Source organism: Anopheles marshallii, chromosome 2 (assembly GCF_943734725.1).
Source record: "Anopheles marshallii chromosome 2, idAnoMarsDA_429_01, whole genome shotgun sequence".
NCBI lineage: Eukaryota > Metazoa > Arthropoda > Insecta > Diptera > Culicidae > Anopheles > Anopheles marshallii.
Genome location: NC_071326.1, coordinates 32,089,837 through 32,161,925, shown reverse-complemented (window position 1 = coordinate 32,161,925; position 72,089 = coordinate 32,089,837). Strand labels below are relative to the sequence as shown.

At 45.5% G+C, this 72,089-nt stretch overlaps 4 protein-coding genes across 4 annotated transcripts in view; 2 read left to right on the top strand and 2 right to left on the bottom strand.

Moving 5' to 3' along the window:
• LOC128708874 (cubilin) overlaps positions 1-5,942 on the top strand; it is an 8,228-nt gene extending 2,286 nt beyond the window's left edge. Inside the window, exons 5-10 of the mRNA XM_053803853.1 lie at positions 81-182; positions 256-1,088; positions 1,172-1,341; positions 1,425-1,608; positions 5,412-5,591; positions 5,689-5,942. Coding sequence (XP_053659828.1) covers positions 81-182; positions 256-1,088; positions 1,172-1,341; positions 1,425-1,608; positions 5,412-5,591; positions 5,689-5,912 — 1,693 coding nt within the window. The 3' untranslated portion in view covers positions 5,913-5,942. The remainder of the gene's footprint in view (positions 1-80; positions 183-255; positions 1,089-1,171; positions 1,342-1,424; positions 1,609-5,411; positions 5,592-5,688) is intronic.
• Positions 5,943-14,071: 8,129 nt separating this feature from the next.
• Positions 14,072-15,665, top strand: LOC128719925 (WD40 repeat-containing protein SMU1). The gene is made up of 2 exons (XM_053813568.1): positions 14,072-14,097; positions 14,162-15,665. Exons 1-2 carry the CDS (start codon positions 14,072-14,074, stop codon positions 15,663-15,665), a joined length of 1,530 nt encoding a protein of 509 aa, XP_053669543.1.
• Positions 15,666-21,695: 6,030 nt separating this feature from the next.
• On the bottom strand, positions 21,696-21,929 carry LOC128709440 (uncharacterized). Its single transcript, XM_053804437.1, has one exon. It carries the CDS (start codon positions 21,927-21,929, stop codon positions 21,696-21,698), a length of 234 nt encoding a protein of 77 aa, XP_053660412.1.
• Positions 21,930-38,865: 16,936 nt separating this feature from the next.
• Positions 38,866-59,069, bottom strand: LOC128710316 (protein hedgehog). The gene is made up of 3 exons (XM_053805367.1): positions 58,425-59,069; positions 44,224-44,485; positions 38,866-39,518 (listed from the first exon to the last, which is right to left on the bottom strand). Exons 1-3 carry the CDS (start codon positions 59,067-59,069, stop codon positions 38,866-38,868), a joined length of 1,560 nt encoding a protein of 519 aa, XP_053661342.1.
• Positions 59,070-72,089: the final 13,020 nt, after the last annotated feature.

Below are 72,089 nucleotides of genomic sequence, written 5' to 3'. Positions count from 1 at the left end.
ACGCGCAGATCCCGCAATTGTCCCGTTGTGTGATTTGTTGGGACAGCGTCGGCTAATGGTGACCCTCGATTCGTTTGCAGATATTTCGTTTACGGTATGCAGGACGCGCAGAATCTGGAGCGGGTAAAGCTGGAGTTTTCCATTTTCGAGATTCCCAAGGGCGAACACAAGGATAAGAGCGAGTGAGTAGTTTTGACGGGATTGCAGCGTCGACCCGCCGGCAACTAATAATCTGTCGCGCCGTTTCTCACGCAGATCCAACTGTACGGATGGGTATCTGAAGGTTTATCTGAAGGGCCAGGAGGTGGCCGACGCGTACGACAAGTTTGATCACGAGCTGTGCGGCGGCGAACTGCCGCACGCGGTCATCAGCGACGGTCCGCGGCTGGTGATGGTGTTCAGTTCCGGCGAGCTGCAGGGCCGCGGGTTTAAGGCGAAGTACACGTTCGAGACGGAGTACAAGATCCCGGGCACGGCCGCACCGGACGGTACGTGCAGCTTCACGTACCGCAGCACCTCGCGCAAGAAGGGCGAGTTCAACAGCCCGCGCTACCCGTCGAACTATCCGTCGGAGACGAACTGCTCCTACGTCTTTCTGGCCACCCCGAACGAGCAGGTCACGATCGTGTTCGACCACTTCAAGGTGAAGGCGGACGGGGCGAACACGACCGGGGGCGCGTACGGTGCGTCCGTCTGCTTCGAGGACTGGCTTGAGATGTACGTGCTGTATCGCGACGGGACGGATCGGTTTCTCGGGCGGTACTGCAGCCTGACCGCGCCCGGCCCCGTCGAAAGTCCGCGCGGTGCCGTCGGCATACGGGTCGTGCTGCACACCGACCTCGAGAACGTGGCCAGCGGTTTCAAGGCGCGCTACATCTTCGAGACAGCCAAATCGGTGTTCGGGGACTGTGGCGGTAACTTCTCCGGCGAAGATTCGGGCATCGTAACGTCGCCCAACTTTCCGGCCAATTATGACGGTCCCGGCAAGGGGCTTGCCTCGCGTGCCTGCAACTGGTACATCACTGCCCGTATCGGCTACAAGATACTGCTCAACTTTGACTACTTCGCCATCGAGGGTGAACCGGCCAGTGAGTAGCAGGGCTGAATGCCATAGAATGGTGGAACATCACGACTGACCCTATCCTTCCGTTTGTTTTGTTCGGTATTACAGCGCGTGGATGTGCTGCTGCTGTAATGCGGTTGTGGCTATCGCCCGACTCAGACATGCCGCCCATCGAAATGTGTGGCGAGAAGCCCGCGATGGAGCACTGGCAATACGTGACCCAGGGCCAAACCGCCCGTATCAGCTTTACCAGTGCTGATAAAGCAATCGGTGCTCAGGTGAGTCATTGCCCAGCAATTCTCCCGATGTACACCATCTGTTTTACCGACTGGTCACTAACGGCTATTCCTTACCTTCGCAGGGTTTCCGTATAATCTGGACCGAGGTACAGGACACACCGGTCGGATCCTCGTCCACGATATCGCTGCTGTGCGAATCGACCTACCACTTCCAGTGTCTAACGTCCGGGTACTGCATCTCGGAACGGTTGCGGTGCGACGGTGTCAAAAACTGCGGCCCGCTGGACAATAGCGATGAAATGCACTGTGAGTCGTGAGTGAGTCGAACGGATTTCAGTTCATTTTATTTTATTTCTGCTCGGTTACTTGTTTTTATGTTTTTTTTTGTTTGTTTGTTTTTGTTTTTGGTTCGGGTTTGGTTTCGTTCGATTGCGGTACGCCATCTACCGGCCCGTTCAAGCTATCGGCTATCTCCTACTCAGTTTCTCCCATGCCCGCAATAACTCGCCCCCAAAACGACGTTACGAAACGAATGATCGTGCGACCGTCTCCAACACACTTCAATTGGCATCCCGCACAACCGAGGAGCATTTCAAATTTCTTTCTCCCAAACTTCATTCCAACTATCTTTGCTATGTTTTTTGTGTGCGTGTGTGTTTTGTTTTTCGTTGTTGTTTTGTTCCTCTACCAGTGGAATCGTCCTTCGCATGTTTGCTACCACCACCAACCCGCGAGCATGTACAAACTCGAGTACGCGACGTGCGCCATCGTTTGTCACGCCATTGGACGCCATTGTGATCTTGCTCGCCAGCATCTTTTGGTGCTGATTATGCTCTTCGAAAGGTGTAAAATGCCTTGGAAGATCATGTCCAACGTTCGTTTCGTTTTGATGTCTGTCTGTTGCGTGTTTTGATTTCATAACTTTATTCGTTCGTTTAAAAGTACTTTGGTATTTTAGATCATACGTTTGTCTCCCGATCGACATTGTTGCAAAGTTAATCAAAAACAAACAAACAAACAGCTGATTCGATTTCACAATTGGTACTTACACTGCTGGCAACCATGGCCGGCCACTCACCTTGGCAAAGGCGAAGAAACATTCCACTTGCCAAACTGTTCAATGCAATTGTCGATGCGTACGATCGCGTCACCATACCGAAGATCTTTCTCTTAGTGTCTTCTTCCATGCTCGAGTCTGCACGATTCTATCTCTTCTTTGGTCTTGTGTTTGAATATTGTGTTTGTTTTTGGGGTTTTTGTTTTTCTTGTATGGAAGCATTTCGTGGATATGATTTTGTAACATTACTCTAATAACTACGTTTTGCACTGTATTTCCGTTCTCTGAGAGAGAGAGAGGGGGAGGGAACATTCAATGACACAGTTAGTTTTGTATTGAAAACACTTTGCGTTCCATTTTGTTTCGTGTATCAATTCGTTCGTCACCTTAATGTAATCTCATTTGTGAACGATCCGTCGAACCGTTAAGGATCCTCGGCTCACACATCCGTCTATTGGCACATTTTCTTCCTTCATCATGTACCTCACTGAGATAGGCTCATCGTGAGATACAATCTTTCTGTGCAAGAACCCGTTTGTTGATGAAATGATGCACAGTGGGATACAAAGGCATATTTACAGGCAGTCGATCTGCGGCGATAATCTTATCCTTGTGCAATGTGCTTCATTTCGTCAAGAATCGGCGTACCGCACGATCTCACACAAATTATGCATCCTGTTGTAAGTGGCAAATTCTCATCTCTATCTTACCCGTTTTTTTTCTTTCTTTTTTCAAATAATCTCTCAATCTTTTGCTCAAAACTTTCTTCCTACTATTTTCTCTACTATTTCTACTACCACCACCACTACTACTACTACTACTATTACCACTACCCGCAAACAATGGCAAATAATACAACATATTTCCTTCCGTACGACTTCTCCACCGACACTGGGACACTGTTTTTGGTGTGGAATGGTGTGATTTTCTTCCAACGACTGTTTCTACAACGATTGATATTGACATGCAGGTGAAGCGTCAACTCGATCGCTTCCTGCTTTCGCAACACTCTTAGTTGTGGTTTGGCTTTTTAGTGTGTTTTAGAATCATACCGAGCCTGGTACATTGTGATAATGCATTGGCCGAACATGCTGCAACACAGTAGAAGACAGTGCTCACAATATGGCACATTCTTGCAATTAAATTACCAACTTGGTGCAGTGCATCAGTTCCTTCCTTCCAATTGGATACCCATTGTCTACCGTTCCGTTTGCGTGCGTGTGTGTGTGTGTCCAGTTTTATACTACCACAGATATTCAGAAGCATTTAGAAGAGCAGAAGAATTATTCTGCCCAAAGCTAAACCACTGCTCGTCGCAGTAGTTTGCAACCAGTACCTTCTAACCCTCGGTTCTAGTCCGTTACAGTTCGAGAGCACACATCACAAAAACCTAAAAACCTTCATCAGACAATTTAGAAAACATAAAAAAAAACAAAAACAAACAAACCACGGACAAAAAAAAAGAAACAGTTACTCCAACGATGCATTCCAATACAAAATAACACGCTCCTAAAACGCTTACACGATAATGTCTACGGTCAAGCCGACTATTTCTAATCTGATCCAAGTGAGTCCCATTTTAACTTTAATCCTAGCCATCTGTCTATTTTTACTCTTGCCTCTGATGTCTAATCTATATATTTACACAATTTGCGTTGCAAAGTTCTAACAACTCTCCAACCTCACCAACACGCGCCACCCACGTACACCTCACATGCACGTCCGTTTGTCCTTTCGGTGTTGTGTTTTCTTCTGCTGCCCTTGTAGGTCTGTATGGAATGGCTTGGTGTTCGAATGTTTGTTTAAGTTTAGTTAGTTTTTCGTTCGTTAGTAACAAGCATCAATGGCTCGTAAATGGTCCATTTTAGTGCACGTGTTTCTGTTCCTTTGTTACAATTTGTGTCATTTTTTCTTTCTTACGGCAAGTAGATAATGTTGTCGATGCAACTCATTAGCGTCAAGTCAAGCCGAGGCGACGGTTTCGAGCTGCAGCCAACGTGACGGGCTGGCAATCGTTTTTTTTTTCCTCACTCACGCTCATCATACGTACGATCGTTTCCACAACTGCATTCGTTATGTGAATTTGTTCCGTTTTTTTTTCTGTTCCACACAAATTGGTTTGTTCGTCCACGATGCTCCTTCGGCCAGAATTTAACCATCTCCCTTTCTACCCGTGAATGTGTGTGTGTGTGTGTGCGCGCGTGTATGTGTGTGTGTGTGAGTGTGTAAGTTTAAAAATAAAAGCAGAAGCATAACAGCAGGTGGTACAATGTTTGGTTGTGATTAGTATGAATCTTTTATGTTTGAAGTTAACGCTTCCGTTTCATCCCGTTTTCGATGGTTTTCCCGAACCGTTGCAGGGTGTCTTTCATTTTCGTTTTCGTTCGTTCCATTTTAGTGTACGGATCATGATTTTCTGCATTATTGGTTTGTTACATTCGGGCCTGTGCTCATCCGTTAATGAACTGAAGTTTGACTCATCTCAAAACTGCATACTATAATTGTTCTTTGTCGTTTGGAAATTGGTTAACTTTTTGAACGCTTGTACACATTAATAATCTCCCAAACATCCCTCACAACACTGACACGAACTCACCACTGTTCATGCTGAAGCGGGTGGGAGAGGTAAATCTTTTCCGCTCAAGCGCCAACATACAACATTACTCACATCACGGCAATACGCTTGCAAACACGATTAACGGCACACTTTCGGTGCACACTGCACTTACACTTACGATGGTTCCATCAGCAAACATCCCATCTTGTTAGCGGAGGTCAGCTATCAGAGCAGCTAACATAACACCCCATACACCGCTCACATATTTAGATATAAAAGCTACCGAATGAGTGTCCTTACCATCACTAATGGAATGTTTCGATTTCACCATCCTTTTCCACCTCCCACCGCCGGTACATCACTCCCCTATTCCACCAACACTGCGCGTCCATACCTGCGCGTCCGTTCGTGTGTATGTATCGATCTTTGCTTTGTTCTTGCCGGTTGTTGCTTTGCTGGGCGCCGTCACTGAACCCGGGCACATCCGGCGAACAGGCATCATCATAGTGCCCGAGGAGGATCACGGCGCCTTAATAATATCCTGCATAGCCGCCGCCTCGTTCCTAACCTGTCTCCTCTGCACTCTCTGTCATCGAAAAAGAAAACGCAGACATCACAGACAGCTGGGGCTGCATAGGAACGCCGCCCATTACGACTCGACCACCAGTGCAACCGGTATAAGTAAATAGCTCCCAATTCCCTCCGCTCCGTCACGTTGGTGCGTTGCAGCAAACTAACGATATTCCCTCTGTCCGTTTGTCTGTTTGTACAGGCCTTGGCTCGAGTCGCCGCCATCTGCAGGGTGGCGGCAGTCTGTCCGGTAGCCTGCACGGCATTAACAACGGTGAGCCGATGCACATACCGCCCGCACCGCTCCCGCCGGTCAGTGTGCCGCCGCACGTCTGCATCAACGATACGCTGATCGACACGGACGACCTGAACGACGATCTGTTCATGAGCAACTGCGAGCGGTTCTCGAGCGGCGACAGCGTATAGCAATGAGTGCCAACAGCGGGCAGCCTGCTGCGGCCGGTTTCGCGCGCGATGCTGCCGGCCGTCACCGAAGCCGCCCGGAAGCCGGTGCGTCACTGCCGGTGCGCTTGCAGCTTCTGTCAGCATTTCCTGGAGGCGCAAAATTGCTGCTCGCTCTACTACCACTACCCGTGCGACTCCTGCTATCTGCTGCTGACGCTGCTGTGCGTGCCGGGCACCGAACTAGGGCACAGCCCGGTTTATGAGCCTGCGGTACGGTGAAACAACAGGAGTCGTTTGATGGAAGGGAGCCACCGTGGAAGAAGTGGGGGAAACAGCAGAGGGCCAGCAGCGATGGAGACAAAACAGTAGATAAATAAAATATTTTAATTGTGAATATGGATACCCAACTCCCCCCTCCCTTGCGGTTCCTCCTACCTTCCCACCTTCCTCACCCTTCCCCCTTCCGTTCCTCGCCCCACAAACTCCAAACGCGACACGAGAGGGCGTAAACAACCTGACACGCTACTAACGATGAGTGTGTACAAGAAGATTTCATAATACTTAACATAAAACGCGGAAGGAAGCCACGATACGATTCAATCGATACGCAGTAACATAGGCGGTATGGAAATCGGGTGCAGTTTGCCAATACAGGTTGATTTTTGCGAACGCGAACGGCAGAACGCACGATACAGAGACGAGGTGACGCACCCCTCGGAACTCGAGCTAAGGTTTTTTTGATAGAGAAAGAGAGAGAGAGAGAGAGACGGCGCCGCCTAGCCGTAGTGCAAATGTACCGGCAAAATGATACGCAACGGCGCCCCAATCGTAGCATATGTGTAAGCAGATGATAACATAGAAGACAACAAAAAAAGAACAACCCCGCAACTAAATGCCAACAACTAGCCAACAAATCTTGAGCGGTGCCGAGGCCACCGAATGGGCGCCGACCTACTCAGCAGCTTCTGCAAAGACACACCCGGAATGGTGGTGTGCGCATGGGTCACGCGGGTTGCAGTTTACTAACGCTACTGGCAGGGGAGTTTTATTTGTAGGTTCATTTTATACGAAAGCAAAACATACCGGTAACTAAACGAAAGAAAGAAAAAAAAAACCCAGTAAGTAACCACAGTAAAGAAACCCTTTTTAACAATATTTCAATCTAGCAAAACAAAAAAACAAACAAATGAAACAAACAAAAGAAGAAGCAAAAAAAAACAATGAAAGTAGCTAACGAAGTAGACGAAGCGGTGGGAGAACATGCAAACGAAAAAAAAAAGAAATAAAACAGTATAACAATGTGTATGTGAAGATAAAACTAATAAACGTACTAATAAACTGCACCTCGGGTAAGGAAACGAGGAGAATAAAGAGTAAAAGACAAACAAAATAGGAAATATCTAATACAATTTACCGTGCAGGCGAAAAACGAACGGGTGGAATGGGTGTGACCGATAAAAGCAAAACCAAAAACACAACACACAACACACACACACACAACATTAACTAACTAAATGCAAAGTAAATCATCTCATCTACTTACGGCGTACAACCTACATTCAAGCTCATGATATTGTAATCACACAACAACAACAGCAAAACTGACAAAACCCTTTTCGTGCTTCGAACTTGAAGTAAGGCTACGAACGCTTAAGAAACACACCCATAACTCTAACAAAACAAACTATGAAACGAGCGTCACTCAATTGTGCAGTATCATTCACACGCGGAAACAACACAAAATACATTCACATACATACATATACCAAACAACAACAAAAACGACAACTCCAACATGAAGCATAAAAATGGAAAACAGTAAAACAGTAAACAACGCGTACCATATTAACAAATACAGCTACTGCTAGGAAAAAGGGGCGAGTAACAACACAAAAAAGAAATGAAAAAGTAAATAAATTAACCCCCAAAAACGTACTCGACGGTGTGGGGAGGGTGCCGGGTATGAGGCGAAGTAAACGTAACATAAAGAATTTGTAACATAAAATAATGATTAAAACCAAAAAAAAAAAACAAACAAACACACACACAAGCAGTGAGGAAATGTTGTTTTTTATATATTTGTACGAACTAGTTACTAGAAATTAATAAAATTAATATGGAAAAGGTAAGAAAATTTAACAAAAAACACGCAAATTAAACCGCGGGGAGTAGCAACGCGCAAAAGGGTGTGGGTTTTTGTGCAAGGCTATCGATAAACCTCGATCTTGCGCCACCCACAAAACCATCTGGCAGCCAGGGTTGTAAGGAAACGTGGGAAGGAGTAAGAAGTGACGAGAAGAAAACAACACACACGACAGAGAAAACAGGAAGGGTTCCGGAAGAACACACGCGCTCCCTCTGTCTCGCTGAAAGTAATGATGCCAAACAAACGCTAACAAAAGCAAGGAGTTGCTAAAGGGAAGGGAAACGAAGAAAAAAGTGGAAAAAAATACACTCACGTAAAGTAAAGTAATAACTAACATGAAACAGATTTTACTACCGTACACTATCGAACAGGCAAATAATATAATTAGCAAATTTAACAAAAAAAAAAAACCCAACAATAACCACTCGGCATGTCGCGGCAATCGGGCTGTGTGTGTTTACTGGGACGGGGTGGTGTCTGAACACCGCCCAAAACGCACGAGGCGCACAAGTTCATGTTCTGTTGCGATGTTGCAAAGTGTGTCTTATGCCGGTGCGCTATGTGTGCATTCTCGGGCAACCGGTGCACAGCGGGATTTTTGGAATATGTGTTACGATACGGTTCATTGTTGCTATTTGTATAAGTTTTGTTTCAACACAGAAGGACGCGTCCCCCCCCCCCCCCCCCCACGTACGTAGAATCGCATCCCCTTTTCGTGATATACACACGCGCGTGTGTGTGTGTGTTTGAATAGTTTCAGCAGGAATACATTTTCGACAAGAAGAAAAGAGATACAATGAAAACCAATCCGAATGGTGCACGGTAATTTAATTTGTTCACCTGTTCGCCCCACTGTTAAAATGTGTATCTGTGTGTCTGTGTTAAATTACCAATCAAAGTAAAAAAAAATAATATACAAAGCAATGCACGGTGAGCAACATGTAGTAGAACTTCACAAAACCCTGATTTTACGCTTACTATATATTGAATGTCACAACTCACACCTCGAAAATGCCGTTGACGAAATTTAAACGAATTAAAACAAACAAGCACAAACGGTAAACGTGCGTGGTATTAACCTTTAACATTAATCTAAATTAAAGTAACGTACACGAAAATACAAAATCAATGCAATACCGAAGAGGAAACAACAAAAAAACAAACCAAAACCAAGAGAACATTGCAAAACTAAAGAGAAAGAGAAAGGAAATGCAACAACAAAGAACCCCATACAATCACAACCTGTTGACAATTACCAGTATGAAACGGAACACTAAATCGAACGTTGCGCATTACTAAACGAAAGTAGCAAAACGCGAGCTGAAAGGGATTACAAGCACATACCAACACGGAGCCAGAACGAAACAACAGCTGTAATCATAAACGATTAACCATGTATTCAATGTGTATGTGTGTGTGTGTGTGTGTAAAGTAACGTTAAAATAAACATGGAGAAGCATAACGAACAGTGGAAGAAAAAAAGGAAACATTTTAACAGAAAAAAACGCAAACAGTAGCAAAAAAAAAGAGAAGAAGGGAAAGCAACAATGCCAGTAACAGTATGGTTAACGAAACATAATTAAACAAACTAGGCGAAACAAAACGAAAAAAAACACAGACTAAACCATAAAAAAGCATCCCCTTTTTGCGCAGAATGACCCTAAACCGTACTGACAAACACGTAAACTTAATCGTCAACAGAAGAATGTGTGCGTGTCCACTCATTAAACGAAACGAAATGAACAAAGCCGACGAACAAACGGGAAGAATGTGAGAGAGCGTAAGAAGAACCCTGCCAAAAACAAAATAAAACAAAAACATAGCAACAGACTAAGCAAATGAAGGAAGCGAACGAAACAAAGAGGAAAACTTTAACAACAACAAAATGGCACAGGAAAAATGCACACTCACACACAGACACACACACACTGAATGGAAAACAGCGCATGCAAATATGGTCAATGTAAAGCGAAACAAGCACACAAATAAGAAAGAGCGTAACAAAATGGTAGACGGCAGACAACCGGTGATACAGCAGGCAAATGGAGCAGAAAATATTGTATACATAGAGAAAGGTAATGAATAGCATCGAGAGTGAAGATTCCATTCCACATTTTATTTTCTTTTGCCTAAAAACCGTTTCTTCTTTTCGACAAAAAGGGCCAACAAAACAAAGCAAACCTATGTTTGGCATTCCCGACGTGGTTGTGTGTTGCTAGGCGACACAAAACATTACATAAACAATATTTTTCATCCCCGTTCAATAGGTTTCGGATTGTTTGCAGGAGAGCGAGACACACACACAAACTCTCTCTCTCTCTCTCTCTCTCTCTCTTTCTCTTTCTGTCTGAGATTTGTTGCCGAAGACTGCAATGCCGCGGCAAGATGGAAGCGCATAGTGTATGTGTGTAAGTGTGTGTGTGTGTGCTAAACGAAGAAAGCAAAAATCACACGTACACACGTAAGAGAGAAAGGGATTAAGGAAAATTGGTTTCATGGTACTAGCAAGGATGAGTCACACTGCATTATGCTCCAATATCAACCAACACGATTAAATGGCCCGTGTGATGGCTTAGTAACGCGATTAGTATATTTCTGTCTTGGGAAGGAAAATCTAACACTATTCCAGCACAAACACACACAAACACACATACAACCTAACTTACACACAGGACAATGGAAGAAGGTGGCATGGACGTGTCTGTGAAGATGGTTTCGGGGATAAGTTTTTGCCCAATCTGTTGTGCTTCCCGCCAGAGCTCAATCCGTCAGTTTGATGCAGGTGAAAGAGCGGAGTGTGCTTGGTTTTGAATGCCTTTTTTTTTTGGTAATGTTAACCCTCAATTCCAGTTGTTTGTTCCCGCGTATGGTACATTTTACGGCTGTTTGAGTTGTTTGAGTCAGAGGTCAGATTGTTGGACATTCGTGCGATCGAACGATACCGCATCGGGAATGGGAGAAAATCACTGCCTAAACACACACACACACACATAAAATAAACACATATTCAAATCAATTTTATCCAACCAACCAAACCCGCAGCAAGGAACGGGCCATGAACATATAACAAGGAAGATCGATCGTCCAAACAATGCTCCTATCCTGGCCAGATCGGTGCAGGGTGCGTTCGCTCGACCATTTGTAGACACAATGGGGACGATCGGGTTGCTCTATTTGCGCCAAAGGAGCACAGAATTAACAACGATTATCGGTTGACAGCATGCTATTTTCGGGAGGGTTAAACGTTGCCTTTAACTAACGTCATCCCCAATTGTTAAACAGAAAACGTTTGCCACACATCTAGTAAATTCCATTGTGTTTTGTAACCCATTATGCCAAGCAATGCTTTCCGATTTTGTTTTACGTTGAACTGCTCCGCTGGTGGACTTGCAGTAGCAGCGGTTACTGCAAAACTAAAAACTATGACAATCGATTGTTTCCAAAACTTTACGTTTGTCGTTACGGCTCCCTAATGCAAGACACTAGTTAAAAGTACAGAACCCGCAAAACATTGCAGACGGCCATGAGGAAGTTCAACTCCTTTCCTAGTGTCACTGTCTAACCGCAGAGATGATCCCCACAAACAACGCTCAATCAGCTAATCTAACCGGCAATGGAACGGTTACATAAACACACACTTTATACATACCGTGACGAACGATGCGCAAATGAACACTAAGGAAAGAAAACAAACGACAACAGTAAAATAGCTTCGTGCACATTTATAATGCCACTAACTTACCGAAACCACACACACACCACCCTTTCCCCGGAAGGTTGATGGGCGGGCAGGGCAACGTAAATCGGGGTTACACTTATCTAAATTAAACGCATACTAATTAACAACAAGGAGACAAAACATTTAAAAAAAAATGGCGAGGAAAAACCACGCAAAGAAATCACGTGGCGTTGAAAACGATCGTGCCCCCCCACAAAGGGGGCGGGTCACGTGGTCAAAACAAAAGCAATCCAAAGTACGGTTTGCGCGGGAAAAGCGATTAGCGAAGGTGATCGATCGTGAGCGAGAGTGTGTGTGTGCGTGTGTGTGTGCGTGCGTGTGCGTGAATGTGTGCGTGTGTGTGGGATGTGCGCGAGTGGAGGAATGCAAGCAGGAAGGGATATTGAAAACAATTAAGAAAAAAAAGTAATTCCTAATGTTGTTTGTTATAATCAAAAAATAAACTGTTACATAAATTATAAAAAAAATAATAACAAAAAACGTAAGAACGTATCTGGACAAAAAGGAAAAAAAAACATGTTAAGAGTATAGAACTCATTTTGATATTAATAAACGAAGCAGCAGCAACAAAAAAAAAACAACCACACAGATACATACTGCGGGGTGAGCAATAGCGTAAAGGGCTCGCCAAACCGGGAGACAGATAGAAAGAGAGAGAAGAAGTCGTGCGAGGGGGAAACAGAAGCGGGCGTAACGATTTTCGGGGGGGTGTGTGGTGTACGCAGTATAAAAAAAAATCCACTGTCTGGCGGAAGTACGCGATAGTTGTAGCAATGGTGTAAGGCCAACAGTGACGGTGAAATATGATAAACAGCCAAAACTGGAATAAACATTAAAGTAACAAGACGAAGACGGAAACGTGGAGAAGAACAATTAAAACAACAACAACAAATACACTCACACAAGCCACAACACATGCATGAAATAAACACAATCTACACATACCATACACACGGAGACACACAAGCAGATGGAACAACACAAACAGATAAGTACAGTGCAAACACAACCAAAACACCCACACACATGAGTGTAACACACAGCAAAGCAAATGAAAAAAAAAATGAAAAACAGGAGTAACAGGAGAAGAAAAACAAGCAGTGCTAGGAAGCAGGAAGGAAGCTGTAATTTTAAGAATCAATAACGTGAGTTAACGAAAAATATAAGATAATGATTTAAAGAAGATAGTGTTTTTTCGACAAACAGGTTGTTTTATTTGATGGATTGGAAGGGATGGGGTGACCGTCAATGGCGACGAAGAAACATCCGAAAAGTATTATTCTTGTAACGTATGCATTAAATTTTCCGATTTTTCATTTGAATACCCTGCCACCTAGTGATCAGTTCACCAGTTTGTTACTCAATGTACTACAGTTGTACTCAATGAAAATTTGATTTGATTAATAAAAAGTTAACTTTGTATTGTTCAGGTAGGTGGGAACAATATTTTTCTGTTCAACCGCGAACCATTTTAAGCAACTGAAGGGTCCGGACCGAAGAACCGTAGAAGCTCAAACAGTATACGGAAGGCAATGTGGTAACTTCATCTTGTGAGATGGACCGTAAAGTCAGTGCAGCAGTCCAAAACATATTTGATCACAACGGATATGCACGTAAGGAAGAATCAACCTTAGTCAACTTTGTCGGAGAACCAAGCGACAACCGAGAAACAACAGTGGAACAATCGGAACAACGATTTTTTCCCACGATGGTTCCTGTAGTTCCTGGCAAACGTGGTGGTCGATATGGACATTCGATGCAGAAGTTCATAAAGCCGACATAAAGCACAGAATAAGGGTAATATGGAATTAATTTCAATTTTCTTTCTAATATACATTTTCTACACAGACATTCACCAAGATAAGCACCGTCGAACGATTTTCCAACCTTCAACCACGTGTGAACATTTCAAATGAAATAATTCATTCCTAATTTTGAAATATTTCATAGACATTTTCGTATGACTGCCACAAAGAAAAATTTCATGGTACATTCATGTTTATAACACATACTTTACAAGTTCTACTTTTATTAGTAATGGGAGTTAGAAAAACATCCCTGTTTTTGATAGTTTTGTTTGGATTTTGGTATGTAATATTAACTCTTTGTTCAATGGTTAAACGATTCAATGATTCCTTATGCGGAATAATATCTTTTTACATAGAACACAGAATTGCACTTCTTGCTATACACAGGTTTCAAATCTGTCAATCAGAATTCGTGAACCAAAACAACGCTCAGCAGCAATAATAACATTTTCCCAATAGCCGCAAGTTTTACTAATTTTCTTTAAAAATGTCTATTGAAATCGAATCCGCCGAGTGAGTTTCGTGCCTAATGTGAGCAACACCGATGGGCCTGTGCTAATTTTCACTTCCATTTCAGTGTGATCCGTCTTATACAGCAATATTTGAAAGAGTCAAACCTTCACAAAGCGTTGCAAACATTGCAGGAAGAGACGGGCGTTTCGCTAAATACCGTCGATAGTGTGGAGGGCTTCGTTTCGGACATTCACAACGGCCATTGGGACACGGTACTGAAAGCGATCCAGTCGCTCAAACTGCCGGACAAAAAGCTGATCGATCTGTACGAGCAAATCGTTCTGGAGTTGATCGAACTGCGAGAGCTGGGTGCTGCCCGGTCTTTGCTACGCCAAACCGATCCAATGATAATGCTAAAACAGCAGGAAGCGGAACGTTACATACATCTGGAAAACATGCTACAGCGTGCCTATTTCGATCCGCGAGAGGCATACCCAGAAGGGTCCAGCAAAGAGAAGCGTCGTGCCGCCATTGCCACCGCCCTTGCCGGTGAGGTGTCCGTAGTGCCATCGTCACGATTACTGGCACTGCTGGGACAAGCGCTCAAGTGGCAACAACATCAAGGACTTTTGCCACCCGGTACGACCATCGATTTGTTCCGCGGTAAGGCCGCCATCAGAGACCAGGAGGATGAATCGTACCCGACACAGCTGGCCCGGCAGATCAAGTTCGGACAGAAATCTCACGTCGAGTGTGCAATGTTTTCACCCGATGGTCAATATCTGGTAACCGGCAGTGTGGATGGTTTCATCGAGGTATGGAACTTCACGACCGGCAAGATACGTAAAGATTTAAAGTACCAGGCGCAGGATAACTTTATGATGATGGAACAAGCCATCCTATCGATGGCCTTTTCGCGCGACTCGGAAATGTTGGCAACCGGTTCGCAGGATGGTCAGGTGAAGGTGTGGAAGTTAATCACCGGTCAGTGTTTGCGGCGTTTCGAGAAGGCCCACTCTAAAGGGGTGACTTGTTTGCATTTTTCCCGCGACAATAGTCAAATATTGACCGCTTCGTTCGACCATTTGATACGGTTGTACGGGCTAAAGTCGGGCAAAATGTTGAAAGAGTTCCGCAGCCACACGTCGTTCGTGAACGAAGCGGTCTTTTCGCCTGACGGCCATCATGTGCTGAGCGCCTCGTCCGACGGTACGGTCAAGGTGTGGTCACTGAAGACAACCGAATGCATTTCAACGTTTAAAGCTTTGGGTACACATTTGGCCGTAAATTCGGTACTCATACTGCCCAAGAATCCGGAACACTTTGTGGTGTGCAACCGGTCGAACACGGTCGTCATCATGAACATGCAGGGCCAGATCGTGCGTTCGTTTTCGTCCGGTAAGCGTGAGGGTGGTGCATTCATCTGTGCCACAATATCACCGCGCGGCGAATTCATCTACTGCTGTGGTGAGGATTTGGTGCTGTACTGTTTCTCCGTTACGTCGGGCAAACTGGAACGTACGCTGAACGTGCACGAAAAGGATGTGATCGGGCTAACGCATCATCCTCACCAGAATCTGCTAGCATCGTACGGGTGCGACGGTTTGCTGAAAATGTGGAAACCATAAGGAGATAAGTTGGGAGACATTTTTCCAACACATTGGCTAAACGAGTAAGTTCATACAATAAGTATAATAAATGACGAGTGTGACATAAAGATGCACCAGTGATTCAAGCGAAAGAAAGCATTTCGTTTTTTCGAGTAAATGTTTACCCAACGACGGTGTACGCTTTTGCTTCGTGTCACAATGGTTCCGTTTTATCAGAGGGCATGCATATTAAATCATTGTTACGGGGCGCACTACTATACGTCGGTAGACCATCAACCTGAACCATTCTTGCCGTTTCTGTAGGGCGAACAAAAGCCTGCTAATGATGTTTACTTTCTGCTTCACCGTTTCATTGCTGGCTGTATGTACAATAATTTAGTTAGCGGCAAACCTTGCCGGCGCATTACCGGAGTTCTTTCCGTCTGGTCAAATAGGTTCTGGTTGTTGTGGTCGGTAAAAATATATTTCTTCTTAACATTGGACATAACGAACTAGCAAAACTGGTGGACCCTATTTTAGTAGTTTGCTGAATATCATTTTCATCCAATTACCCAGGCTGTAGCCGAAGTGAGATGGTGAGCAATGAACTTATTTCCATCATGGAATTTGTAAGACCAAAAAAGTAACTCCATACATCTAACCACAAAAAAAAAGAATCTTTCTTTATTGCATCAGTTCGGCACGAAAGGAACGTTGTCAAAGAGTTCTTGATGCTGGAGCAGTCCAGCCGAGGAGTTGATTGAATCATGGCGCAAGCTGTTGCAGCCAGGGAATGGTTAAATTAATTTGTGGTTACTGGGCCATCTCTGATGTAAGCCCGTACTGGGAATGTTTTGAAGAATATGTATATATGTCGAAGTGTATTTTGATGCCATGTTTTTTTGAATTGTAAATTTAAGATAAGTGAACCAAAACAAAATTGGGTTCATTTTATTAATTTATTTATTAATATTTACGATAATATTATTACATGCTTTTTGGAGGACAGGAACTTAAAGAGGAAATATTTGCTACTGAAACTATTAGCTTACCATAACATATGTCCAGCAGCAGTGTTCCAGGAAATTTTGATGTCAGACAGTTATGCGGCAACTCATGACTGTAAGCGAAAAATAAGGTTCATACGCAAAGTAATCGACACAGAACGGTACCCTTGGCGAAACTTTTTAATATTTCCCATCCGCTTTCAATTCTTTAGACGAAATACTACAGAAACACTCAAAACTGAAGCACGCCTACTTCTATTTCACAATACTCAACGATTCTTTTATGCCCTTTACAATTTATTTCACCAACACTATTTTTATTGTATTCCGTACGAACTTTAAACACGTTTAAAAGCATACAAGGAATGTCGCCTGTATCAAATAAAATCTCTTGATCTTGTTTCAGTGACTTAAGGCTGTTTTAAGAAATTGATCTCTTTATCTTTCTGGCGAGTACTAAAACAGCTACATCTCTACGACAAATATTGACATCTGATATGGTTTTTTTTCTCTAGCCTCCTGTCTATCGATCGTCCCCCTGCCCAATGCCGGTAAAGTAACAACCCTTCCCACGTGGTGGTCGGCTTCTTCGCAAAGGCTACCCCTTGGACCGGTCTCGCTGCTGTAAACAATCCCGAAGCGTAGACGATTGTTTACATGGGTGGCTAAAATAAACCACGTCACCGCTGTATGCGCACCGCAGCCATCAGTGAGTCCGAGAATCACAACGCGTAACAACGGCGAAATAGGTTTGTTGGCATGGGTTTTTGATGTTCGGAATTTGAAATGTGGTGCCATTCAATCATCCACGCATCGGAATGCATCCGCGCTGGATTGAATGCTGCACAAGCTATGGCTTTTTTATTTCTACTTGGCTTTCCCACCCTCGGAAAATGCGACCTGTCCCTGTAGCGGAGAGCGAACGGCGGCTTAAAACCTCCATATAGGGATGCTATTAAAGATGCAAAACCTAGATGAAATATTAACCATCGCTAATGTCGGTATGATTGAATTGTCGATATAGTTTACGTCTCGTTTACGTGTACAGTCCGAATTCCCACAGCACCCTTTTCCAGCAGGCGCGGAGTCAATTAAGCACGGGGTGTTTATTTATGTTCGGTACATTGAATTAGCTCGCAAAACCTGACGCGATTGAGCGTAGCATTAGGTGCACCGGTGCGTGAAATCGATCCGCTTGGATCCCACGAACCGGTTTGCTCACTAATCCATCGCCACGTATCAGAAAACGCGCTGGAAGGGGCCACCCAACCAGCAGCAGGATACCCCCGTCCGTAGTAAAACAGCCGACAGTACGGAAGCGAAGTAGTACCACTGGAGAAGCAACAAAACAAAATTGCATGACTGTAAAAATAGGTTACAATCTGTCAGCATGCCTCGGCACCGTGCGGTGGTAGCTTTTCCCAGCCCGACTTTTACACACGTTGAATTTGTTGCGCCAATGAATTGAAAACAAATTTCCCAATAATTTGATTCCAGCTGATGGGATTCTTCACACGGTCTGTACCACGCCCAGCTGTACCGAAAGTTCCACCATGACCGATTATGTGCCCGATTTGTTGGGAAAGCTGCTAAAACCCTCCGCTTGGAACACTGGAGAAGGTTTACTAAATTGAATCAATTTCGCTTCGCTTTTCCGGTTGGCAAGTGTTTGCAAGGGATGATACACGTGGGGAATGGGGAGGGTTGATATTTCTGGCATAAAATTGATCTCTTTTGTCACACGTACACACACATACATCTCCACGCAGTTAGTCGTCTAAGCGCGTGAAGTTTCTGTATGTTCCGTGTGAGATAATTTCCTTCCTGGTTGTAGTTTGTCTTCACCTTCGCGTTCAAATCGGCAGTAACATATGAGACGGTCGCTGCCCGTGTGATCGGTCGCAGTGACAGAGTGTTTATTGCCATGCAAACATTCTATTCGACCACCCAAACTGCTTGCGGCGGATAGGGACGATGGGAACCGTCCGATCGATGGAAACTCCAACAAAGGGAAGGGAGCTACGGCAAGACGAGGAGGTTTAAAGACTAAACATCAATGTCTGTGCATCGTTCTGTCGGTACGGCAAAAGCGTGGTTTGGTAAGGAAATTGAATTGTTTTTAAATCCAATACCGAACCCAATTGGGTTTCTGGGATCCCGATCCGTCGGTCCTCCGGTTACAGCAACACCAACGCGGAATACGGCCACCCGATACGACCTTGCCCCGCTGAAACAATATTACATTGCGAATGAAAAACCGCTCGATGGTGGCCGCTCACTGTTTCCTTCCCGCCGGGGTGGAGTTCATTTTACCGTACCCGCACACCGTCCAGTCCGTTACTGCCATCCTTCCTTCCGGGTAAATGCCATCCCCTGCTAAGAGATCACAGTAACAAATGCGCTTAAAGCATTTGCGTTTCCTTTGTCTGGGGGGGATTTGATACTTTTTTTTCCGGGCGAAATTCGTTTCGTTCTTCTTAAGGGGTTTTTCAAGGATATCTTGGTAAAATTTCGGGAAATCCTTGATAATGTGGCCATTATTGATAAGGAAGGAAGAAAAAAAAAACACACACACACATAGAGATATCATGTTGCCAAGAGTAACGCTTCAACCGTCGAAATCGGCATCCGTTGTTTGGGGTGTTACAACAAACGTCTAACAGTTTTGCTTCCGTGTAATGCTTTCTTGGCGATGGTTCGGTTTTCATTTGTATCGTTGCGCTGTTGATGCTGTCCAAGGCAATGACTAACAATGAAGGAGAGTTTAGGCGTCCCGGTAAGAGGATTGTCGAGGTAACCACATGAAGCTGTCAAACGCCAGGATATGCTTTTATCTGTGCAACAATCCTAATGCCCCCACCCCCCTTTCGGCACCTGTATGGGTGTGTGTTTGCTGTATTTGTTTTGCAGACAGAGTAATGTTGGGAGTCCCATGTCAGGAGCAGTTCGGTAGCCCAACCGAACCATCATAGGTGTGCCCCCCGGAACGACCGGTTTGGACAGCTCATTATGGACCTGGGGAGGAACATGTGTGTGTCTGTGTGCCTCCCGGTTCCATTTGTGCACACGGCAACGTATCGATTACGGTGAAACACAATGAAACGGAGCGGTTAAAGCGGTGAAGCTGTAAATGGGGGAACCATTTTCCCGGTGGTGGATGGCACGCAAACAACGGCTGTTTCTCCTACTGGGGGGAGCGAGGTTAATCAACTTTTGGGCGGTGAAATCCGGATTTGAATGTAGTCGCTCAGGTGTAAACAAGCACATCGTTCTTTCTTTTTCCTGTTTCGGTTATCAATTTTCGGTCGGTAGATCTTTGGGGCAGTGGCGTCATAAAGGGCGGTGTGTGATTAGGGGGCGCTTTATGTGTTTTAATCAAGTCAAATTTTATCGCACCGAATGGGAGGCGGTATGGCGTACGTTGAATGGTGCATTGTTTTATCTGCTCCGAAGCACACTTTGTGCGTGCCACCAAACCATCTCGAGCAAATATTAGACGAACTAATGGACGGAAGCTTTTGGGCAGGCGGTTACGACAGCGAAGGCAAAGTTGTGGTTTGCCTATGTAGTTAATGCTTACCGCAAATAAACCACCTTCGTGCAGTAAGATACTGATCATGAAATAGTATGCATTGTACGTACATTACTCTTTTTAATCTTCTCACTGAATATTTGCATGAGCGTGATGCTTTGGTGGATTCTGGTGTCGCTAACAGATCAACGAGAAGAAACACTTTCAAAACATTAATTTAAACTAAAGGTGCTTTAATTTAATTGTAACTTTAAAAATGTTCAGAATAGTTGTGTTTTAAACCTTTCTTTCTTATCCGACGCTACAATCTGTACAACCACTGTCACATGTGGCTAGTTTTGTTAGTAGAACCGTCAGCTTACGGCCTACCGGTGACTTTACGGGATGGATTGTCCGGTGTCATTCACAAGACATGGCCAACAACGAATCTGCATCGTGGTACGATAGTAAGTTTATCGTACATCGCCGTTAAATCGTTGTTTTTTGTTACCCTTTTATAAATTAATTTTTAAAGATTTCACATAGAAAAAACTAATAAAACTCATGTACAGTTCGTAACATAACAATTTGACAGTTTTTTTAAAGGGCACTTTATGTCCTTCTAAAGATATTTTACCAGCTTTATCACATAACATTAAACGATATTAAGAAAGCAAAGCTAGTAATTCCAACATTTTTACTTAAGAACAATATTTGATAGTTGTATAGAATGGTTCACCACACACATAAAAAAAACATTTCAATTTTAATCAATTTAACAAATTCTTATACATTTTAACAGTATTACAAAAACGTTCACAATTGTCTTTAATTTCAAACAATGTAAAATAACAACAACGGTTATAGAAAAATCAATTGCTATGTACGAAATATGTTACACACTGTATGATTAGGGATTATTCCAAATATTGAAAATAAAAGTCTCTCATGGTTTTAATGTTTGCAGTTCTTGTATAGCTTTCACTTCATCTTACATTCATGCTTTCACATGAAAAAAAGACATTCTTTCGGAAAAAAAAACGATTTGCAAAGCATTTTGATGTTTTGTTTTGTGAAAACAGATAGCCTTTAACATGTTTTATTTGATCGAACGCGAATTACTATTCGTTTCCAAACTTTAATGCGCTGTACTAATACGCTATACAAAAATACACTTGCACAATAATACATCCATACAAACATCGATCGTGATCGTGAAGGTTTCTTTTTACAATTTCCCATGCCGTTGACATTGATCCAAAGGGCGTTTTGAGGAAGTTTTAACAAGTGTGACTAGAGCTTACGTACGACTGTGATGTGTCGTTCACAATCATCGTTCGGGTAGGGTATTGATATGGTGACACACATGAGACTGTTTCCGAACAACGACAAATCGGACGGGATATCAGTGGAAGGCCAACGTGAAATGAAGCAATATTTACAGCTGATGGACACGTGATCCTAATCGGCATCGAGCGGTTGCGGCCGCTTTGGCACTGGTATTTTGTCTGTCCCCTAGAGCGAAGTGATGGCCTCTTCGCCCGCCCTTAGCTAAACCTTCTCGATTTCCGTCTGTTGGCTGGTGATGTTGGTGATCTCCGCCAGGTTGGTGCTGTCGCGCAACGTTCGCTTGGAGCCACGCGTGCTGTAGCTTCGGTCGAGGTCCATGTCCCGGGAGCAGCACAGCTGCCGGAACACGCAGATGTAGCAGGCCAGCAGCGAGGTCATCAGGATCGTACCGATGATCACGGTAATGACCAACAGCACGCTGACCTCGCCCTCCATTTCGCGCGGTGTTGCTAGATGCGTTTTTGGCGCCACTTTTAGCTCGTGTTTTGGTTGTACCGTTTACCGCGTTATCGGTCAAGCTGACCAAACTGTACACCTTCAGGGGGTGAACACGGTTGAGATTAACCAGACACCGACAAAGCACAGCCGGCTAACGCGTTGGCCAGTGAGAATGGACGTTACGGAGTCTAGTAGTATGGATGAAATTCACGCGTAGCTTGAGTATAGACTGCAGCAATGGATCATACCGGTGCGGTGGTCACGGTTCAGTAGTGTTGAAGCAGACACATCTGTGGGGAAAAAATGGAAAACAAAACCGTAAAATAAATAACCTTTTTTAAATGAGTTTTGTAGTGTTATAGTAATGTACCCGTATGTTTTAAACATATTTCGAGTCATGTGATCGAGCTTTTAACTTCGTTATTAGATTGTTTTTTACTGGGTCTGCAAGTAACTCTCCGATATGCGCATCCTTCTTCAATCGAAGGAAACTTCTCTACTCAAAACACCTGTCACGGCCAACGTAGCTGGGACTATATAGAGCTTATACAGTTCCAGTACTCATATAATCCTTTGAGACATGGACTTTCAAAACTAGAAACTCCAGTCCACTGCAAACTGTCGTGCATTCGAGAGGAAGATGCTCAGAAGGATTTTTAGCCTCGTCTCGATTTTTGGACAAGTGGAAGGACAATAAAGGAGCCACTAAACTGACGAACTCTACGAGATTTACGATGAACTCACTCTCGGCAAATTAGACTTGCCAGGTTCCGGTGGGCCGGTGTCGTCATGAAAATGACATCGGACCGTCGTTTAGGTCGTTAATATGGACAGAAGAGGCGTGGTAGGCCCAAATTGAGTTGGACTGATGGCGATGATGCGTCCGCCAGAACGAACGGGATAATGGATTGTCCTGAGTAACAAGTAACTCTCCAGCAAAAGTTCCAAAACTTGACACTGTCGCTACATTACGGAAAAGAATGTCAGAACCATAGTATATGCATCTGTTAGACGTCTGTCAATGTCTGATGCGACGAGCGGTCTTCACACTACAGGAACAGTCCTAACGCAAGACTGACAATCCAACTACGCGTAAATAAAGTAACAAACGGATAATCAAAGTCATATATTATGAACTGCTTCCGAGCAGTCTAACCATCACTGGCGAGTGGTGTTCAAACTTAGGTAATTCATTTCAAATTATGATTGAAAGAAAAACAAAATGATATGACACTAGACACAAGTCAGTATTTTTCCATCGAGACAATGCTTGGTCACATGGTCAAGATTAGCAAAAGGGCAAATTGTTCCTTGCTGTTCTTAAAGTCCAGATTTGACACTCCTACTACTACCCGCCTACTACATATTTCACTATCGACCAAGGTGTTTATAATATACCAGGTACATTTTTGTCAATTTGGCTGTTCGACATTTTTGGTATGCATGTGTCAGGTTTGTTATTAAAAAAAAAAAACACAAATGATGATGTTTACTTTAAGCACACAGCGAAAAGCAATGAAAATCCAAAAATGTCGAACAATTAATATGGAAATCAAAACGAATTAATTGTTTTAAAAGCGGACGCAAAGCAGTGCACAAAGTTTTTCTCTTCCTACCAATACGGACAAGTTTCTTCGCTGACAATAACATTGGTATACTTCTGTCATGTGGTGAAATGTCAATTTGCTCTAGATAACTCTACCTTCTAACTATATATATACCTTGCTATCGACAGAGAATCTCCTTGCCGTAGTTCAATTCATTTGAGACGAGGTTTTATTGTTATTATTCTGATTGTTTTGAGGCGAGCAAGTCTTGTGAAATATCCAATTACTTATGGATGTTTTTTCTAACAAAAACTGTATTATAATTTTTTTTCAATTAAGCTTCAATTTTCATTGTCAATACGATGGAAAATCATTTGTACACCTAATAATAATTAAATTGCGTCATTTATTTTCAACAAAACTGTCACTACACGTTAAACAGTACAAAGGTGTGTATTACTGCCTTTTGTAAGGGTTTGCAGTAGATACATTGTTGCAAGCTTGATAACAATAAGAACATCCTTTCCCCAGGGAAACGTGTCCATGACAGACTTTACCAGCCATTAGTAGTGCATTAGTTGCTCATCATTGCATAACATATGATACAACACAAAAAAACACATTGACAAATATCCACCTACACATCAAACAGTCTCACGCTCCAACCGTGCACAATGTAGTACGCGAACAATGCGATTCATTTAGTCTGGCACGTGTCTGAACGCGCTCGTCCCGGATATTTGCTTCACATCAATTTTACGCATAGGGAATGTAGATTTAGCCAAGGAAAGTGAAAGCACACTAATGAGCGTTGTGCGGATTATTGTTGTTTGTGTGGTTTCGTTACGAATTGTTGGATAATAAAGTGCCACGAGCAGTGCAAAATAAATCATGCTCCAGCAGATGATGCGTGAAAGGATATGGACCGGTTGAACGAGATACATGGTCGCTATCTTTCGCATCGCCGTAACGTTATACACCTGTGGTTAAGATCATAGAGAGGAAGTGAACGAATAATAAAAAACAAAACACACACACACACCCCAGAGCCGAGCCGGTAATGGAGTCGGGTGTTTGCACAGCACTGAGCACCGTCGGGCTTACCACTAATGTGCGTGTCTGCATGGTTGGGAGAAGCGTTGTTGTTGGGGAAGAAACGGGATGTTGGGGATGTTGTTTACTTAAAGATTGTTTGGAGTTTGAGTGGGATTGCAAAATAATTGAAATAACGATAAACCAAAGTACTTTGCATTGGTTTTGTTTCCTCGTTTTTGTTTTCTCGACCGTCTATTAATGTACCAAAAACTGTGTGTGATTTAAGGTTTGAACCCGAGAGAAAAAGAGAGAGAGAAAAGGTTTTCTGTATATATTAGCATGCATTGAGTGTGGAATAAAGTTGGGCTAAAATCGTCCCTAAAAGTGGGTCACCGAAATCATTCCGGTGTGTTATAAGCGAAGTAACTCCTAATGCACAGGGAAAACTGTGCGTGGAGCTAGGATATCATTACGCAAGAACAAGGATCCAATACCAACAAGCTTTTGTGGATTTACATAAAATGATAGGATACAGAGGCGCCTAGACCTTTCAGGTCTACCAACCCGAACAAGGATCACCGATGGAAGGAAGTTTTTTAATTACTTATTGCGTAACATTCAATTTGTGTGGAAATAATTCACACCGGCTTATACCCGATCGTATCAGCAGTGGCACCAGCCGTAAGGATATTAATTAAAAGGTAGACTAAATCCTTTCCGCTGCTCAAACGCACCGGCTGTGATGTGTCGGTTCAACCGTAACCGGTCGAACGAACCGTACAGAACCCGGTGACGATAAATAGGCCGTTGCTGCTACCTGGTTTTGTTCTTTGCTTTTTCGCTTGTTTTGCCCGAGCAACAACAGCATAACGGCTAAAAACCGGCTAAAGCCGCCAACAATTGCTCGTGGGCATGAAAAGAAGAAGAAAAAAAAAACATTTGCAACCATCAGCGACCGACCCGTGTAACGATGGAGTACTTCTGTGTGGGATTGCTTAGCCTGCGGAGTTCTCAGAGCAGGATCCGTCCGTCGTGGCGTCTTGCGAGTGCATAGTAGACATCATGTTCAGCATCATGTAGTGGTTGTGTTTGTGAAAATAAGGCTTGTTTAAGGGGGATTTTTGAAGAATGCCGTGAGGTTTAATAAATTTGGGCTTTAGCTAACGATATTCACAACCGGTGAAAGAAATGTATGGATATATGGTTTTGAAAAACACTACACCACCACATATTTAAAGAGCAATAGTAAATGGTGCTGGTGTAATGGTCAGTTTCGGGACGTCATGTTCAATATTTATGCAACTCCATGAACTAAAGATGGAGTCCATCGTGCGTGGGACGACCATTCGTCGTAGCTGCGTGTCTTCCGAAGGCGTGCTTTGTTGTTTCCGGGAAGGAATGAATGATAAATTAAATCCGTACGAAGATTTTTGTCTTCTTTGGACAGTTGTTTCCGAATGGGAAATCTGGATTCTGTATAAGCTTATGCGTTCAAAGGTACACGAATTTGATAAACGTTTGGAGAAAATTTATTATTCTTCTGTTTGCGCTTTGTCAAATCAATTTGTTTTTTTGTTTTTTTTTCTATAAACCTCGTAAAACTTGTCGTTCGCATAGCTAGCATATGTGGATCTTGAGTGTTTGAAACATCTGACAAGCGTTTCAAGGGGCAAAATCAAAACAAATACGTTCAACCGTCAACAAAAATTAAACATCGCGCTTTGACAGTTTGTCGTATACGACAACTCCTAGAACACCCGTAAAACATGTCGTTGTCGTTGGTCGTATACGACAAATCCCAGAGCACGGCCTTAGTGTTTTGCAAACAAGGACAAATAATAACAAACCTCCAATTTCAATACAATAATCAATTCTGAAGCATGTTATACGTTATACGTTATATTAAAACAAAATATTGTTACAGTTTCCTAACAAAGACGTCCTAGTTAAAAATTCCTAAAACGTCAATCAAATTGCATTCTTTCTTCTAGTGTGAAACTCAAAACTGAACTGAGTTTTTCAATGGAACGTGCCAGTTTTTCATTATTTCAGGATAATCAAGCTCGATTGCTGATTAACATAGTGGCTTCTGCACATAATCAGTACTAGAATATGAACCGTACATGAGTTATGAACGCCTTCATGAGATACATTGTAACATCCGGAATGGGTATTGCTCATCGAATCAACGTATCATGGGGCCAGTAACGAAGTAACAACAGACTGCAGCAACAAGCAAACAACACACACCGCAACCAATACCAATACACTGCTGCACGACGCGCAAATGTAATGAGTATTAAATTGAAATCGATTGCTTGGATCGGATTGATGGAATTGGGACCATCAAGTGCTAAAAGAGCAGTGTGCTGTACAGTTGCGTCGTCCGCTTACTTTGATTCGAATGCAAAATTAATTTCAATTGGTGGTAAATTGATGGAAACGGAGTGAAACGTTTTGATCTAATGTACATCACACGTGGCTTGCGTAGCTGGTCAGTGTAATGATTCAGGTTGATCAAACCAAATAGTTCTTGTGGGTTAGTAAAGAGAAAAAAATATGTCTAATATTTTAATAGGTAGAATCTTAAACATTCCATAATTATGTTACGAAAGTATAATTTTCTACTATTGCATCTTTTTCATTCATTTTATTTATTCTAATTTGTCGGGTTTCGTAAAGTTATCACCCAAAATATTGTTTGTGCAAAAATTAAACGCTATGTAACTAACAATTCGGTATAAGGCTAGTGTTCTATTCTTAACTTTATTTAATTGAATATATAATAATTCGTATTTAATAATTTTAATTTAAAAACATCTATAATTAAAGAAAACCCATATTTTAAAAAACTAATTTCAATCAGAATGTGATCAAAACTTTCTTCAATGGGAACACAATTCTACAATGTATATTTAAAAGATTAATTCTTGAGAAATGTTAATCAAACCTTAAATCATTTACTAGTGCTCTTCCCACCTTTGTTCGTTTTTCAACATCGATGAAAGGTGCTCATCATCTACTTGATCTCATCTCATCTTTACACTTGATGACCTTGGTTAATGATATCCGTCTGAGGATATCAAACAAGGCTAAATAGCACAATCAATCACCCAGAAACCATATCTACCTTGCTACTGCCTGTTATTGACTCATGCCCGCTTCATTGATGTGCCGTTGTGCGAAAACAAGGCAGAAATTTAATAATCCTATCGAGCCAATCCACCCAGGATCGCAGGTTAAGAGCGTTCCTCGGCGAATGGTTTCATGTCCCGCAGGAAGCATCGCAAAACGAATCAACTTTCCCGTCCGTTCGTCGGTAGCCATGACCGCCATGTTATCTCGGCTAATCACGAAGGATTAGGATGATTAAGACACGTACCGGGTGTATGTGGCTGGTTTTCCTTCAGCCAGCGTGGCGTTTCCTTGTCCTTAAACCCCACGTTCAAGCGCCCCGTGCAGATTGCATGTAAAAGATGTAAATTAAACCGAAAACCACCACGCGTAGTAGGATAAATTACTTTCGCTCGTGTTCAATCCGATCAAGTCGAATCTGAACAGGTAACTTTTTGCTTTCAAATCCAATATTGGATGTTCAGAGTTTTCGTGCCAACGAATGTTTCAAGCCGCGTGTATTTTGAGTATCATACGCACAACCATTTGGTCTAGGTTCCAACTTCTATCGCCTGTTAAAAGATTTGTTCGTTGTTTCGCAAATAAGCCTCTGTTCAAACGCAAAGCACGCAGAGCCGTAATCGGCACTTTAATGCTGTAATCCTTCGACGGAGGAACGTTGAAGATACGTTCACGGTATGTTTCCTATTATGTAGCCGACGGGCGGCCATCCGGGGCCAAGGAACTCTTCGGTAATGAATGATTAATTAATGTTCGGAAACAGTTTCGCCGTTTCAGAGCTTCGTTGGATCCGCGCGTATACGGAATACATTTCCCTTAATCATCCCTTACCTGGGGCGCATCGAAGCGATGCAGGAAGCAAGGCTAAAGTAATCTAAGAAAATAGAACTAATCTGTCAGGCAGCCAGCGTAAAGCGATTGAATCCAAAAGGCTATCCATTATGCTAAATAGAGGATTTCCATTATGGTAAAATGACGAAGAATTGTCCCGACGAATGTATAGAAGCTAAAACGAGAGAAGAGCTTTTCTGAAGAGCAATTTAAGATCTTTTGTTTTGTAGTAGACACACGAACATAAAACAAAACATTTTCTATTGCCATGGAAACGAACTCGTAACAATTTTCATCACAGGTAAATATGATGCTCGTTTTCCCTATGTGTCGTGCTGCTGAGCACTTGAGGGATGTCCCGGTGGGTGAACCATGGCTGGCATTTTTACAGACCAGATTTGCTTGCCGTTTGATTTGCCATCAATTCCGGCGAATCCGTCGTCTGCCGGTGCCCAGCATTTCCTAGAACTGCTGACAGCAATTTTCCATTACAACAGTCCCAACCGTACTGTTACGTTGCGCTGCGCGAGACGAAATGCGAGTTAATTATGTTTATTACCTCCCAAAATAATCTTCTACTGAACTGGTAAGACATCAACATATCGTCCCAAAACATCCCGTGAGCAAGAATTGAGTGTGAAGTTCGGATGGAAACATTGAAGCGATTTCTCATGCGTGCCACGCTTGCGATCATAACAACAGTGGAGCAAGGAGTCTTTTATGCTTTCGGCCGATTTGTTTCATGTTTCGAATCACTAGGTAATGCGATTTATGATTGATTTCCCGAAACCGGGTACCGGGTAATGCTGCCGATGTTCAATACAATAACGCACCATAAAGCCTACCTTTACGTTTCAGTGGAAAGCAACATTACTCAATCGAGCGTTTGTAATGTGATTTTGTCATTTGTTGGATCGTCGTCGGAGTCGTCCCGGTCGGTTTGATAGCTACTTTACCGAACCGTCACGTTGGCGCAAGTTTCGAAGCATACAAAAAAAAACCCGGGAAAAGGAAAACCCAGTCAGCCCATCATTCACACGAAACGAAACCCGGGGTTTGGTCCGGAAAATGATGACATCGATTCGCGTTCGTGGGGTGTAACGGTTTCCTGGCAGCAATAGCTACACCATCGATCATGCCGGGACGGGTCTGTAAACTTCAACCGAGCGTCATTAAGTGTGACACGGCGCAGTATCAACATGGTGGTGCTTCGTAAAACAGCACTATTAGGAAGATTAGGAACAAACAAACTTCACGCTCGCCAATGTTTTGGGCCGATTGCTTTAAGATTCATTTTTCCGGGAACGTAACTGCTAGCAACCCGGGACACGATACCAATCACTCAAATCGATGCATTCCGGCTACAAATTCCGGCAAGTAACCGGAACCCCGGGGGCACTGTTTTTTCGGGTGGGCCGTAAGTTGCCGCATTAAAACATTCGCACAGTTTTGAACAAAGTTGAGCGGTTCGGTTTTGTTTGGCGGGGCAACGGGGGGGGAAGGGGGGGGAGTTGGTTTGGTTGGGGGTTGGCAAAAACTTTTACAATCATAAACTGAACACCGATCATAACAGTTTGTTCGCTTTGTTCGACATCGTTCAAACGGTGGCGCAATCGTTCGTGCTGCCAGGTACCCGGTCGAGTGGAAGGTTCGGGTTACATTATTCATGATTTGAGCTCAAAATTTAGCGCTTTTTAATTGGGATCGTTCGCCACCCGTTTAGTTCGAATGTATCAAATGGCCGGAATTGTTGTTTAACTCACGGAATGTGCCGGCTCAACGGTCAAAGGTCACAGACGAATGCGCTTTCAGCTTTTGGACGAGTGGTGATGCTAATAAAGGTAAAGATGTAATAAACATGGCCAAAACGCACCACCCAATGGGCAGCCAAGCATCCTGCTCACCGCCTGTACCTTTTCTACGGTTGATCGACATTCGCTTCCCTTTTTTCCGCTCTGCATTCGCCGGTTCGCAGTAAAATAGATGGAGTACCATAACGGGTGTTTAAAATATTTCCCAGAGTAAAACATTCCAGCGGAAAACAAACACAACTCCAGCTTCATTGCGTGCAATAAAATCGTCCACTTCCATCCGAGCCCACTGTAGTAAACAATCTGCTCAAAACTGCCGGCACAAATTATGCTGAGAATTTTGGACGTATGGTTGTGAAAATTCCTTTGCCAAACGATTGTCCGTCCGTCCCCTGTCCGGGTTTTGCATATTGCGGCGGAATGTTGGAGAGCAATTTTCAACCAAATGGCCGCTTCCAAAATATTTTTCCCGATTGACCGTTCGCGTGCTCGAATCAATGATGCACGAGAAACCCGCATTCGTTCCCGCGATGGTCGTTAGCGTCTTCTCGCCGCTGGGTATCTTCTGGTTCTGCCCGTATCCACACCACGCTTTCAACGCACGGTGTGCTGCACAATGGTCATTATAGGTGATGGTGAATATTGAATAATAAAAATCAACAAGATAGCCTATTTGAGTGATAACTAAGGTACATATGTTTTATCGTATCATAATTGCACAAAAGGTGCAAAGTAAACCTTCCCTTGACAGAGCATCCACGAGCAGACATGGTTTGGCTGTACACCACTGTGCTCCACAAGTACGTTAATGATCCCGACGGTGAACGGTTTTCTCATCAACGCTTTTTTCCACCTTCGCACCCTCAACTAAGAGTGCGCAAAATAAAATAAAGAAAACAATCGTAACGGAAGCACCGAAAACCCCAAACCCAATCCCGAACCCACGCAAACAATAATCGGCGGTGGTAAAATGCCCGTAAGCGTGAGATAACATGAACTAAACGCGGTACATCAGTATGCCGCTGGAATCCAATTGTGTTGGCCAAGAAGCTTCCACCGAGCCATAAAACCGTACCGTTGGATGATAGCGTTCTGTTTATTGTTGTTAGCTGCTATTGCTTCTCTGCACAACTCAATTTACGATGCCCGTCAAATTGCCCTTTAGTACGGTCGGTTACAATGATTGGAAAGATCGCTACCAGTAGTTGTTCTATAACGAGCTTGACAATTCGACCGGTTCGATGCGGATTTTATCTCCACCATGCATGCTACTACAGGTGGATCGTTTCAGTACATTGTATTCATCATTGTTTCGCCGGAAATCACGTGTCGGGTGCAAAACGAAGAAACATCATAACACAATCCGACCTCGGAGCAGTAGAAATAGAATTAAGGACATTAAGCCCATAAGTCCATTGTACCGAAACGACCAGCAAAAGCGATCGTTGCCCAATAATTTGTTCTTTCGATTCCGTGATTTGTTTTGTCCAACGGAAAGTTGTCCAATGATTTTACTTATTGGCTTTCTTTTCTTATTGTGGTCCAACTCGTGGTGCAGTTTTCAGGGATATCATAAATATGTTAAAAAATTGTTATTGTAACGAAATTGATTGTTGTTTAGCACAACCTCCTGTATATGTCAACACCATGTTAGGCATACGAACTACGGTAGGATTAAATGCATGAACAAGAAATGTACTTGACAAATAAGGACCATAAAGGAAACAGAGGAATAAACCAAAGGAATAATTAATAAGCCAAGTGTTATTAATTAAGCTTACATCAGTCACTTCTCAAAACGATCACCGCCGGGGGAAAAGGTTATATAATTCTATTTTAGTAGTAAAGGAAATTAAAGCTTGATTGTTAATGTTGAAGCTCGTACCTGATCTAGTAAAAAACTATCTAAAACTAAAACTAAAAAACTAAACAAAATTTAATCTATAAAATACACCAAACATTAGACCACATGTTAAAAGAAAAAAAAATAATATCAAAATTAAGACATGATCAACATCAACGCGTCATACTGCAAGTGTATTGTTTTGTTTAAATAAATCCTGTAAAACCAATTTCCATGACTCCAATGAGTTTTCCAATAATAATAAAAAATCTTTTTCCGCTTCCTCTGCAACAGTTTGCAACATCAAACATGTATTCACACACAGCAGGAATCCATTAAGTGGATTGTGGCAAACGTTATCGTATCGAGGTGATTGTGAATTGGCCCTTGGTACACCCATGTACGCCTGGTCGTTACTGGTCAGTGCCATGTAAACCAGTTGAATGAAGTTTCGCTTATTCATTCGCACCAAACAATGGGTGGAGCGTTTTGTTAGCAAAGCCACCTCCACCTGCTCCAGGTGGAATTTAGAGCTTTGGAACGTGATTGGATTACCCGGCGAAGCTAACCTAACGCCCGTCTTTAACGCCCTCCCGCGAGGGCTTGCCGGAGCAATTTATCAAATCACCCCACAGGTGGGACGTTTGTATAGCTAGCAGCAGCAGTAGGAATGAAACGTTTTGTCGTACCGTGACTGGTTCGTCTATCACGATCTTACGCATGTTCGTAGAGAGAACCCATCGAAAGCGGCCGGAATACAAGCACATTCACACACGCACGCACGTAACGCTATGTGATGAAGAAAAATGGCAAAATTGTCCTGCACAGGAAGGGTGGGAGGGCGAAATTTAATCAAATTCCACCATGTAACGCATATGCATGTATGGGCGAAAAATTTCAATTGAATGCCACACATAAAATTGGTTTTCGAGTGTGAAACAAAAGAAAGCAAGATGTTTGATTGTTTATTATTGGAAATCGAACGGAAGGAAGCAAAACGCTGCCAAAGCCTACTATGATTTAGGCGTTTGTAGTTCTTTTCATATCATGTTCATCAAAAGGCATTAACATTTATTGACAACGACATGGAATACAGCTTCCAAAATTATTTGGAACCGATGGGGGAGGAAAGCGGGGTGGAGGGAGGGAGAAGGATCTGCACTGTCAATCACTTGCCAGCAAACAACGTAATACATTTGATGCGCTTGAAGAATATTACGCGCTTGCTTCTTGCTACCGAATTGATGGAGGCGCCCAGTCTTTTACGTACGGTTGCTGGGCTTGAAGATAACTTTCAAAACATTTCCAAACTCACGAGCGCCTGATGGCATCGTTGGTATGATAATGTGTTTATTAACCTTTGTCTTTCCACCCACTTGGTCCAAGCGGTTCAACGAGGGTTTCCCCTGGTTGCACCATTTTAAAATGTTAATTTTAGAAACGCATGTTCGATCGTAATGAATGTTCATCATCACCGTGCCAAACCGTTTAGCTGAGGGTGGTGGAAATGGGACGAAAAATGACTTAAAATGGAGTTGACTTCAATTACGGCGCCACTCCGTGGCTGATGCCGTTGTCTTCTTTCCCGTCGAGTTGCCCATCCGACCGGCACTCGAGAGCGGGCACCGTACAGGCCACGTTACTTACCAAATTATTCCACCTTCCACAGCGCCCAACCTCTCGGCTCGTTGTTGCCGTTGTCTTCTAGCGCCAGTCCCCCATTACTAGTACGTCACCGCGGTGATGAGTTTTGCCGGCTGCTATTGAATGGTGGTCCATTAATCAAAATATATCGAGCTAGCGAAGGAATTTTCCGACCCGAAAACCACTTTGTACTTTGTCGAAAAGACTTCGCTTCCCGCTTTGCTTCCACGAACCCGAGATTCACCAAACGGCGCGCAAACACATCGAACCTGCACTTTGCAGCGTTTTGTGGAATGGACGTGGGAGTGATTTGCCACCCGGCGGTTTTAAACCGTTTCGCAACTAATTCACTTGATGATATCACTGGTATTCGCAAACGGGACCATTTTCCCCGGTCAATGCCAATCCCTTGCGCGGTACACGCTGCATTTAATCCATTCGCAGAAAGGTGCAGACATTAAATGTGTTTTCCACTGCTATCGGTGTAACTATCGCACGAGGTTAGCGCATGCTACTTGTTGCTTGGGACACTTTTCATTGGACGACGGCCACTACGAACTATCGCGCTTCCATATGACCCGACGATGGTCCTGCTCGTGACGAACTGATTCGGAAGACTGCCAAACGAATACTGACTTCATCTGGTAGCGACGAGAACCATCAACAACATCGTACCGAAGAGAGACTCTCTTCTTCTTGTGTGCATGATTACTCACATTATTGCGTGCGGTCGTAGTGATGGCTGGTTCGAAGTGGGAATATGCCGTATGTGCGATTTACTCGCTGTAAGCTAAATAATAGAAGAATCGCAAATAAGCGACAGACGTTTTTCATCGATTGGATTAGCAATATCACGAAATATCGATGTGGAAATTAATGTGGGCAAAGTGTTGCTGTGTAACCGTTGGTACCAGATCGATACAAACTGTTAAGAGAGTTACCAGTAACCGGATAACAAATAAGTAAACATAGATAAAGAAATTAATTAATTTAATTATTAATACATTAATGAATTTATTACGAATTAAATAATTAGTTATAAAATATTTAATTTAGTAAATTAAAAAAAAAATGATTAAATAAATTCTTGAAATGGAAATAAAAAAAAATTATTAAAAACTAAAATTAAGCTTTTTGAAAGAACATAACTCGTATCGTCCAAATAAATTAAAGTAAAAAGAAATCCTTTTAATTCCGTCGAATAAGAAATAGATCGCGCTACCCATGGAAATACACGTTCTGTCCATCACTACATCCAAAAGACCATCGGAGAGCTCGCTCTTCTCGCACTTTCTCAATTTACTCTCAGCGGACTAGTATTTCGTTTACCCTCAATATATATACGCTCCGAATATATTGCCTTCAATGCGTGGACTGGCTGTTGCTTCAGTTTCGCGCCATAATTTACTGGCCATGTCACTCCTTGCACTTGCATTGTTTCGCAAGAGTCGCCAGAGTGTCCGAGTCCGAACGGAGAAACCCAAGCAAACGCCCATAAAAACAGTTTAATCGTCGACAATGGTCTTTAATGCCGGCAAATGTAAACAATTGGTTTAGCGCCGACCAACAAGTTGACGGCGATGTCTTTTTTGGGAGGAGCATTAAAGGGATTTAATGTGGCAAATGCTTCGCTGTAGATGGAAACATTAAGCCGAAGTAGGATGCAATATACTTAATTGGTGTATTGAGATGGTTTTAAATAATATTCAATTTTTTTATTTCTTCTTAATTGTCAACGCGTGAAGTAAAGATGATAAAGTGTAGAAATATTGTCCCAAAAAAAATCGTAACAAGATACGATGGATCGTCTATTATGGTCTTTCACCCTCCGCGGATGAAATATCATTCGTGAAGGCATTCATCATTTTTGTACCAAAAACACATAAAATAAAGGGGAAAAAATACCACCTAGAGTAGATACTCAGCATCGGAAATGAAACGGGCAAAAATGTGGTAGACAACAGCAAAACAGTATAACTTTATGTGGCTATCAGTTTCATGGTGACGGCATCGCGCACGGCCTTCGTAAGCGGCGTGTAAATGGATTTAATAGTTTTGGGAAGAATGTCTTAAGTGTCATGTTTATCGACAGTTTCAGTATCTTTTTCACAATAATTAATCATTTACGCAGTGGTAGCACATTGTGATATTCATTAATTTGCCATTAGATCTCGTTGGATATGCAATATCTGCAATGCAAAGCGTTTTACGAGGGTCTCGGAAATATGTTTTATTATGTCATGAACGAGTTGCAATATCACTAGATGGGTTTCGGTTATGTGATGGATTTTTTTTTGTTACAACCAGCACATGCAGCGCCATATCTCTATTAGGCCCATCTGATAAAATAAATTGATATGGATTTAATTTTATTATTTATTAAATTTTAACATTACAATTTGAATGTGGAATCGGTTGTGTATTGGTAGCATCGCCGATTTTCACACGACATGATCGATCCAAAATTCCATATGGACAGTTCTCCCGAAGCTAAGACTGATTAACCGGGCACGTGGTAAGACAAGTCGGTACGGCATGACCGTTCTAACTAAAAAATACATTCGTTGTTATGTTTTCTTTTCAAACTAGAACTACCAAGTATTTGTTTATTTATTTACAATTCCTTAGAGACCAGTTTGCTTTATGTTTAGCCCTTTCAAAATTTAACACGTCGTGCTGACATTGGCAGGTCATTAATCCAAATCTCCAGGGAACTGCTTTCCTTCGTTGCCGGGTCCATCCACCCTCTGGCAATTTTGCTTAACAAACTCGTTGTACTCCTTAAAATTTGTGCCGAACGGGGGTCGCTAGCGAGTACCTTCCTTCCAATCCAGCATCTTCGTCAGATGCCTCTGGCAACATATATTTTCCACCTTTGGCACTGTCATAATGTCTTCTTCGACGAACAGTTTATATAGCTCATAGTTGTTTCTACTTCTTCACAGGATCTGTTCACCTCTAAGCTGACGAGAGTGTTGGTGTCCTGCGCCAGGAATGTCCAAGGCACTTGTAAACATATGTCTTGTCCAAAGTACCGGACGAAAAGCTGGATTATATTTTCATTATTTTTCCTGTTTGTACTACATTTGATCGACCCCAACAGTTAATCAAATACCAGTAAAAAAGGGTTGGACTTGATGTTCTAGTGTTGATTGATGAAAGACCCAGCACAATCTCTGTTTTTCTCCAGCGTGCGAACAATTATTGTTTCTATTGAAACGTTTCAATCATTTCCAGTGAAACGCTCGATGAAATATTTCAAGCATAGACACCAACCGTAGTGAAATTTTTCATGAGTCAAGTGAAAAGCACTGTAACTGCAGTAATAACAATTTCCGTGATATTTGTTCAATGCGAATACATTCGGATGTTGCACAAAAAACACACAAGCATACAGTATTACTATGTTGTTACTATTTACAGCAGCTTTTCGTTTTTATTTCATTCCTTAAATTCTTTTCACTGTTAAAATGTGCCCACGCAAAACCCATCTGCTACTCGGTCTGCTAGTGCAAGGCTAGCGCAAACGTGACTACCACAGACATTCACTGCCTGGCTTTGTGTTTTTGTTGTTGTTTCTTTTCCTTCTCGCAACTCGCGCAACTGCTTTTGTTTAGCTTGCTTCCTACCGTTGTTAGACTTGTTGCATTTAGTTTCAACACACAGCATTAGTGGTCGTTTCTGTTGGCAAACTGGAAGCGGTAAAGATCACTTTTTCATATTTTCGCAAAGCTCTAGTGTCCAGCAGCTCCAAATTAAAAAAAAAAAAACAAACAAACAAATCAGACGATAAAGAGTAAGATTTAGAGAGTTTCTAATATTAGATATCACGGGTTCTGGTTTGCTTACGGTTGTCCACTCATTACTTATAGCGTGTACGAGGATCTTGCTGTAATTGCAAACACGTCAACGTCAATTTCGAGCCGATTCATTTCACACCTGTTTAGTCGCTGTTCGCACTTAGTTAATAAATAATTCGTTCGCATTCTATTTTGTAGCTTTTCGCCGTTTTGTTTTTTTACACATATTTCCTTAAGTAATCCTCGTCTCATTGTTTTGTGTTCTCCTTTTGTGCTTATTTCACCTTTCATGGCTTAAACGGAACATTTAAGGCAAGAAAATAGTTCGCAACACATACAACAACCAAAAAACACTCACACCAACCTCACTGTCACGCATGAGAACAAGTGTGACGCACACACACCTAGCTCACTAGTAAAATTTGCAACCGAAACGAATAAGTAAGCTGACAATAAGTTAACAATAGTCCACCGTCCAACCGGGTGGGGGTAGGTTTCCCCCCTTTTTGTGTGGGGTTTTTCATTGACCTGTTCACCATTTTATACACTGCTATCGGCAAATGGCGTCGCATGGATGATATACATAGTTTACACATAGTTATAAGATAAAGGTAATAAATTACGCCCCTAATACTCTGCGCACTGTACTTGGCTGTTGGCATTTTTTGCCCCCTTCTTTTCGTCTTCGCCGTTTGCTTAAACTATCCGCTACAACTAAACGAGCTAAATTACACTCTACACGGTTTTGCAAACGCCTTCTTTTGCAAACCGTCACGGGTCGCTTTTCTTTGTCTTTTTTGTGTCTTCTACTACTTACTAACTACTAAAAACAGCTCGTCCTTCTCGGGCGGGCGCTTAAGGACGCTTGCCTGATCCATTGTTCGTTTTTCCTCACCCTGCCATCATTCGCCCGCTCGCCATACCCGATCGACGATGCAAAACAGAACAGAACAGAACAGAACAAAACATGGAATCCGTGTGGAGCGTTTCACAAACATTCGCACAAGATTTGCTAGGCAGGTGGCGCTTATAGCCTACTCACGAAGGATCGCTTCCGAATCGTCCCCCGGTTGCCTGGGCGGCCAGGGTTGGAATCATCCTGCGTGTGTGTGTGTGTGCTGTACAGTTGAATGGAGGGCCATATTGGGGTCGTTTTGGGTCGAGTTTGAAGCATAAATAATTTAGATTGTTTGTCCCGCCCCGACTGCTGGGAGCTGCTGGCTGCTGGTCTGATGCTAATGTACACTTTTTACAGAGGTTTTCCCGGTTGATCGCGCACGGGCCCGCTCAGTGGTACAGCCAGTTCGACGGGATCAGATAGTCTTTGACGGTGTACAACGATTTGGCGTACCAGTGGATGCCTTCGTGGCGCGGCAAGCTGAGACCGTCGCTGGTGCTACTCCGCTCGAACAGGGCCCACACCTTCTCCGCGAACCGGTACGGCAGAAAGCTGAGATGCGCGATCGTCTGGCTGTCGATGAGCGCATAGCAGGACGCCGCTATCGAATCGACCACGATCGTACCTTCGCTCGTGAGGGGCGCATACACACCCACGCCGAGGGTGGCCGATATTCGGCGCACCAGTCGCGGCTCGAGCGTACCGTCCACGTGCACCAGTATGTGGTCGCCCTCGCGCACCCGATCGGCAAAGACGTACCGCGTGTCGGACCGTGCCCGGCGCCACACCATCACCAGATGGGCGTGCGTTACCTTCAGCAGCGCGCCACCGTCCGCCTCGATCGTGACAAACTCGCGCCGCTGGTGTGTGTCCCGGTCCATGAACATGAGCACCTCGCTGAAGACGGTGCGGCCGGTTGCATCGAACGCCTGCACACGCTCGCCGATACGCAGCTCGCTCAGCTTCCGATGGATGCCGGCCTCCGTCAGGACGGTGCTATCGCCCGTAAAGCAACCGCTCGTATGGCTGGACTGGGAGGAATCTGGAGAAGAGCACGAAATGGCATGTGGTTAGTAAAATGGAACCAAATTAATGTTTCTTTTTAGAAATAAGGCATCGAAAAAATACGGAGCCCGTGACGGGTTGGGAAAGAGTACAAAAGTTCCGAAAATCAAGCTTGTTGGTGCATTTCGAGCAGAAGAAACACGAGAAGCTAAACAAAAAAAAACAATCTTAAACATCCTCACGTACACACACGCAGACGCACGCACATTTGCCGTACCACGGCGGCGCCATGCTGTGGTTAACATATTTACTATCTATTGATTTATTACACCAAAAAAAAACAAAATAAAAAAACATAAAGAAAAGAGAATCGCTCATTCTGGACCAACTCGAACGCTCGGCATTCGGCTGTGGCATTGCCTTTCATCTTGCTTTCGCACATTGAAACGCACCCCTTGCGGCATCCATTCGGCCGGTCGAAGCGGGAAGGTGAAAGAGGGTGAAAACGGAGGTCGGGAAATTAAAACGGTTCCCAGACCGCGTACAACGCGCGATCACCGAATCACCGTTCCCGTCCGTCTCGCCATGGGCCGAAACGATCCCAAAACCGGGGACCCTTTTTGCGGCCATTGTTGCGGTGGTTGTTAAGACGATCGGCCGTGGCCGTAAACGGACGGGGCGATCAATGGCGGCGAAGAATCGCATCCAGCCGGCCGTCCGTCTTCCGAACCCAAAAAAGGAACGTGCTTAGGATGGCGTACACAACCTAGTTAGTTTTGTGGCCCCGCGCGGTTCGATCTCTTGCGTTTGGATCTTCCCGTTTGTTATGTTGCGTTTTCTTTGTCGAGCGAAAAGAAAAAAACCTTCAAGCGTGCGGGAAAATGGTGGACTGAAGGTTTATTTTTGGCGAAGATGTTTGCCCATTATGTTGCTCGGTTGTGGCGGCGGGAGATGTTACATTGTAAAACTGCACGCGGTTAACGGGCTTGCATTGGACGCGAATGGTTCTGTTGAAGGTAAGCGAATGTTGATTTTGCATTAAAACCTGCTAACCCAAAACCACGAAAAGCTCTGCAACCTCTTCCGTCAGTGTAGTGAGTGAGCCCAATTATTTCGTAATGCGCGAAGGGTTTTAATCATTTTTAATTGCATTGATGGCTAGCTGCAGCCATCCACACAAACACCAACAGCGACAGCACCAACCGATCGGGACGGATGGACGATAGCCTCCGAAACGCGCTTTGAGATCACATCAATTTTGCGCTTCAAAAAGTCTCATTTGTCAAACGCCGGACCGCGTTCGGTACGCGTACGCGGGCCCTGATTGATGAGACCCACCGAGTTCCTTCGCTTGTCACGCTGGCAGGCCTCATCAATTTCAGCGCACTGCCCGGCCAAACGGATCGATCGGTTTGGGCTGGTAGATAAATCTTTTCTCCTTCCTCCGCCGTGTTGGCCGGTTGAAATTAATTTGATTTCGATACCGTGAGAGCGCAATTCGCGACACTGGCCTGCGCCAAACACTGTTTAGCTCAGTGCGTTCGGTCCAGTTACAGTTCCCCGATCCGCTGTCCGCTGTGTAAAACGAAAACATTGGACCGGCACCGGCGAAAGCCGTCGCGTGTGAACTGTCACGGTTCGAGTGTTTATTTACATTGGGTCGGTGCAGTGCTCGTTCGGATTTGTTTCTCAACCGTTTAATGTTTTCTTCTCTTGGGAGGGTGGAGAAGGTGGGTGGGGAAAGCGATAGGCCGACATTTGATCGAGAGGGTTCTCATCGTGCTGGAGTGGAGGCCCCCGAAAGGTTCTGCCCGAAATGGGACGATCATCTTACGCGGTGAAAAACTGGTGAAGGATCGCTGACGACCGCCAGGCTAATCGTATGTCGCTTGTATGTTTGCTTTTGTTGGTGCTGTGTGTGTCGCAACCATTATCTCGTTATTAAAAACAGATAAATGATGGCATAAAGAACCAAACTGACAGACGGCTCGGAACGCCGTGGAAATTGTAAACTCCGACAGCGCTTAACCATAAACAAACGTGGTGGGACGCGTAACCGCCGGACGGTTGGTGACGGCTGTCACACGATACCGAGGCCGACCCGTACCCGCAACGTATCGTTTCGTGCGCATTGCCGGAATGTGTTCGACTCACTGTTCGATATGAATGTGATACAACACACGTATGGGAGGTACGTAAAACAGATACACACACACAAAGCCACCCGATAAGAGAAACTCTAGCGGTAGCCACAGGTATTTAAGAGGTTTCCCGCTTGTTCGATTCCGTTCGCATTGAAGTCTTTCGTTTGCCGAGCAGCAGGTATTGTGGTGTTGTGATACGTTTGAACGGGGATACGTCTGGCTCCCCGATGCAGCAGCATCGGATGTGGAATCCGACCCCCAAAGGGTGGCTATTTGTTGGGAGAAAACCATCATCCAATGTGATTTAAGAGAAGATTTGTGTGGCCAATTACAGTGTAATATTTTTGTGCAATTGTATTTAGAATTTTTGACCATTTCAAATGAAAGAGTTTGATGTAGGCGTACAGTAACAGTAGCTCAAAAAGAGAAAGAATTTTAAACAATTTTAGATAAAAAGACACAAAATACCACAACGTGCTATTAAGTACATTCAAAACCACCCATCATGAGTGTGCATGTTTCACCATTTTTCCCAGAAACATTAAGACAGTCAAATACAGCTACAAACATCACCCGTGAGTGCAACAATAATATTTGCCATTTTTTCCCCCAATCCGACAAGTACCAAGGTCCTCGGAAGGTTTTGCGATCGGAAACACCTGAACAAATCCTGAACCAACAACAGCCCGGAACGGCATCGAAAGCACACTCAACGAAGAAACGAAACCCCATCCGATGGTTCGGGCAACTAGCGCGTGAGTGCTAAGCAAATAATCCTGCCGTAAAGCACCGTACCGAACCTTCGGCTGCCGGTCGGCTTTTCGCCGGCAAAGCAGGATAATATCATTAGAAAATTAATTTTTCCCTCCCCGGGCTCGAAGCACGATCGGGTAACAGCGGGAACCAATGTTGGAACCGGCATGCATTGATTAGCCGCTAGGGTTTGGAGATTATCCTGCGAAGGGTTAACCGAGGGCCGCTTAGCCGAGGAGGCACTGACTTTGGGCCACTCGAGCAAGTTGGCTTTGACAGGTAGAGCCCGTTGCCGTTCCCTGTTCACCGTGAAGCACTCGAAACGAACGGTTCGGGTGGCTTTTCCGGCTCGCTGCACAAAAACCATGCCAGCAATCAAAGAAAGAGGGAAACAAACATTTACATGAGCTTAACCGTTTTCTGAAGGTTTACTTGGCCATTGGAAGAAAATTAAACACACAGGACACACGAAAACCTTTTTACATGGTTTGCTTTCACTTGTTATCGATTTTACAGCCAGTGTACGCATGTTCGGGTTATTTTGTGTGTAAAAAGGCTCGTTAATTAAAACCCACCCAGAGTGTTAAAGATAAATTAAAAACAAAATCTAAAGGAAGCAGGGGTTGTTCAGCTTGCGGGCAGCAACTTTTAGGCGCAACACCACACGACTAGAAGGTCACGAATGTAACGATCGATACTTACGATCGGCTGAACCTGTCCGCCCCCAGGGGTGGGAGGGGGTGTTGGTAAAGGGGGGGGGGGGGGGGGTGTACCCAAAAACGAAGAAAACACCTCGCTAGAAGCACGGCTTTAACAAGATGCTGATATGATCACCGAAAGGAAATGGCCGCGAATCGAGGCCGAAAGATGAACGAGAATTAACAAGCTGCTCGTTAGCCATCTTCCTTACCGTTACCGTCTTCTTCTGGTTGTGCCACACATATTTCCATTTTTCGCCATCACTGCTTCCCCGTGCCACCGTCTCCACCCCTGCGGGGTTATTTTTTGGGATCCCGTCGTTCGAACACGGGGCGTAAACGGGACACCGATTTGCATCCATAACAAAAAAAAGACATTCGAGTGTGTTCTGCGGCCCAGAAGCAAAACCCGGCACGGCCATGCATGAAAGGCAGGATCTCTTGCCATGCCATTCGGGAGCTGGGCAAGGAAATTCGGGCGCTTGCGCGAGGAGTGCGTGCGCAAACTACAGGTTACACGGCGAAGCTGTCGAAGCTGCTGCGAAAGCTGACGCTTTCGGCGTAAACTCAATTACCGGGCCTCGGAATTTCTCCTTTCTGCTTCGCCAATGGTGATTGTATGCCCGCGAGCAAATGAGCAGCAGTCCGGATGATGGACGCCTGTGCGCGTATGAGTGTGGTTTTTGTCTTCCTACCCAATCCCATCGCTGCCGGGACTTGGTTCAGTCGGGGGGTTTATTTTTTTTTGCGTGTAGCGTGTAAAAACTTTCGACTCTGACAGCTTGCGCGCGGGAAATTCGGGAATATAATCCCGCAACGGTTGATGTTCGAATCGGCCCGAAAGGACAAGGCTCCTCCGAAAACCATCGAAAGATGATACCACTTGAATGAGGGGCGCCGTCGGGTAGTGCAAGACAGAGCGAGAGAGGCTTCCGATCGGATTTCAAAGCTACAAAACATCCGACTTAATTTCTATTCTGGGTTGGATTTTTTTCGTTTTCTTCGTTCTTTTGGTGGCTGAAACTGATCGTACTGATCGGTGGTGGAAGGTTGATCCGCTGTGTCCGTGAAGGACGGATCCGGTGTAGCGATTCTTGTATCCAGTTTTGCCGGACGAGGAAGGGTGGAATAAAACCGTGAAACTCACCTGATTTAACGGAACAGTGGATGTGATTGCGGCTCTCGTAGAACACCCAGTCAAACCCAGCCTCGACGGCAAGCCGTGCCAGCATGCCGATCTTCGACCGATCCTTGTCCGACGTCATGATGTCGACGGCGCGACCTTCGTAGTGCAGGGATTCGGGCGCATGCATATGATCCTCGTCCCAGCCCTCGGTCACCATCAGCCGTAGACCGGGCCACTGGTTCATCACCGAGACGGCCAGTATGTTGAGCTTTTCCTTGCAGCGCTAGCGATGAGGAACGGAAATCGGTAGAGGGAGAAAAAGGGAGTGAGTGAAGTAACACGTTAGTATGGTGGTGATACGCTAATTAAATTATCCCCGTAATGATGCTAATTATTTGTCAACAAGCCAATACCCATAAACAACTACGGCTTCACCCGGGTGCCACATACGAAACTGCACACATCCTGCCAATAGCTAACAAGCAAAACAACAAAAGGAGCGTGGCGAAAGTTGCTCTAGCGCGGCGAGCCGGACGGCGAAAACCGACAATACACCGCCATTGATAACGGAGTGGACTAGAAGCAGAAGACGAATGACTAGCTTCGACACAAATTGATATCAGACCCCCGCTACGCACACCAACCTCAGGTGCCCCTTTTGATCTGTTCGGTGTGTGGTTTTCAGGTCCTCCAGAGGAGGGACCTTACGAGTGCGCACAGAAAGCTAGTTATCTCACTGCTTTTTTTTATCGCAACCCATCATAACCATGGAACCCGTTTACCGTGCGCTTTTCCTGTACGTGCGTAACGCGTGTGTGAGATGGCAAGAGGCGCGAAGAGGTGCGAATGTGCAGTGGCCATCGATCGAGAGAGGGAAAAAAAAACAACAAATGCCTCTCATTTGCATTTGCCTTTCGCCGCACCCGAAGCTGATTAATGAGGTGCGTGTAGTGATAAAAATAAAAATTAATCTTCCAGCATCAAAACTGATCGTCAACATGCCGATCGTGTGTGCCGTGGTACGATGGTGGTATGTAATTTTCTTCACCTTTACCATGGTGGGTTTCCAACGCACACACACACACGTGCATGATGGTGGTGATGATGAAGGTGATGCGGATGATGATGATTACTTTGGACTTCCATCACGGGTGAGGATCGATTTCACCTCCGCAAAACCAGTTGCAGTTGGCAGCTGGCGGTGTGCTTGCGTTACATAGTAAAGGTTAGGATGCACCGCGGGTGGACGGGTTCGGGTGTGGGCCCGAGTGGTGAAAGGCGAAATGAAATTGTTTCAGCTTCCATCAAGCAACGATAATGGTAAATGAAACCGTTTAAAGGGCCACCGCGAAATGGGAGCTTATTTCGCAACGGTCTTGGAAAGTAAAACGCATCACCGGTCTTGAGACAAAGTAGCAAGGCAGAAGAAAAATGGCTGCACGGCTGTAGGATGATGTGCTTTTCGGTTTGGTTAGGTAGAAAATTGAACAGTTTCATACAGAGGAACACAGATTTTCTGGTTGTAGATGATTTACGCCGTTGTAGAATCATTTAAAAAGTTTTAAGCACAATCACACAAAACACCGAACCGACCACGGATCACTTCCTTTTACGAGCAAGAAGCATCTCTTCCGAGCGTTTTTCTCAACGCGGATTTTTTTTTCCTTCGGCTGCGTATTCAAGATGGCTCCACCGGCGTACCCGGGGCGCTGAAAGGCGTGGCTTAAAGCTGATCGTTAAAAAAAAATATATATATATATAAACCAACAAAACCGATCGTACCCCGTACAAGGCGCGCCTGGTCCGAACGCATTTCGGTGCTCGAAAGATTGGTGCTACGGTTTGCCGGCCGTGGAACCTGAACGTGGAATAGGGACAGGTGAATCCACCGTTAGTCACCAGCTAGGGCCAAAGCAACAAACGCGTGTTTCGGGCACCGCTTGGCAGCAGATGCTAGACGGGGTTTGGAAATCGAAGTGAAGAAAAAAACCCCTAAAACACCGATGACTCGTCCCGGAGTTCCATTCCAAGAGAAAACAAAATGTAGAATGTGCTCCGTATGGTGCTTTTTCGAGGTTCGTCGCTTGTGTGTTGTTCTTTCTACCGACGAAGCTATTTCCACATATTTGAGCCGCATACTAGGTGAATCATTTGCTTCCCAGAACCGATTGTGAACTCTGTAACTGTAGCGCCTCATTCGTTCTAAAAGACGATTAAACTTCCCAATCAAAACGTTACCTCATTGATTAATCGCATTAGCGTGTGCAATTCCAGTGCCGCCATTTTGCGTGGACGAAAGGGGAATTTCTTCCTTCGAAAGCTGCAAGCCGTTTTGCTTTCACTGTGCAAAAGATAGCCAAAACGTCGGCTGGTCGGTTGCAACCTAGAACGATCGTGGCATCCAATCGGAAAGCTCCATCTTTCCATTTGCGAATGGAAAAATGAGAGAAATCGGTCCGTTTTGGAACGCTAAATTAAAATTTATGTTGGTGTGTATTTACGGCGATCAGGCAGGCCAACCATTCCGGGCTCTCATCCTGCATTGGTGCTGTTGCTGCTGCTGCTTTATTTTCCGTTCCTTCCTTATCCTTTCTTTGGATGATCATCTTCACAAGCGCTCTTACCCGATCGCATGCGTATGGGTTTGTTTTCCATTGCCGCCCTTAATCGTATCTAAACTTTTCGTCACAGATGTCATATTAGGGTGGCTAAATGGTGTCATGCTTGTCAGACTACGGACCTCCTCCCGGTCTGCTTGCCGAGATCTTGCGCATTCCGGCTATAAACCAAAGTAAAATAAAAAAAAACAGACCAAACGCACACCGTAATTGGATGCCGTTTTTCGACTGCACACTGCGGATCCAAACGCTGCTTCATCTTGCCCCGCATGCACACCGTTTCCTTACCGGCTGGCTTCGTTGCGCTTCGTTTGGCCGGTTCCCGGGAACCCGGGCCTCGGTTTCTCGGAATATCCCGAAGAGCGCATTGGCCACGGCCGCCAAGGAGAATGGGTTTTGTAGTTTTCAACTTCACCAACATTCTTTTCCTCCCATTTGCTGGCCTCGTTGGCCCGCTGTGGGCCGGGGTGTTTGTTTTAAGCGCTACCGGAGACGAATCGATTCCCAAATCGACTTACCCAATCCCCTTTTGCCGAGCGGATCCGTCCCTGACCAGTGTTAGCTGGGTGACCAATTTGCCACGGCGTCTAAATATTTGGATGTTTCTACCCATTCCACAACCGGCAAACACCGAAGGACACCGAAGGGACACCGTTTGTTCCTTTTTTTCTTCTTGCTGTTTGCTCCCGAAGGGCCTTGAACATCACACCGGGAAAGCCCGTGACGGATGGTTGCTTCGGTGTGTGTGTGTTTGTTTGTTTGATCCGATGTGGACAAATTCTGGCCGGCAATATCGATTAACTGCAGTTGACTGACTTTGACAGCTTTTGCCGTCCGCTGTCTGTCTGTTGCGAAACGGTTTTACCCTAACCTTGACCACCGAGCTGCGGGAGTTCCGGGAATTGGGTTTTACGTTTTTTTTTTTTGTTGATTTTGTGGTTGCTGATCGTTTCTTTTCCTGTTTCGTTTTCCTGCTTGCAATTCATTTTCGGCAGATTTACTACGCCCTGCCCTGTAGGTGAAAGGAAATTTGCAACAACTGGTGAAAAATGATCTCCAGCGTGTAGCACAAATCGAACGGACGCGTCACCATTTCCCTTGAGATAGATTTAAAATTATCAAAAGATTATAACAAAACACACACACACACGGAAGCCCACTCCAACTGTAATTCCCACAGCCACACGGTCAATATGGTTCCCAGGAAGCGAGTGTAAACATTTATTAAAGTACGCTTTGTAACCCGTTTGCTTTCACAGGACAGCACAGAAACCGTGCGCTAATGGGAAAAGGAAATTTACACTCGTTTGTTAATTCCCCCCTTCTCCCTTTTGTAGCGCGACTTTGTTTGTACGAGCCGGAAAAGCTCTCCCAGGGTGCGGCCAAAACAAGCTACCGAAGTGGCGATAATGTTCTTCACTCGCCTAATTATGTTTGTGGAGTCTTTCCCGCCACCAAAGTCCCCCGGGGTCCCGCGCGGTACCATTTGCGATGTCAATTAGCGCCAGCAAGATGCGCGAGCATTTTCCCGTCCCGAAAGGAGCTCCCATTCTAACCATTGTGCCCATTGTGTCCTGGAACGGACGTCGTTTCGTGTTGGCGTGGCGCTTGGGCGGTGTGCGTGAAAGAGGCTTTTGTTACCGAGTTGGGTTGTTTGTCAACAGGCCGGCCATACAAACGGTAGCTTCCCACCGCCGGTGTAGGCAAACGACGTGAGCACATGATTTACTTTACGCTCCGAAAGCATTCCAGCAGTACGGTGGGAAAGGAGCCCACTCCTTTTAAAACTCCCATTCTGCGCTCGACTCAACTCCACTCAACAGAAGAACACAGAAAAAAAACCGTACAAACCAATCCGACTAATCGGTAGCTTATTTGGTACGGCTACGGCTACGATAAGCCTGCTCGAGTTCGATCCCGCTCAGCGGTCTGCCTAATGCTTCGATTTATACACCACTCCATTCTTCAACCCCCGGCAGCAGCAATCATAAACCTTCGACACCGACGCCGAGTGTCACACTCCATGTCAAAATATTTCGTCAGCTCCGAATTCTCTCGTGCCTGCGTTTGCGTTTAATCGTTCCGGCACGATCTCCGGCCACCGTAAATGGTGGGACCCCCGCCCGTCCATTCCTGTCCAGATGTATTGTATCCTCCTGCTGCTGAGGTAGCTCTCGCCGTCCGACACGGAACCAACCGCCCAACGCAATCAAAACGTTTAAGCGTCAGGCAACAACAGCGTGTGCGACAAATTCCTACGACTTAAATGACACGGCTTCGCTTCGGGTAAAGGCGAGTGGTTTGCGATTCAACTCCAGAAAACATCGGCACGAATGATAAATGGACGCGCGCTCCGGTTGCTTCCCAAAGGCCGGCCCCATTTGTCAGCTCCGGGTACCGCGGGCGAAAACGGCGGAAACAGGCCGTACAAAGCCCGCCTCATCCCACGAGATGCGTGGCCCACGGGTGGGTTTTGTGTCCCATTCTTTTCATTAAAGCATCCCTTAGCCGGTGAGACACAAGCGGCGAGCACGGCGGGCCACGCGGTCGGGAGGGACAAAAAGGGTGAAAAGGCGAAGAATTAAAAAGAGATAAGTATTAAATTACAGCGCATTAATATTGCTCACTTAGTTTGTCATTTCAAGTTCAGCCAGAGATTCGGCGAGGGTTGGTGTGGCCGAAGGGAACGAATGATGTGGTACGGGGGAGAAGGGGTGTATATGGATCTGCTGGTGGTATCCTCTGTACGCAAGTACGCGTGTGTCGCCGGTGTGTGCACTAAAATGTACATCGTGTCGAGGAGGTAAAGAGCTTAAGCGGTACCACTTTAGGGGATTCAAACGACACGAGCCTTTTTTTTCTTGTGGTCTCTGGTGCAACCTGCTTCGTGTGAGCGGTACGGTCTGCATATATTATTGCACAATGTGCGATACCGATCGCAAGAAGGTTAAACGATGTCACACGAACTCCGCCTGAAGAACCTGACCGGGACCATACCCTGACGGGTCCCCGAGTACCATTTGTACGTATGTTGATTAATGGTGCAAATGGTGTTTTTTTTTTTGTTGCTTTTCCCTTTTTCCCGGTTGACATTCTATGGCCACCGATTGGATAAAACCCACGAGGCAGACGAGTGGCAAGTGACAAGATTGAAAAATTATGATTAAAATGTAATCTTATATAATACGCGGTATACGCAATTTGAAGACTCTACAAGAGGGGGGTGGGTTCTTTTTTGCTGTGTACGGCACCCAGAATCGGAGTTAATCATCTGACCTTCTGCTAACGGCTGTATCGAAAGATTACAATCGCGCAGGAAGAACCAAACCTCCCAGGGGAAATAGTCGTGTAGGGTTGCCGATGGGATCGAATTTCAATCACAGTACGGCAACCGGATGATGCTGCTGCTGATGAAGCTGATGATCGGTGGATTGATCGGTGGTACCCGTCAGGACCTCCCGTATTGTGGGCGAACTGTACTCGGGTTTTTTTTTTTTGAATGCTCTCTCCTTTGAGGCAGGTTAGTAGCTTCCTCGGAATCCTTAGAAGTTGCGTGTGTGAAGATGCGAGTACGCAAAGTTTGCGACTGCGAGTAGAATCGAACCGAAGGGAAGAGAGGGAGAGAGATAGAGATCGAAAGAGAGTGTGTGTTCGAGTGGATCAGTATCCGGAGGATGTAATAGGATATTTGACCTCACCGAGCGAGGATCGATATCGATACCGGATCGATGCCGATTTTCCGCTTCTCGCGACCTCACACCACACCCAACGCCACGTTTTTGGCTTAGTGGCTGGATATCTTCCTCAGCGGCAGGGAAAAAGCAACAAAAAGAAAAGAAAAAAACGGTGAGCCCGGTTCGACAGGTCGGCGAGGAATGCGACAAATTCCTGCGGTTTTTTGGCTTTGCCCACATGCGGTACGCCTGCACGGAACCGTAAACCTTTCCGGCGAAATCAATTTTGGATTGTAATAAATCCTTTCGTGAAGGTAGTTTTCGGGGGCACACAACACACCGAAACAAAAAGGCCCAACAAGGTTAACGAACGGACAGGGACGAATTCGTGCCGGGACTTCGGGCTGAACGGCTTTTGTGAGGCTTTTGTTGCTCAGCCTCTCGCGCCCCTTTGCCGCCGATGTGTCAAAATTTCTGTCACAACAACAGTAAAAATATTTCATTTACCATCAACAATTTGCCCACAATGTAGTGTACAATTTTTGCCTTTCGCTTGCAGCATTGAGCACGGTTGAAGCTGATGAATGTAGCCACCACGGTGCCCCAAAACAGTGGCCAACGGTCAGTGCGAAGATGAAACACGTTCCAGACATGCGCACACCCCACGATCGGTCCACCTCGTCCGTTCGTTCGTGTCGGTCAGAGGTGTTTGGCACAAGTGGCACAGCATCGGTGGCACGGCACAGGTTGTTGTGCCACAACCCCCGGCCCTGGTTCAATTTAAGCCTTATTTATGAGACAACGAAGCAAATGACTGTGTGGCGCACATTCGGCTCGGCGTGCGGACGGTACTGGCCAAAACGGCGCGAACGCTTATCCGCTTTTAAAGCTGCTGATTATGCCTCCGACCAGAAGGGGGCACCAGATCCCGTTAATGTGCACTACCACAGTAGACCGGGTGGAAGTGAGCTGCTTGTAAATTCCCGTTGCTTTTAATTCGCAGCCGCAGGCAATAAACTTCACCTTGGCAGGCAGACGACGAACCCGGGATGGGTGGCGTGGAAAAATGGGTGGTAGATGTTCACCACCCAGTACTAACATGTGTCACATGGGCTGCACACGACATTACGTGAGCTTACTGTCACTTCAATAAATGTTTCGCGCGATGCTTTTTCTGCTCGCCCAAAGGAGGTATGATCGCGCAAAACTTGCGCCGATCGTAAAGGAGGATCGGTAACCGACACGATTCGCTATGCTGCTTATGCTAATTGAGTGGTGATTTAACCATGGTGGTGGATAACGGACGATTTTGGGGTTTCTTTTTTTCACATCCTCTCTAACGGATTCGCAGGCAAAACCAAAAAAAAACATACACCAAACAAAATGATTTGTGTTTTGTTTTTCCGTTTTGTTTTTTTTTTGTTATTTTACCATTCCAAATTCACCCATGATGAACCTGGGTAATGTTGGGCAGTTGGGAAGGTGAAAGAGTCGCAAACCTTCTGCCCATCTCACTCGAACAAAAAGTGTAACAATACGAAACCCCCAAATCATGGTAATTCCACGCTGGTTCCAACGCGGATCATAACTTACCCCGGACGATATCGATACGTACGATCGATTTGTTGCCGGCAGTTGTTACTGCTGTGTGCTCTGCAACCAGTTTGGTGTAACAGCGTGGTTGCTTTGTTTCACACCATTGCACGGAGCACGGACACTCGTCTACCTTCGCAAACGATCTTCTGCCTGCACGATCCCGCGATAACAGGCGACGAACCCTGCAAACTCCAGCAACCTTAATCGTTGCGAGTCGATCGTTCATCTTCTTCACAGGGGCACGATCGGTTCGTCTGTGGCCCATTCCCACACCACATCCCGTACGCACACCGACGTTCCTAACCCCCCCTTCCTCACCCCACACCACTGGCACGATCGGGTTGTCCTTTTTGGGGCAGGATTTTCCACTGCTCGCGAACATGGCATTTTCGTTCCATCGTCAAAACCAAGGCGATCGCTCACTGCTGATACGCTTCAGTCGGTTGGTCTACCTTCGGCTTTGCTCTATCTGCGCCATTTTCGTCCTTTTTCCGTCTCTTTCGTGTTGCTTTGCGCTTTGGCGCGACTGTGTAGATGAGATTTCCGTACGTTTTGTGCTTGTAGCTGTGCAGATCGTCTACCGCAAACGATGAGTTGGCAGTACCTGTGGGTAAACGATCCGCTCCACAGGCAAGCTGGAGATGTTCGAGACACGCTAAACATGTAGCAAATTGCTTTCCCGTGCTTCGCGAATCGTTGCAAGTGCCCATTGTTTTAGTTGCTAAAAATAAACCGTAGCCCACCTCTTCACCCGACCCTGGCGGTCTAAATGCCAGTTACACTAGTTACAGCACAGCTGAGTACATTCTACCCTTCGTGAAATAGTTTTTATCGTCACATTTCACACTGTTGGCCTTCAAACAAAAGTAAAAACTGCAAGCGTCGGAAAGGGCACTCACTTCGGCAGTGCTCCAAAACCATTGCCGAAACAAACACGCGAACCAATGCCACCAGCAGTAAACAGAAGAAGAAAATGAGAACTAACTCTTATACACACCGCTCCACAATTATAAACAATTGATTGACTTTTAATCGTGTTGCTTCAACCGACCGGGCCACCATAATATTCAACGCCACCATAAACCGGGAAACCTTTTACTGGCGAGCAGCGAACAAACCCACCACGGTTTGCGTTTATCGTTTTATGGGACGTTTGTTTTCTCCTTTATCGTGTTGCGGTTTCCCGAGCTTTTCACTCACTGCTGCACTGATGGTTGTATTTTATTGTGCCCTCATTATCGTTCAGCGGTGTTTGTAGTCTTTAGCGGGCCCAAACGGTCCAAAAGCGTTCAACAGCCCAGGCAACTATTTGTTCGCTGGCTTTGATGAGATGCAATTGATCTTGTATGGCAAAAGGAGCGGAGGGGGAAGGGAGGAAGGATGAGTGTAGTGGAAGAGAGTGGTGTAAAAGGGTAACGTGGTGTGGCCGAAAATCGTTTGAAAAAGTTCGGACAAAGTTTCTTTGTTTGGCGCTACTCGCAATCGGAATCGCCGTCTGTTTCTGTTGCTGATGTTTGGCTCTCCGATCGCACTCGGTCGCTAATTAGCGCCTTGTAAATGCGCCCCCAATGTGTCTTTGTGCGTACGTGTGTGTGTGTGTGTGTGTGTGTGTGTGTAAGTATGCGTTTGATATGGTGCCGAGCATAGGGAGCTATTCCGGGGGCAATCTGTTATACTGCTTCGGAAGGCAACCCGGGTACCTGATTTACCTACTTCTTGGCCAGCGTATACACCAACTTCCCCCACAAAAAAGCTCCGACTTTACAACCGTTTTAACTAATTCCCTTCGCTTATTGCTTTACAGCTGCTCGATCGCCAAATGCAAACACACATACACGCACACACACACATGCGGTGGTGCGCAATTCGCCGCCATAAACATTCAAACTTCATCGAAAAATCGCTTCCATCCGTCGTTCCGCTGGCCTGTTGTAGCTAACCGTAACCCCTGTGGTGGGGTGGCGAAATTATGGCCAACCGGGAGTATTGGGGGAGTGTGTGTGTGTCATATAAATTCCATAATTGATTGGAAATTGGACGATTGGGCCATGGGTCGAAATACCGATAGGCCTGTGTCCGGTATAAACAATCGAGCGGAAAAACATCTTGGAACTGTGGGGTGGCACCACCCAATCCGCCCGCCCATCCTCCCTTCCCTCCCACCTTTTCTTTCTATTTCCTCACCATAACTCAGCGCTGATCGAAAAACCCCAACCGGGGTCGTAAATCGATCATAAACCATGCGGCATTTACCGGGCTGCTCTATTTTCCACCTGGCCCACGTCGAATGGTGCTATTTTGCTAGCTCTAGTCGCTATTGGTGCTCACCCCAACCGATCGGATGCTAATGATGATGGCACATTAAAACCAGGTCAAACAATTGCCAAAAGTCCCCATGGGTGGCCGTCGCGATTTGGGGGAGGGGGGAGGGCCAAACCCAAAAAATAAAAACAGGCGGAATGCGATTGATGTCTAATCCGAGATCCTGGAAGAGGTATCGAGCGATGATTTACAGCACCCCGCGCGAAAGGGCATCGAAGATGGGACCGCATAAATCTTTCCTTTGTCGTTGTTTGCTAACGTCAATTCATCAAGCCGGTACGACGCAGAATCACACCTGGCTGGCGGGCAGCAAAGCGGACCGGTACGTCCTGCCAACTTTCGCCGTCCCGAACAGATCGGGGATCTGTCGCGGCGTTCTGATTCTAATAGCGCTAATAAATCGCAAAGGCACCGCAAACCGGGTCACGACCAGGCGGCACCCGGCATCGTCTTCTGGCGGCACTGCCGTAACGAATCGTTCGCCCGGTCGCCCTAACGAACAAGTGTCAAAACTATCGACTCGCGTGCGACAAAGGCAACGGCAGCTGATGTGCGAAGAGAAGAAATCTCCCTCCCCCCTCCTATCTGCACCCGGTTCGGGAAAATATCAACCAAACATGAATCTGTGAAATAAATAACACACACACACTCGCTAGCCCTGGCTGAAACAAAGTAACACCGCGGCCACGTTCATTCTTTACGCGATAGCGGCGTGATCGATCGTTATTTCGCTTCTTCTCTTTAAGAACCCTTTTTTAATTCAATTACAACAACGAGTAGGAAGAGAAAGAGAGAGGGGGAGAAGGGGAGGGGGGGGGGGGAGGTGAGTTTATTAGTACACCGTGCACAAATATTGGACATCATCGTACAGCTGTCAAAAGCGACAGTTAAATATTTACGTTCTGAACCAGATTTATGTCCCAATACCACTGAGACTCCCACCAACCCCTCCCCACCCCCTCCCCCCCCTATTCTTACAGTGTCCTCAGTTTTTATCCACTCGAGTACCCCTTCAGTATCGGACACAATCTGTTGATCGTTTGCTTACAATAGCGGGTATTCCGTTTCTTGCTTTCTTTGCCGCCCCCTGTCCGGTGGGGTGACCGGGGAAGATTTTTGTTTTGTAATTACTCATGTCAAATACTGTGTCCGTTCAGTGGATCAACAAATTGGTAACGAGATCCACTTGCCCTTTCCTTCCACTTACCGCACTTGGCACCCCATCATCAGTGTCCAACCCGGTCATGTTTGACAAACGCTTGTTAACAACATTCGCTACAAGTGTTTTTCCTCACCCGCACGCCACACCCGCCCTGGTACATTACCCTTCGGTCGTGTGACTTGAAACCGTAACGCCGCGGACTCGCGTGCTCCCTTGTTCCATTAGAATGGGCCGCAAAGGCAGGGTAAGCTCTAGCGGCTACTCCGATCCGTTCCAAAGTGCGATCCGATCGTACGTTTATGGTAATTTCACTGTCCCATTCTGTGGTCATTTCATAACTGCCGCTGAACTCGCCGTTCCGACTGCAATCCGTTTTCTTCTACGTGAGTCAGTCCGCGTCCGAGTCGGTCCGTCGTGGTACGGAAGGTTTTTGTTTTCCTTCGGCACACACTACAAACTTCCAGCGCATACCGCGTGTGCGTGTGCCTTAAAAGCTTTTCTTTACCCCCAGTTGCCTTCGCTGCCTTTTCCCCACGAACCGCCCCTGTGTAAAGAATCCGACCCGATACGGGACATGTGACGTATTGGACATTCAACTAAAAGCGGTAAACACCGAAATACTGAAGAAGCAGCTATTTAATTTTGTTCAGTGTGATTAAACAGTTTCCAACTGGTGTGCTTTCTCCGCGCGTGTGTGCTTACGTTTGGTGCGTGAAATCTATTTTTTTTTGTTGTTGTTTTCGCGGGTGTGAAAACAAAGGCGACCCCAAAAAAGCACAATATATCCTCCGTCCCCTATCCCCCCGGGGGGTGTATTCAAATCCCATGCAATCGATCGAATGGCTGTAATTTCCTTCGGGCTGGAAGGTGGAACGCGTTTGTTTAACCAGCTTAAGAGCACGAGCACGAAGCACAAACGCGCCCGATATTCTGTGGTGTGAAAACGGCTGCGATGGGATGGATGACGATCATCGTGCGGCAAATGCAAGGTGTGATTTTCGATATCGCTTGGCACGCAAACTTGGCACGGGGTTCCACTGCTGGGGGTTCCAATGTTTGTACCGCATTCGAACCGTACCGATCGAACGGTGGTATGGGAAGCGAATACCGAGTGCCCCAAAAGCAAAACAAAAACCAGAAAAAAAATAAAAGCACAAAATCGCTTTAGCCTAATGTACCGCACGGCAAACGAGCCGGCCCTGTGGCACTTTAATTGAATTTTAATAATTTATTTACATTACTTCGAACGATGCGCATTATGACAGCGGTTTCGAGCGGATGCTTGCCCGATTCGCAACACAACGGCTGCTGGGCAGTGGGTGAGCGTGACCGGGTGGGGCAAGGGAAGTATAAACAATCGTACGCGATTGTCGCCGTTGAGAAGATCCAGATTCTCGTGCGATCGTGGGACCGGCGCATGGAATTTGCGCCGGAATCGATGAGACATCAGCAGTCTACAGTAAGACAGCAAAAAAACTCCGTGGTGCTCATTCAGACAATGAATCGTACGACGGAAGCGATTTTTTCTTATTAAAGCTACGCGGCAAGCAGTGGATTAAGCAGTAGAAGTTTGCTTAGAAAATGTGCTAAACAGCACTGTCAGTAAGTGATACAAACCAGAGGTTTGTGCTAATGTCGCTCTCTGATTTGTTGCAAGCTAAAACTTCTCGATCAGTAATTGTTGCCAGTATGTTTCCTTTTTGGAGTTGCTGGCGACTCCATGATGAATTGGGAGTTCTATTCTCATCCTCATATTCTGATTCTCAAATTCTATTGGAGTTGATGAATGTTCGACATGTTTTAACAACGAACTTCAACAAAATGTTAAAACACCATCCAAATTCTCACAATTTTTCTTAAAGATCTTCCGATAAAGAACGCTTAAATCGCTTGGTAATTCCGATGGAAAAATTAAAAAAAAAACATCATCAAACGATTGCAGTATCGCACCCCCGAAAATAGACTAAACCATTAGCACATCCGGGTCCATCCCATTCTTCAAATCACTGCAACCCATCCAGTGGTGATGATTAGCTTAGCGCGCTTAGCCGTTATCGCACGAGCCTCCCCGGAGGTCATAAATTTCGAGACTCACCCAGCACCGGTACAGGTGACACACATCGCAATGCGACGTAATCGTACAACGTTTGGGTTTTGCGATCGATCGGAATAGAACAGGTTCACTTAATCCGGCCGATATGAAGCGCTACCAGCTGCCCGGGGTTGCGATAAGATTAGGGCCTAGGTACAGTGTACAAAAAAAAAACAGGGGGGGAACTCACACCGATAAAGGTAATTCCCCGACATTGCATACCGATTAGTAGGTGCTGTCGCATTCACGATACGGTTCTGTAGCGACTTTTATTTTCGTTGCTTGCAGGAAAATGGTGGAATTTAGGTGGGGGGGAGGGTAGTAGCGCCCCGAGGATCACTAACGTCAAGGCTGTGCGGTGAATGTGTGGCAGTGTAAAAGATTGAGGTCGACCATGTACTTTTATCAAACCAGCGTTGCGTTTACATGCGATTTGCCGATAACAAACGTTGCAATGCTCGTGTTGCATATTTTGCTTGGTGAGTTTGTTTTGCCGGTGTTTACACGGTGAAGCGTTGGTGTGAAGGAACATCCAGAGGGACATTCGGCCTTGGTGTCATCCAGCACACCACCCGTCGACGCAGTCCATTTCCCCAGGGACCGCTCGCCGTAAAACGATAAATACAGAAGTTTATGGAGAGATGGTACATGTTTACGATGTCTGCTCGGCCCTGAAAGCAGAAGGATCGGGTAGTGAGCCGCCGGGACGCGTGCGACCTTCCCGTGTCCTGCTGGAATGCCCATTACCGTCCACTCACCTGCGTCATAACACGGTCCGCCCCGGTACCTTCCTCGTCCTTGAAGATGATGTCCTTGTTGTAGTTTGTCTCGAGGCTCCGGAACTTGCTGTCGTTGCGCGAGATCGGGCCCTCCTGCAAGCCGGACGCGAACACCGAATTTTCGCTCACGTTCGGCACGTGCTGCTTAAACACCAGCGGTGTCAACTTCCGGGTCCGGCGTGGACCCCCGATCCCACGGCCCGGCCCACAGCCGGCCGTCAGCTGGACGAGCGTTAACAGTACCACCACTATCCACACCATCGTCCTGTTTCGCTGCGGTGTGACGCTTGCGATACACCGTAGCGCACCGACCGCACGACACTCGTTCACTGCGGCACGGTCCACAACACCCGGGCACGGTCGCACATACCCTGCGCAACGGGCCGACACTACCGGCACACTGGCCGCCTCCACATCGTACGGATGTCCGGGCAGCGGACAGAGCGGGCCTGTTGATTGCATTTCGGGCACGGGATCGGGTGTCGCTGGTACGCTGGCGACGACCGGCACTTGTCTCCAGCTACCCATTCGGTTGTCACTGCACAGATTGCACGCCCGGGCGGACGGAGACCACGCCACGCGTGACGCGGACGGCAGCGACCTCGCCACACTCTTACGGTGCATTCAGCTATTCGCGAGGGCCGACGGGCAGCCGGCACACGGAACGTTAAAGCCACGCCACTTAACCTTTCGGCAACCACACAAACCCCTCGCACACAGTACGCACTGCACCCTGCAATTTCTTCGCACGCACAATCGCACCCACCGTGCGCTTCAAACGCGGAGATGTGCTGCGCGAGCCACCTATTCAGATGACCGATACACACCCTAAACCACGGGCACTAGTGACTCCGGTGACACACCCTGAACCGGGCATTGGGTTTGCTAATAACGATTACCTTCTTATCGCGCACTCGCTCACACTGGGGCGGGTTATGCAAATTGCAGCCTGAATTGCACTCGATGCCCAGCGCATCAGCGGATCTTCCGGATTACCGGTGTGGCATTGGAAGCTGCTTCGTTGGCTCGCTTCACTGAGATTCTATCACCGGCGTACGAGGCGCACCTGCGCGTGTGTTCCCCGGCGGATGCACAGGCCGCGGGAATTAGGATTAACAATTGTAACTCCACGCTTGTCGCAAGTGACTACTGCCGCGCACCGCGCATACAACAACCGAACACTCTATTCTGCCGCACGATCACACCCGGCGCAAAGGAACAGTTTTCACGGATCGGAAAATTCACCACCTAAAATACACGAACGTTTTTTTTTTCTTCTTTTTGTGTAAAATATTTGCTCGCTCGCTGGTTTTGGCAAATTCACAAAACCAAAATTTTTTGACGATCTCGCAATTGCAAGCAGCCGCTGGTTCGTTCCTCGTTCGCGCTTGCCCACGATTTTCAAACCTCCACGGTCGAGCAGCAGCGATACCACGCACACGGTACGCCGGTAGAAAAGCGATGGTAATTCGACTAGCACTAAATTAGAACTAAGTAGACTGGCGGTTGAAAATTTTCGAAGCTCGGCCTCACCTTCCGATCCGGGACGAAACCGAAGAGCCTTCCATCTCGCCACCATCGCTCGGGCACGGGAGAGCAGGAGAGTGCACGATAACCGAGCGAGAGAGCAGCACACAGCAACGAGAGCGAGATGATCTTCGCAGCGCACCATCTCACCATCCACCCCGCGTGAGACAACGGCGGCGAACGTTCGAGAGGGTGCGCGCGCGAGGGTGTGTGTGTGCGACCGTTTTTTTTCTAGGGGAGGGTGGGTGAATAAAAGGCAAAGAAAAGTCTCATCCCTTCCGTACCGACGTCGTTATCCTCTATACGCATCGACAGGAAGGCTTGCTTGGCGGGGGAGTGAGATAGCATGAGCGCTGGGTAAACCAATGGAAACTGCTCGATAAGTGCGGTGAGCGAAAGTATAAACTTCAAATGAGCTTCAACGAAGCGAAGCACGAAGGGAAAGCTTTAATTGCCCTCTTTTTCTTTCTCTCTCGCTCTCTCTCTATTTTTCCCTTTTGTCCATTCTAAAAGGATGAATGTGAGGACGAGTAGAGTGAGATGGCTAGCAGTTGCACGTTGCAAACTCACCCTTCAACGTCCATGCAGCCGTGGGGGTGAAACGCAAAAGGGGGATGCATGCTTTTTCTTTTTCAATTTTCCCTTTATTCGCACACATGCACACAGTTTCGCTCTGTACAGATGGTGCGTATTTGTGTGTATGTGTGTAGCGCGAAGCTTTCGAAGCTTTCCACGCTCAAAGGCCTTGCGAATGTGCCGTAATGTTGCTTGTGGCGAGCAAATTCCTCCATTGCAATTGATACGCAATGGAGAACGACCGTACCGCTTGTTCGGGCTGCATTACGGGGCACCCTAGTCTAGGGATGAAACATGTATCAGCAGTTTCTGTGTGAATGAACATCGGCCGGATATGGAGCGATCGGAACGGTACAAAGCATTATGCTCACCAGCATAATCATAACCATGCGGCCGGTTCGCCGACTGTGGGCCAGAGGCTACGGAAGGGAAGAGTGGAATGGGCGAAAAGACGATACCGAACGGATCTTCCCTGGTTGGTTGGAACATCCCGTTTCGGATGCAGCCAGGTGAGCGGAGTAATATGGTGCGTACGCAATTGAATTAAGGTTCGTAAATTTATCAGCATTTCGTTTCAGTTGGTAGTGACTTTGTTGCTTCCATTTGGGGGTAAGCAGGTTTGATTCGCCTCAAATTATGTCTATTACATTACACACTCCATTTTTAGTCCCTTTTGAACTGGAAAACATTGTTTAAAACTGCACTTTCAATATATATTCAATTCTAAATCAACAGTAATTGATATGAAACACATTTTTAACGTAGTAAATTTCATCTTCCTAAAGAGTCTATCGTAAGATGCAATTTAATGACCTTAATAATCAACATTAACTTGATTAATTTAGCCGAATTTTGTGTAATAATGCAAATATCAGTCATTTATCTATGTACCTTTGGCAATATTTATCCATACGAATGAAGCATAAACATAAATCATGATTCTTTGGCTGATTTCGAAAGCCTTTTACTTGCTGTTGAAAGAAACTTTAATCTCACTGTAAAGTCATGTAAAGTTTAAGGAGCAGAGACCATCATTCGTAATCCTCAGAAGCGCCGTTTAAGCGCGACTCGTTGGAAGTTGATCAAGCACAATCGCAACGCAGAAACACCACACACCAAAAAACAAAAAAAAACGCTGTCCTCCAACCACTGGCGGGCAGTTGTGGAGGGGCCCACACATTCGAAGGCCTCAAGATGTTCGAAAGAGTAGACACGAGCGACGAACCCGGGCGCGAAGAAAACGGGCCCAAGGCGAACACCGATCGTCGACGCACAGCACCAAGAACGGCCAGACAATGAAGAAGACACGAAACACCTCAAATCCCGCCCTTTCCGAAAGCGATCATTTTATACCCCTAACGAAAAGCTTGCCCGCAACACAGCTTGTCATCTCGCTCGCGATCGCACGAATTTCGGTTTCGCAGGTTCAGTGAGTTTTCGTGTACTTTTTTTTTTGAGGGGGGATTTTGTCCAGAAAAACGGCCAGCATAGTTTTTTTTTGTCTGTTTGGCTGTTGCCAAAAATTGACACTAGGAAGATAGGAAAAAACGAAGCAAAGCCAAACGATTATGATGGGCCCGTGGTGATAATGGTGGAAGGAAAAGGGACAGCACGGCCATGATGATCGCGATCCGCTCCGGAAACGTGCGAATGCTTGCCCGTTTGGTAGTGAAGCATATCAATGGCTTCCTCCATGCTGACGGTGGATATCTCAGCGAGAAAACCGACAGAAAACGGATTTAAAAGGTTCCGTGAAAAAGTGAAGGTGATCAGGTGGGTAGGTTGGTGCGGAGCAAACGAAAGCAGAAGGTCGAAGGGAGGTTTAAACTATAAATTGGATAGAAACGAAATGAGCAATACAGTCAATCGATGACCATTCATAAGGGAATGTTTATAAAATGTGGAATAGCTTCGATAGTGTTATGGTTGTATGCTCAAAAGAAATCATGACGCCTCATTAATTGCGTAGCAATTGTTGAGATGTTGCAGTATTATGAAGAAGATGTAGAGACTTAGAACAACGAAAATTGCTGGTAAGTACAGGCTAGTAAACGGAGACTGTTGGTTTAGCAATCTTGATGCGATCTTGATTGTGTTGCCTTGACAGAGAAGAAATACCAAAGAAATTTTTCATTCATCTTTTTTTTTTTATTTTAATATTCTATGATGGATGAAGAAAGTAAAAGAAATAGACGATAAATCAAGACACCATTTCTCGCACAGCTCCAATGCACTTGGCGTCTACTAACCAGCGGCATAGCTGATTAGGTCAGCAGTTTAGATACGGCGTAAAAGAGAGAAGTAAACAATTTTATAGCAACAAAACAATAGATCGGGTGCCACTCACCCGCCATAAGGGCGACCGATCGCTCGGTGAAATATAAATTATGCCAAGCAAATAAACACTAACACACGCAGCACCTTACTGTTTACTTGAACGCTTGAATAATCGAATGTCACGGCGAGGGTGATTGAGGTGTGTTGCTGTGGATTTACCATACCTGATAAATGTGAAGCAGGGTACGGTATGTACTCGTTGCTTATTTCTGCCATGTGAAGTCTGGAAGAAGAGAAGTCTGCCTTTGGCATATTGTGGTGTTAATGGAAAACGTCCTTGTCGTTTCTAAACAATTATACTATTGTAGTGCATTAATCTAAACATTCTTCAAATGATAAGTAAATTCTATTTTATTATTGTATTATGACGGCACATCGCCGTATGGTCTGCCGCATATGGGCTGAACAGGTTACAATTTTCTCAAAGGTTTCTCAAAAATCGTTAAATGTTTTTATTTTTGTATTATGTCCGAACAGAAGTCTATTTCTTAAAACTATTAGGAATTTAATATAGGATGCAACACACATTGCTGAACGCTGAAAAGCTCTACTTTCATGGTAGACAGAAACAGATTTATTGCTTAAGTAATTATTTTAAGCTACGATAATATATATTCATCAACGATAATATACTTTGTCTGTGAATTCTACTGTTTTACTAACTTATCCGATCTACTGGAGAAGTTCTCTAGACCGATCACGGTGGAAGAACATCTTCAGCCAAGGATTTCTCCAAATAGCTTTCGGTAATCTTACGGTTACTCCAGACAGGGTGACTTACTCTACGCTGAAAGTCCCAAGTTCCTCTCGTGAGGATCTCATGACAGTTATATTTACCGTCAAATTCCTAAACAATTCATTCTTATCTTGTCTGGACATGCACCCAAGCTTCGATATACGAAGGAAGATGTTGCCCTTCTGCACTAAGTTAACGTGATGTAATAGGAATATAGCAGGAGCGTTTATTTGATCTTTAAGAAGTATCAGTTATTACTCCGTTAATAAAGTTTAACATCTTCTACTTAAACTTAATAGTAAGTCATTAATATTGGGAAGCACGGTCTAGACAAGATTTAAATCCACAACAGACGTACTGTTTAAACATTCATTGATCGATCTAATGTCTCTCTCACCAAATGGAGGAGGCCTTGAGGAGTGAGGATCTTAATGAAAAACCATGCTACTAAATGCTGACGACCTGCAATACCCCATGCTAATCTGTTTTCAATCCTTTGTTGATTACTCTTTTTATTACAGCTGGTATTAAACTATCTGTTGATTGCGGAGCAAATATTATTTCGTTTAACGACAGCAATAAAGTTGAACCTCCTCTCGTTCAATAGGTTCCAGTTAAATGCAGAATTACTTGAGAAAATAATAAATCGAGGACACGCTAGGTCTGTGTCACAAACAGTTTAGCTTTCACGGTGTCATACATACCAACAAGTACCGGTACCAAGAAGTTGCTCTGCGTACGTTCCGTGAGTGGTGTCATTAGTGTTCAAATACCACCACCAATCGTCATCCTCGTCGCAATCACGTACAATCAATTGTACGATGATCCACTGCGGAACCCGGTTCCCGGTTGCTCAGCTAAGGGTAGAAACGCGTGCCCACGAATGTACTGGATGGATCCCAATAAATCATGCCTCGGTGCGGCTCAGGAATTGCCTTCAGCCCGATGGACGACACCATCGATAAAGTGCAATAATTGCCCACAATGTCGCACGTCCGGGGTGCGTCAGATTATACAATCTTTCGCTTCCGGCAGGCAGTGTACGCCTCGGCCACATGGCGCCCGTCTCGTTCAAGATTCCGCACCTTGTTACGAGACGTGCCGGAATTATGTCAGTGCAGCAGAATTTCAACGCCTTATTGACACAAACGCGAGCGCGCGTGCGCTCTCACACACGGTGACGGGCATCCATCGATCGAAGGAGGGTTGACGATCCGAAGCCAAGCGGCCAATATTGCACATGCACCATTGCACTGCCAATATCTCTCCCCGTTGTTCATTGATTGCGCATTCATGCTTCCGGGAATGGAGAGCAGATAAGCTCCATTCAGTAGAGTTCAATGGATGCAGAAGTATGAGGCTCGGGATGGTTGCACGTTCGCGGTCGAACCTGAAGGTGAACGAATCCGTCACTTGGGGGCATCTCTCTCAAGCTCCCTCACTCTCTCTTTCGAACCCGCTCTCTGTTGCTTTCGGCTGGGGGTTGATTGCCGTGCCGTCATCGGGTTTGCTGGCGTCACAGACCACACGATAACACCACAGGCAGGTGTTGCTTGTTCCGGTGTGCTTGTTACCCCCGGCGCGAGCAACCCCCGCTCCGTATCAACCCTCCTGTCGCTCTATCGAGACTCAGCACGATGTGCTACTTTTCACGCTTCCAAACACAACTCGAGCCAAATTGAACAAGACCCATGGGTTGTGTACCAGTTCGCGATTAGATGATGCTAATTCGATACTACGAAAACTAAAACGCGCAACTGTGCAAATAGTGTGGTGGCCCGGTGCAGGTTGCATTTCCGCCCATCTTCCCCACGCTCCACTTTGTGCTCCCACCCGTCGTAAGCCCCCGTTGGTGGAAAATGCGAATGGTTTCAGCGCGCGGTATCACATTTCGCTGCCCATTCACGGAGCAACTAATTTGCTCGCCGTTAAATGATCCTAATAAATTATTGCCCCTTTGCTTCGGGGCTGCTTCTTAACCGCGAGACTTTCCAAGCCGTTCGCAAGCGCAACAAACGGCGAGCCATGAGTGGCACATTTAAAACGCTCGCCCGAAACTAATGGCCCTCCCTCTTTTCTCCCTCTCTCCCTCTCCCCCAACCGTGGTTCCTTGTAGTAGTGTGTGTCACCCGATACGAATTATATTCAAATTAGCGAAATCATAAAAATTAATCAAATCAAGATAAAGGTGGCCCGCAAAGAAGGCAGAAGGCCGCATGCAGCAATCGGCGCACGGTTAATCTGCCGGCATTATCATCGTGACTTGGTCGCATCGGGATCAGACACGGTGTGCATTCCGCCTGTGCTGGCGTACAGCCATGAAGATAAAATCCAATACGATTTCGCTTCTCCTGCCTCGTTATGACACTTTTGGCACGCTACGTTCGCTTGGCTGGAAGGGGCCGTTTTAGGTGTGTTTGTGGTGTTTTTTTGTTTATTTTCTACTCCTCATGGGGAGATCTATTCCGTTGACTAGCGAACATTTACGCGGTTGGAAGCACACCAAACGGAGAGTGATCGACCAATTTGCACATTATTACAGAAAGATTCAAACGCAACACAAGAACCCAACTCGCTGTCGCCTTCTCGAGTTCTCACGATGTACATGTGCGAGGAAGAGCTTAAAAAAAACAAAACAAATCGCTCGAATTGACTCAAAGTGAGAAGTGAGGGCAACTCGTCGTAGGATGTGCAACTCACAAGCAACAGCCACTGCGACACAAAATCCTGACGATCAACTGCAGTTGATGACGATCAGCGGTCGTCGCAAGAATCGGTGGATGAGCCATAAAAATTCACCTTCTCTTTAAGTCGATGGATAATATTTTACAGTCTTCTTTAGTTCCTTGTGCTTGGTGTGAGGGTTCGGTTTGTTCGGTGCAGATTTGCCCCGTGTAGATAATTTAGCACTCACGAGCATCACGGCGTTAATCGAGTTGGGTTCATCTTTCGCAGTGCAACCAACTCTCGAGACTTTCGGTGATTATTAGTACGGTTAAGGCATATAACGTCCCTGATAGATTGCATTTATTACATCAGAAAGGAAGTGGAGAGTGTTTGATTTTAATAAAACAAAGCAACAAATGCATAATCGTCTTGTAAATAGCGTTGTTAGTGTGGAATTCTCGGATATTGTGCATGAAAATAGCTTGGTTTGTCAATTTATCAATAAACTACTGCTGAAATGTTAATAAATGCAAATATGCTTAATTTCACCTTTCACACCATATCGTAATCTCTACCGAACCCCGTACACCTCCATGAGAACTGCTTCCAATGACCTCCTGTAAATCTTGTCCAACCTTCGCCACAATGTGATTTGCTTTTTTTTTGTCGCTACAATGGCAAGGGCGAGATGCTAAAGCTACTCCCAAGATATCCTTACGACCGCTTCTGGGAACCCATTATCCTTCAGTACCATTAGCACGAACAATGACGTACAGACGACTCACAGGCAGCTCAACAGAGGCAGCAACACATTACAGAAACAGACCAACGTTTGCTAACACAGTCGGCTACCGTTGCGAGGCGGATGGCATAATGGCTTTACGGGCACGATTGCACCTCTCAAGGATGCCGCATCCCGCATGTGGTCGAGTCACAGCCCACGGGAGCGGGACCTTCCGTTTATGGCCCGTCGACGTTTGTCCCGAGGTGCCCGGGCAAGGTCATTGTCATCGTTAAACAGTCAACGATTGTTTCCTTTCTGCGTCGTCGACATCGTCGTCGGCTGGTGGATTCGTTCGCGCACTAATCCAACCCCTAAACAGGCCAAGCATTTACATGCCGAACATGGCAAGCCGGTTGGTGCTGCAGAGGCTGGTGATGAGAGTAAAGCGCAATCCTGCGATTGGACACCGAACGCTACACTTAACCCCGGACGGGGCGACCGAAACCCGGGAGCTAATTCTACCGAAAGCTGCTTAAAATCACGCCGGCAGCATGAACATCGACCGGACAATGTTTGGGCCGGTGTTTTGAGTGTTGTTCTCAACCTGTCGCTTCGTTTTCGTGCCCGTTTGATGGTTTGTTTTCTTCGCCGTGGTTCCCAAGAACATCGAAAGGTCAGCACCGGTTGTCTGCCTGCTGTTCGTTGGCTGCTCGTAACTCTTCGCCAGAACGCAGTGGAGCGGTGATGGAAAGCTTAATGCTGGCTCTCGGTTCTGGATGTCGGAAGCGTTAATCGTTGACAAGTGCATCCGGCTGAATGGATGCTGCTGCGATGTGACACCGCGAGTGGTACAAACGGAGCATGAGCTGGCTAGTAGCTGTAACAAGTAGTTTAACACAGTGTGTGACAACAGAGTGACGGAACCTGCGGGGAAATATCCTAGTACGATGGAAACGATGCATTCTTACCAGACAGAAGCATTTTAATATGTGTCATACTGTGGGAAAAGATATGCAAATTCAAACATTGCCGATTTACTGGCGTTTGTATTATTCCCAAACTACCAACTACAGTCCCTAACATAGTAGCATGCCATACGATCACTGAAGAATAAAAATTAGAGTTTAAACGAATAATTGGTAATTCGTGTTAGCAAAAACGAGAACATTTTGTATAAACCTTACTTAGTTTCTTATCAGGCGCTTTACGGTCTCAGCCTGCTGCAGGAGTCCTTTGAATCGCTCACGATCGAGTGTCGTCGTCTGCCAACGACTTGGGTAGGAGAGTCTCCGAGACCTTCAAGAGGCTTCAAATCCTTCCCAGAACATTTTGAAAATTGCACAACTTTTAAATATTTGGGCAAGATGCAAATCTTAGGAACAACCTGTCTATGTATATTTCCAATTTTACAATATGTATATTTAAAATGTTTAAACCAGTTTTTCGCTAAGCAAGACTTTACAAAAAAGTGTCTTTTTTTTAAATATTGAGATATTCTAAACACAGGCTGCAAATTATTGATGACATCTTTATTTTGCAATTTTTAAGTTGTTTTTATTTTGCTTTCCAGGTACAATATTGACAATTTTTTAGTCAAATATCGTTGCTTTCAATTGCGCTTCAAATCTATTAAATCTTTGAGTTGCGATTTTATTACGACACTTTAGTAATAATCGCAGAGCAGTGATGCGAAGTTTGATCAGCATCTGTCGGATCAGAACACGTAGGTCCAGCAGGTTCAACGATTCCGATAGGTGCTATAAATCGATTCTGATCCATGGGAATCGGAATCCAATCCTAGTAGGCTCGGAAGATTCGATTCGCAACTACCTTAGACATATGAGTTGCTTTGTTGAACTTATTGGACCTACTTGCACCTACTTTTCTCGATCCCACTACTCTCTCGGGTATGGAATCGAATCCGATTGTCTTGTCACACGAGACTTTGAAACAAGCCACACTCGGGGGTTTAAAGTGCTGCGGAAAACGACTTCCAGAATAGCCAAAATTATTATTTATCTTGTTTTTACATACTTTTGAGAGTTTGTACTTATTTCGTGAACAAAAGAAGTGTCCTTAAATAAATTGCAAACAACCTTGTTCCGATCTTCTGAGCGTATATTTCCATTTGGGAATTGTCTGGTAATCGCTTTGGAGATTTCCTCTTTTACTTAATAACTTATTTTATCCGTTTACGGTGATGCTGAATGAAAAATCTTTCAAAATACCTGCAACAAAATGTTGACTTACTCTGTTTCACTATGACCACCCCAGCCTCCATATTAACCTCCTCTCTTCCCAGCGCTATTACCGCATTCCAAAGTAAAACACGAACCAGCCGGTACAGTTGGCACGGCTAGCGAAAGTGCCCAAGACTTCAGACCACCTCTACGCACAAAACAACCTCCCCCGCTCGCCATGTCCAAAGCCGAACCGAACGGAAACCCCATGACAAGATGAGATGATAAAACATAAAATGTTCAACCACATTGCCGCATTAATCTTCGTCGCCGGTCCATCCGATCGGCTATTAATTTATTGTCGGCGATTTGCATATTGGCATGTTTGCCCATACACGCTACCATGCATAGATCCAGCATCGGTTACCGGTCGATGCACGCAGCGGGAATAGTGTCACCACATCACACACACACACACACACACACTCTGGCATTACAACCCAACCGGAACGAAATACCGGAACGCTTTCGTATTGGCATTCACCGCCCGCTTTCCCAGTGCATCCCGACCCGCGTGCGATCGATCGTTGTTGGAAGCTTCTTTGGCGTTTTGTTTCGCCCGTCCTGCGTCCCATTTCCATGTGCACACGATCAGTGTTATTTAAAATTTCCATAAATAAACAAGCGCCACTTAGCGAGTGTCAGAAGAAGTTTGCGTTTTGATAGTACCACCATTACACGGTGGTAATTGTTGTTTTTAATGTTCCACTCACGTTCGTACCCAGCCCTGCACAAACCCGGCCCGCTCTTACCCCGAAAAACAATCGGACGAAATCGAATGCAAGGAGCGAACGAGTGAATCGTACACCGGCTGCAATTGTGCGATCGGGTATTGTTTATTAATGAAACGTTTACGAGTGGCTGCATGGGTGGAGTGTTTCGGTCCGGCAAGCACATCAACCCCGCACGGTTACATTGTTTCCAGCACGGTATGGCCCCCGAAATGGTAGCGCTACATGGTAAGACCTCCTGGTAGCGGCCTCCATTCTAGGAGAACGCTCAGGCGTCCTGCTACACCTGTACAACATCTGCCGGACAAGTGATTCCCGTGGTGTGTCGCATCCGCATCTGGTGGTAAAAAAGAACGGTCCGCTTCATCTATCGCAGTGGCGCCTCTATTTGCTTACCAACCGAACCGTGGACAAGTTGTTGTACATTTACGGCGAACTCCTCGAAAGTCCCCGACCGGAATCCCACACAGGACGCATGCAGAGGGCCCAGCCTGCGCGCCTTCCACACCGGCGAATGACTGCATGCGCCGTACGCGGAGAGATGAAATATGTAAGCAGCTATCTAATTTATTACACTATTAAATTAATTGGAATTATATCAACTGTTTCTGATCGCAAGTGCCTACCAATTTTTATTTCCCTCCGGTGGCGGTGATCCCACGTCAGCCCACGGTACGCCGGTTCGCATCCCGCTTCACACGTCGGCATTTGTCGTGGAGGCATTCTTTATCTTCGCCACGGAACAAACGGCACCGATGCTCCGTTCCGAAACGGTGTAAAGCTCGAAATCGTTGGACAATCTTTCAAACGTGCTGCCTCGGTTGGGCTGCGCCGTACCCCGGCGTACGGTAGGGGAAGGGGGCGCGAACGCGACGGACAGACGTGAAAAGGAGCTCCCAAAACCAGTCAAAACCCAGTATAAACACACAAACACGATTTGTTAATCAATCTTATCTTAATGTGTTCGCTATATAGCCTTTTTTCCACTTGCCACCCCGCGTTGGCGTGCTGTGGATGGGATGTTCTGGAACTGCATTAGGGGCGCTTTTTCATGCAACGATCCGAACGTTGCTAAAGGTCGAGAGCTTTATAGCACCCTTGCAGCCGATGCTACCCACGGCTACCAGCTCGTTTGGGAGAGGCAGAGAGGTGGATTTTTATTTTTATTCACCAAGGAATGTCCAGATTTGCTTCTTTTCTCTGGACACCTCTGGTGCATTCCAACGGTGGTACGTTCCCGAAACGGCTCCTGTAGGATTACTTGCGATCATCAACTTCGTAATGTGTGTGATGTAACATATAGACGCAACAGAGGTGTCCTCTACGTTTTGGCAAAAAATAGTGCGCCAATTATCAGGCTATTTCGACATCCAACAGATGCGCTGGACTTCTCCAGATTGCAGCATTTTCAAGATGTATAAAAGATTGTTGTTTTATTCCATTATAAAAATCGTTTTACCCTTTAAGCTTTATGCTAGTGAGGGCGAGTGCTTTCCGGGAATTCGGAGTCTCGTTAAAGCAGAGGGTTCAGAGAACGAATGCTAGAGAGGATTTGCCCACTTATGCTTTCACCCATCACTCATCTACACATCCGTCCCGGATCGAGCAATCGATCTGTGCCCGTCTCCGAGCGGATGGAATCCGTACGGTGGTGATTTATTATTAATTCCCAGCGTTCGTCTGTTTGACTTGATCTTCTCGTATCTCGCACTGCAGGCATCCTCGTTCCGATCGCTACGGCATTCGATCGGCATTGCTGCCTTGCCGTACCCAAAACCTCTTTCAAGCACGGGTTCGAAGCGAACCACTTGAACCATTCCGGTACAACGTCAAGCCTATTCCAAACAGCACACCAACACCGCGTCCAGTTTGGCTCAGCTCGGCTCAGGGACAGGTAATCCACTGGCAGCGGCCAGAGCAGCTTTTAATTTTCGGTAGTCAGCCAACTGTCAGATTCGAACAAAAGCGCAACCAGACATAAAGAATAGCGTGTGCAAGCGTCGCCCGGCCGTTTGTGGCGTTTGCCCTCACCTTTCGGACGTAGTGCCTACGCAAATGTTGTTGCGTTTATTTTATTTTTTTGTTGTTTTGAGTTTTGTTTTGGAC

Bases quoted from the DNA above. Each gene is read 5' to 3' on its own strand.
- LOC128709440 (XM_053804437.1), bottom strand. From the start codon at position 21,929: ATGGAGGGCGAGGTCAGCGTGCTGTTGGTCATTACCGTGATCATCGGT.
- LOC128710316 (XM_053805367.1), bottom strand. From the start codon at position 59,069: ATGCACCGTAAGAGTGTGGCGAGGTCGCTGCCGTCCGCGTCACGCGTG. The intron at 44,486-58,424 runs GTGAGTGGACGG...CCTCATCGCTAG, and splicing joins CGGACCGTGTTATGACGCAG to CGCTGCAAGGAAAAGCTCAA. The intron at 39,519-44,223 runs GTGAGTTTCACG...GCTCTTCTCCAG, and splicing joins CCACTGTTCCGTTAAATCAG to ATTCCTCCCAGTCCAGCCAT.
- LOC128719925 (XM_053813568.1), top strand. From the start codon at position 14,072: ATGTCTATTGAAATCGAATCCGCCGA. The intron at 14,098-14,161 runs GTGAGTTTCGTG...CTTCCATTTCAG, and splicing joins ATTGAAATCGAATCCGCCGA to TGTGATCCGTCTTATACAGC.